Source organism: Tachyglossus aculeatus, unplaced genomic scaffold (assembly GCF_015852505.1).
Source record: "Tachyglossus aculeatus isolate mTacAcu1 unplaced genomic scaffold, mTacAcu1.pri SUPER_6_unloc_5, whole genome shotgun sequence".
Classification (NCBI taxonomy): domain Eukaryota; kingdom Metazoa; phylum Chordata; class Mammalia; order Monotremata; family Tachyglossidae; genus Tachyglossus; species Tachyglossus aculeatus.
This window is the reverse complement of record NW_024044840.1, coordinates 1,169,217-1,241,305: the sequence shown is the minus strand read 5'-3', so window position 1 is coordinate 1,241,305 and position 72,089 is coordinate 1,169,217. Positions and strand designations below refer to the sequence as shown.

The 72,089-nt window shown below is 42.8% G+C and overlaps 4 pseudogenes; all 4 read left to right on the top strand.

The window, feature by feature from the left end:
* The first annotated feature begins 11,914 nt into the window (after positions 1-11,914).
* LOC119922113 lies at positions 11,915-12,876 on the top strand (annotated as a pseudogene).
* Positions 12,877-35,462: 22,586 nt separating this feature from the next.
* LOC119922165 lies at positions 35,463-36,411 on the top strand (annotated as a pseudogene).
* A 4,579-nt stretch (positions 36,412-40,990) lies between these two features.
* On the top strand, positions 40,991-41,729 carry LOC119922136 (annotated as a pseudogene).
* A 2,240-nt stretch (positions 41,730-43,969) lies between these two features.
* On the top strand, positions 43,970-58,008 carry LOC119922135 (annotated as a pseudogene).
* Positions 58,009-72,089: the final 14,081 nt, after the last annotated feature.

Here is a 72,089-nt window from a genome sequence, read left to right as displayed (position 1 = left end):
GTGTCCGTTATATTGTTAAAATTTACTCTCCCACGTACTTAGTACAGTGCTCTGCACACAGTAAATGATTAATAAATATGATTGCTTGATTCCCCCTCTTATTTGGTGCTTGTTGTTCCTGAGAAGCAGCGTGGCTCAGTGGAAAGAACATGGGCTTGGGAGTCAGAGGTCATGGGTTTTAATCCCATCTCCACCACTTGTCAGCTGTGTGACTTTGGGCAAGTCACTTAATTTCTCTGTACCTCAGTTACCTCATCTGTAAAATAAAGATTAAGACTGCGAGCCCCAAGGGGGGCAACCTGATCACCTTGTATCCCCCAGCGCTTAGAACAGTGCTCTGCACATAGTAAGTGCTTAACAAATACCATTTTATTATTATTATTATTACCGTATCATTGGAGAAGTAACATGGCCTACTGAATAGAGCACAGACCTGGGAGTCAGAGGACCTGGGTTTTAATCGTGGTTGAGCCACTTCTCTGCTCTGTATCCTTGGGCAAATCACTTAACTTCTCTTTGCCTCCATTACTTTAACTGTAAATGGGAATTAAGATTGAGCCCCATGTGTGACAAGGACTGTGACCAACCTGATTAGTTTGTTCATACCCCAGCGCTTAGTACAGTTCTTGACGCATAGTAAGAGTGTAAAAAATATCATTTTAAAAGTATAAAAGTGGACACTAAGCTTTTTTGTCCCTTTTTTGAATGGAAATTGTACTGTTGCCAAATTGTACTTTCCAAGCACTTAGTACAGTGCTCTGCACACAGTAAGAGCTCAATAAATACTATTAAATGAAATAGCAGTTAGCACCTCTTTTCACTCATGAGTCACAATTTAGCTCATTCAGATTTCACCCTAGGGTCTTCTCATAATGAGCATTGTTAATTTCTGCTCTTTCTTCATTAAGGGGAAACTCCAGGTATCAGTTCAGAAACAGATAGAAGTGCTTCTGTATTATTCTAACTGGGAAGCCATTGTTCTAACAGTGGGAATGCGTTCTTTTACAAGAATGTTCTGAAATTCTGAGGAGTTGGCAGTAAGTCCTTCATTTTCAGATTACCTAATTTAGAAATTTAAGTAGCATTTAAATGCACGGAGTTTAAAGAAAGGGTGGGTGCTATAGGTATAAAATGTGGCATTGATTTTATATAATTAGAATCTGGAATAAAAAAAAGATTGCCTGGCTGTAGTTAAAATTGCTTTTCTTTTTTTTTATTTTTGTCAGTTATTCATCAGCCTGGAATGTGAATCAAGATTTAGAATATCAGCAATTCCACAGTAACATCAAAAATCACCTATTAACATTTTAATCCACAAAGGATGCACCGTACCTACTAGGCTAAGTGTTCAGTTTGGAGACAAGAAGTATACATGAATTCCACAAAAGCCCATGATTATTTCATATCAAATTATCTTTCACTATTAATGAAAACATTTCTTATGACATTTGATGATAATTGTCAATGATAGGTAAAACATGTAGTTACAAGAAGGAAATCTTAGCTATATTGACAGCCTAGTTGTATCCTCTGAAAAATTCAAAGGATTCTTGAGTGTTTCCCCTTCCCTGTCTTTTTCTGTCTCTGATTTTTTAATGATTTTTTAAGCATTTACTATACGCCAGGCACTGTACTAAGCACCGGAGTAGATACAAGATAATCAGATTGGATACAGTCCCTGTCTCACATGGGGCTCAAAGTCTAACTCCCCATTTTACAAATGAGGTAACTGAGGCACAGAGAAGTTAAGTGATCTGCCCAAGGTCATACAGCAGACAGGTGGCTGAGCCAGGATTAGAACCCAGTTCCTTCTGACTCCCAGACTTGTGCCCAATCCACTAGGTAGCACTGCTTCTCCTGATTGTCCCTTTTCTTTCCCCCATCATTATATGGTATTTCTTCAACCTCTATTTTGGTTCTCCCTTCTTTATTCTCGTATCTTGATTACTTTCTTGTCCTTTTTTTTCATCATCCTCCATCTTCTTCCATATCTTTCCTCCATTTTTCACCACTCCCTCCATTTTTCTTGTTATCCCTGACATCCATCAGGCAGTCAGAAGACAGCAAATATCTGCTCCTCATACTCCCATGCCGGACTACACACACACACACACACACACACACACACACACACACACACACACACACACACACACACACCATTCCCATATGCACAATCACTCCAACGTCCCCTTCGTTGGGTCTTTTGAAGGCAGAAGTGAAATGGAGACTTGACACTCTTGCATTTTGGTTTGAGCTTCTGAAACAAAATTAGCAACATGGGGCATGGCTAACATACTTATAACCAGGCTAATAACCAGGCTAAACCCTCTTTTCAAACTCCGTGCATTTAAATGCTACTTAAATTTCTAAATTAGGTAATCTGAAAATGAAGGACTTACTGCCAACTCCTCAGAATTTCAGAACATTCTTGTAAAAGAAGGCATTCCCACTGTTAGAACAATGGCTTCCCAGTTAGAATAATACAGAAGCACTTCTATCTGTTTCTGAACTTATCCCTGGATTTTCCCCTTAATGAAGAAAGAGCAGAAATTAACAACGCTCATTATGAAAGTCCCTAGGGTGAAATCTGAATGAGCGAAATTGTGACTCATGAGTGAAAAGAGGTGCTAACTGCTATTTCATTTAATAGTATTTATTGAGCTCTTACTGTGTGCAGAGCACTGTACTAAGTGCTTGGAAAGTACAATTTGGCAACAGTACAATTTCCATCCAAAAAAAGGAGAGAAAGCTTCGTGTCCACATTATCTCTCATGAGAAATAGAAGTTGCATTAAAGGTGGAGGAACCAACTTGGTCAGATGCACTGCTATCCTTCTCATCCCTCTTAACTTGGAATTTCCATGGTTTTCTGATGCCCCCTTCATCAGACTCTCTCTCTCTCCAGATGCCCCGGATTCTTACCCTGACCTGCTCCTTACCTGCTGTTTCAGACTTTAAAAATCACCACCATCCCCTGCGCATTTCGTTGCTGTGGGTCAGAACCTAGACTTATAGTAAATACAGAAAACTTGGAACTAGAATGCGGGTGTCCTAAGTCATGGAAAGTAGAAGTAGAAACAGTGGGTTAGGCAACTGACAGACTGTAGACTCATTTGGAAAATGATAATCTAATCACTTGCTCATGTGCTCCTAAAATGCTTTTTCTTTTTTAACAAGGCTGGGTTTCCACTAGGTAGTTTTGTAATTAGTTGAGTTCCTCAAAGTGCTTAGGAGTTGTCAAGAACATATTCATTCAGTCAGTCAGGCAGTCAGTCGTACTTACTGAACAATTACTGTGTGTACTATGTGCTTGAGAGAATATAATACAACAATAAACAAATACGTTCCCTCCCCACAGAGAGCTTACTGCAACTCCCTGCAATAGTTTACAATTAAGGAACAAAAGAACATGAGAATTGTCACACTGCATCAGATTAGTGATTGGTCCAGCCTGATATTCTGCCTCCAAAAGTGGCAACGAAGCTCATTTGGAGGAATTGTAATAAGATCGTACTTGCTCAATGTTAGAGTTATATCTTCTATAGCTCTAAGAACCCAGGCCCTTCCATCTATATAGGGAATTAACCTTTCTTGAGTCTTTTCACACCCTTATCTTTCTCTCCAAAAATCAATAATGAACCTACCATCTGTGAGAGTATCAAGTGGACAACATTATATTATGCTGCTTTCCTTTTCCTGCTCTTTAACTTTGTTTGCTTGTGCTTGGTAATATGGGACTGAAGTCAGGTGATACTATCACTATAGAGAATCACGAAATATTTTTTTCAAGTTTTAAGACCTTTAGATCTAGAGAAGTGAGAAGCAAGATGATTTAGTGGATAGCTTGCAAGTCAGAAGGACCTAGATTCTAATCCCAGCTCGGGCACTTGTCTGCTCTGTGACCTTGGGCAAGTCACATAGGTTTTCTGCATCTCCATTACCTCATTTGTAAAATGGGGATTAAGACTGTGAGCCCTATGTGGTACTTCCACTGTGTCCAACCTGGTTAGTTTGTATCTACTCCAGCACTTAGTACAATGCCTAGGATAAAGTAAGCATTTGACAAATGTGTTACAAACAAAAAGAACAAAAAAGGGTCTTTTCTTTTAAGAAAATACAGAGCTTCAAGTTGCATAATTGCTTGAGGGACATAATGTTAGCCCTCTGCCCAGGTCCTGAATTTCTCCCCTCAACGCAATCATACAATCAGAGAACCTAAGGGTCTGTCTGGCTCCTCCTCAGCTTTATTCAGGTACATTATCTCTCATGAGAAATAGAAGTCCCATTAAAGCAACCCAAGGTATTTCAAGGTATTGGTAGTGGGATCATGAAAGGAATTCAGAACCATTATTTACATCTCCATTTTTGATCTATGTCTATTTACTTCAGTGAATGTCGATCCAAACACTTACATCCTGCATCAACCTCCTGGCTGACCTCCCTGCCCCTGACTCGTATCCAGTTCATACGTCACTCTGCTGCCCGGATCACTTTTCTGAAAATAATGTTGAGTCCATATCTCCCTCTGCTCGAAAATCTCCAAAGGTTGGCCATTTACCTCCACATCAAACAGAAACCCCTTACCATCAGTTTTAGCATACTCCATCATCTCTCTCTCTCTGCTACCTTATCTTGGTGATCTCCTATTACAACCCAATCTGCACACTTTGCTCCTCTGATGCCAACCCACTCTCTGTACCTCAGTCTTTTCTATCTCACTGCCAATTCCTTACCCACATTCTTCTGGTGCCCTAGATCTTTCACACACTTTAATATCTCAGAGCCAACTGTCTCTTCACCTTCAAAGCACTACTAAAATCAAATGTCCTCCAAGAGTCCTTCCCTGACTAAGCCCTCCCTTACCTTTCTAAGGCCTCCATTCTGAATTTTCTATGCTCCTTAGCCCTTTGATATTCACTCCTCCCCCAGCCCCCCAGCACTTATGGACTTTATCCCCCTGTAATTTATTTTAATATCTGTCTTCACTTCCAGGCTGTAAACTCCTTTTGGGCAGGGCAGTCGACCTACTCTGTTGTGTTGTACTCACCCAAGTACATAGTACAGTGCTCTGCACACAATAAGTGCTCAATAAATACCAGTTATTGTTTGAAGCCAGTTCCCAAGAAAAATGACCAGTGGAAATTGCACTTCTGTGGCAGACTTTATTCTCTTGGGTCTCACAGATCATCCAGAGCTTCAATGCTTCCTCTTTATGTTATTTTTAATCACCAACTATTTAACATCTTAGGCAACCTAGATCTGATTGTGATAATTCACCTAATTCTAGCCTTCACACACCCATGTATTTCTTCCTCACTAACTTGGCATTTGTAGACCTGTGGTATTCTTCAAACATAACCCCCAAGACGCTCACTAACTTCTTATCAGAGAAGACCATCTCCTTTGCTGGTTGTTTCATCTAATCCTACATTTTCATTGCTCTGGCCCTTGCAGAGTTTTATATGCTGGCAGCAATGGCGTATGACCACTATATGGCTATCTGCCACCCTCTACATTAAAGCATCAAAATGTCCAGGAGAGTCGGCACCTGCCTCATCGCTTTCCCTTATGTATAAGGCTTCTCCAAAGGCCTGTTCCAAAGAATCACGACATTCAGATTGTCCTTTTGAGGATCCAATGTCATCAACCATTTTTGCTGCACCGACCCGCCTCTCATAAAGCTGTCTTACTCTGATACCCACTTCAAAGAAAATGCCATTCTCCTCTCCGCTGGATTTAACCTATCCAGTTCCCTCACGATCATCATCCTGTTTTATATCTTCATTCTCACGGCAATCCTCAAGATCCGTTCTTCTGAGGAAAGGAGTAAATCATTTTCCACCTGTGGATCCCAAATGATGGGTGTCACTTTATTTTATTCTGCATGTATGTGAGACCTCTGAAGGATCAATCTATGGAACAGTCCAAGAAAATAGTTGTTTTCTATACATTTCTGAGTCCGATGTTGAATCCTTTGACCTACAGTCTGAGGAACAAAGATGTAAACGTGGCCCTGAGGAAACTGGTAAATGAAAGGGCAATACATCCATTTTGCAATAAATCGTAACCTTTAAACCCTGATTTCTGTCTTTGGTCCCCAGGAGTACATACAGGATGTCACATAGGAGTTTCACACATAGAAAAGAAACTGAGTTTCCTGGATGACCTGTCTATAGGACATTAGGAGAAGAATATCTCCATCACATCTGGGAGCCACTAAACAATTCCCTCACTTTTTCCCTAGGAATCGGTAAGGGAGACAAATGTTCCAGTGCTTATGTTCCACATAGTCCTTCATTTGGACTTTAAATGTAGGTGAGACTTGAAATACAAGTCTCCCAGAGAAATCTGGGAAGTGGCATGACCTATTGTAAACAGCACAGGCCTGGGGGTCAGAGGACCTGGGTTCTAATCTCAACTCTGCCACTAGTCTGCTGTGTGACCTTAGGCTAGTCACTTAATTTCTTTGTGTCTTAGTTGCCTTATCTGTAACATGGGGATTAAGGCCCTTTGTCCCGAATGGGATGTGGACTGTGTTCAACCTGATCATCTTATATACAATCGTATTTATTGAGCACCTACTGTGTGCAGTATATCTACCCCAGTTCAGTACCTGCCACACACAAAGTGCTTAACAAACACCATAATAAAAATAAAAGAACTGGTTTGTTCAAGCATCATACATACGCAGCTTTCAATAATAACAATGATAACAATCATAGCATTTTTAAAGCACCTGTTAAGATCCACATAAGCAGCATGGCTCAGTGGAAGGAGCATGGGTTTGGGAGTCAGAGGTCATGGGTTCTAATCCCAGCTCCATCACTTGTCAGCTGTGTGACTGGGCAAGTCATGTAACTTTTCTGAGCCTCAGTTACCTCATCTGTAAAATGGGGATTAAGATTATGAGCTCCATGTGGGACAACCTGATCACCTTCTATACCCCCAGCGCTTAGAACAGTGCTTTACACATAGTAAGCATTTAATAAATGCCATCATTATAATTATTATTATTATTAAGCACTGGGATAGATGCATCAGGACTACAGACTAGCCATAAATTTGACTTAAAAGCAACAGTGTCTTTATCTCCAAAGGAAGGGCAAGGTGGAAGTTGACCCATTATATTTTGAATTTGGATCCTAAGCAATACGATACTGGACCACACCAATGGTCCCCAAGCCTTCCATTCTGCCTCTGTCCATGACCCACCACTCAAAGGGGTTTGGTAAACAGGGTGGCTGCCCTTCTTTTTTATTTTAATGGTTTTTATTAAGCACCTACTATGCGCCAGGCCCTGTTCTAAGCGCTGGGGTAGATAGATACAAGGTAATAAGGTCAGACACAGTCCATGTCCCATATGGGGCTTACTGTCTTAATCCCCATTTTACAGATGAGGCAACTGAGGCACAGAGAAGTTAAGTGACTTGCCTAAGGTCACACAGCAGGCAAGCGGCAGAAATGGGATTAGAACCCAGATCCTTCTGACTTCCAGGTCCGTGCTCTATCTACTAAGCCACATTGCTTTTTGCCATCCATCTTCGTGGTTAGGAATGTTCTTTGAATATCCTTCTTTGAATATCATGGTTCTCTTCCCTGTGAATTTGCTATCAACAGAAAGACTCCTAATAGCTGAGTGGGTTAACTTAGATGTTTCAGTATGAACTCTCCCATGTAAGGCATTTAGGAAAACAAATCTAAGATACAGAGCAAAATCCTTAATGGTGAAATTTCTAGGGCAAAAAAATTCAAAATCTTTCCTACCTGGTTCTATTTTATATTTCTTTAGTCATATTTTTTATCATTCACTGGCCTCTCTCCAGTTTCTCCCCTTTTAAAATGTTAGGGTTCTGATCAAAAAAAATATACTGTGGGTAGATTATGCCCAAGTTGTGAATGTCAATACACCTACTAATACATCCCCTGAACACACTGGATTCCCCAGTAATACTACTGCATTAAGGATTCAGAGTTAAATATAGTCATTTATGACCATAAGTATTTTCATGTGATTCTTGTGCCTATCCAAGGACCTTTTACTTAAATGCATTACTTTCACAGCTGGAGAGAGGCCATTGGTATATGTCCTGTTTCTATGAGGCAGTGCTGAAAGTAGAGGACTAAGAAACACTAGGAGGTGTTGGTTCATAATTATGTGTTTGGATTAAATTAAAGACCAATAGTACAAATCTACTGCATAGTTCATAAAATTAAAGTCCTATCAATCAATCATCAACCAATGGTATTAACTGAGCATTTACTGTGTGCAGAGCACTGCACTAAATGCTTGGGAGCATACAATGCAATAGAATTTTTAGATGCTACCCTGGCCACAAGGATGTGATTCAACATGAAATTTAAAAAACGTTTTTGTAAAGTGGGGAGAACACATGATATCACACTAATTGGCACTCCAATCACTCATCTCAAGGTAGTTTGACTCTACCAATTAAGATTTCTCAAGAGAGGTGTTTCAAGAAGTAACATTTTAATTGTTATTTTTTCCCCTGGGTAAATGGAAGAAATCCTTCCGGGATTTGGTGAATGAATTATAAACAAAGTATAAATCCTCCATTATGGAACATATCTCTGACCTTCGGTGTCCTTGAGAAAACCTTTCCCTTGCCAGGGTAGGTTTGCCAGTCGCAAATCCAGATTAATGTTTCCATTTTTCTTCTCCATTGTTGCTTTAGGTTGAGCTTCAGTGATCGAAAAAGAAGGAATGAGAGGAATGGAAGATGATATGACAAAGGGATGAGTGTGTGAAGTTTTCATCTAGGCACTATTCTGCCAAACTCTGTTGAAAACATATGGCTGAAGAATAATTGTGGTGTGGTTGACCCATGTCATGTTCATAGAAACCATTATTATGATCATCTTCATGTAATCATGAATAATTATGAATAAGAATGCAAATATTCTTTCCAATAATATCCACTCAACAAGTGCCTGTCCAAGGAGTTAGAAAGGATGCGCTCAAAAAGTTATCCATATGTAGTTCTAAAACTATAGATTTCTGCAAGACTTGGAACAGGACTTTCATTTTCATTGTCTTGAGATACTTGGAAACAATGCATTCCTTGCCCAATGTAGTATTTACTGTAGGTGATTAAGAGAGAAAAGATCCAATTCTTGTTCTTAATAAAGTGGTCAGATGTCCAATTTTATAACCAGACAGTCGGATTTTCAGCTGCTCTGGTATCAGTCTGATGTGGATACTTGGGACCTGAGTCCCATATAGAACTAGGACTGTGTCTGACCTGATTATCTTGTAGCTACTGTAATGTCTAGTACAATACTTGGCCCACATTAAGAGCTCCAGGAACCTTAAATTTATGACATGTCCTCAATATGAAATGTCTTCTCTTCATGTCCATGAATATGCTTGGTCCACAAAAATTGAATCAGAATTGTATATATACCTATCCGATCATGGTATTGCTCTACTTCATTATACTAACTTAATTTTTTTAAAAACCTATTTAAACACAAAAAGCAGTTCTCCATCTCTAGGAGTTATAAGTTAAAAATAATCCAGGCAAGAAGACACAGAATATCATTTCTATTTTACTTAAGGGAATGATGGAATTAAAATATACAGACGTTATCACCCAGTCCCTTAAATTGTGAGCCCCCCTGGGGCAGGTCTAACCTGATAATCTTGTATCTACCCTAGCACTTAGTACAGTGTATGACATGTAGTAAGTGTTTCATAAATTCCATTGTCATCATCATCACCTCTATAGCCTTTAATAGATTTTGTTTTCTTCACATTTTATTAGCAATATAATAGTCTTGTGAAATAAACAGAGAAGAGAAGCAATTAAGAGAGAAGTCTCATGAATGTGAGGATTAGAGGAGAAGGATCTGGGTGGAACTGTTTGTGAGAAGGGAGAAGGGAGCTCGAAAAAGATATGAGGAATGACAGGAGGCAGAGGGAGAACAGAAGCCATATAAATGGAGGCCATAAGCAGGAAAGCAGGTAGTAAAGATTAGAAGAGGGACGAGAATGTGGAAACAGATAATATTCTCCTCTGTGTGTGAAAATATAGCACACTCCATAACTTCCATTCTTGGCCTGTCAGTTCTGGTCCACTAATCTCCGCTGTTCTTTCCTCAAAAGGTCAGTGGAAGAAAAATAAATCAAGGGGATTGTTGTAGTCCTTAGGTCAGTATCTTTGCACAGCAGATTAAATAGTCATCCTTTAGCATCTTGCTAGTTCTTCTCTCAGCTTCCAGGTGAAGACATCATTAATGGAACAAACAAAATCCATTGAGAAATTCAACTGTCTCACAGAAGCTGGGACATTCACACATGGCATGCTTCATCCATTCTTTTTCTCCTCTACTCACTTAGGAAGGAATGTACTTCCCAGAAAATGAGGAGGCAGCTATGAAAGCAACAGCAATAACAATCTGACTGCTCAGCCTTTGATCAGCCTTTGATAGAACAGCCTTTGAGAGTTACTTCTCCACTTGAACTTTAGGAAGGAGGGAGGTGAAGAGAAGTCATGCAATATTTGGTTTGGTGATTACCTTACATTTAGTTATTACCAAGCCTCTTCCTGGCAACAGAGCATGCTAATAATAATAATAATAATGATGGCTTACTATGTGCCAAGCACTGTTCTAAACGCTGGGGGGATAAAAGGTAATCAGGTTGTCCCACATGGGGCACCCAATCTTAATCCCCATTTTACAGATGAGGTAACTGAGGCACAGAGAAGTTAACTGACTTGCCCGAAGTCACACAGCTGACAAGTGGCAGAGCTGGGATTAGAACGCATGACCTCTGACTCCCAAGCCCGGGCTCTTTCCACTGAGCTACACTGCTTCTCTAGCTAACACTGATGGAAAGAAGAGGGAGAGGGAAGATATCTAAGTTTGATCCTGAACAGGTTGGATACAGGCTTGGAGAGGAAGATAAAATTAGAGGAAGGAGAATGAAAATAAGGAGAATATTGGGAAAAGGGTCACTGAGAAGCAGAATAACTTAGAACACGGGTCTGGGAGTCAGATGACCTGGTTCTAATCCCAGCTCTGCTACTTGCCTGCTGTGTGACCTTGGACAAATCATTTAACTTTGCTGTGTCTCATTTTCCTCAGCTGCAAAATGGGAATCCAATGCCTGTTCTCCCTTCTACTCAGACTGTGAGTAGCACTTAGACGGTGCTTGACATGAAGTAAAGACTTAGGAAATATCATAATTATCATTAACATTGAGCTAACTCGTGCCCTGTTAGCCTGAAGAACTAACACAGCCTACAGGGATACTGACTTCTTCTCTGGGAATAGTTTAAGCTTTAAGAGAATCCCTTAACAATTCTAGCATTGGGAATTCTAGGATTCTACCGGCTTTTAAAAAAATCAGGCATAGCATGGAGAAAATTTCAATATAATGGTGGAGAAGGAAGTAGCAACGTTAGTGTCAAAGGCATGGGCCCCAAGCCTCAAAAGCATAGGTCAGGGAGTCAGAGGATACAGGTTCAAACCCCAGCTCTGCCCCTTGCCAGCTGTGTGACCTTGGACAAGTCTCTTAACTACCCTGTGCTTCACTTTCTTCATCTGTGAAATGGGGATTCAATACCTATTCTCTCTCCTGTTAGAGAGTGAGTCCCATCTGTGACAGGAACTCTATCATGTTGCTTTCCCAGAGCTAAGCACGGTCCTTGGTACAAGTTAAGCACTTAACAGATACCGCAATTATTTTTATAATAGTTATCTCAGCCCGAATGGATGAATGAAGTTGGCTTTTCCAGCCTGTAATTATGCAAGCCTTCACCCATCTTTAAAGATGAAGTGAGATTCCTTGAAGTGCTCTCATGTGAGTGGGAGAGAGAAAGGAGTCAGAGAATACTTAGGCTGATAGAATCCTCATCTTTCTTTTCTGTTTTAATTTATCAGAGCACATTATGCCAACACCTAAGGAAGTGTCCCAGGGAAATGGCATCCTGGTCATGGAATTTATTCTGATGGGGCTAATGGATCGTCCAGAGTTACAGTCTGTACTCTTTGTGCTCTTTCTATTTATCTACCTCATCATAGCAGTAAGAAACCTTGAGTTGCTTATGCTGATCTGGATAGATTCTTGGCTTCACACCCCCACGTACATTTTTGTCCCGAGTTTGTCCTTTCTGGATCTTTGTTATTCCACAAATGTCACCACTCCCAAAATGATGATGGATTTCTTCTCAGAAAAGAAAACCATTTCTTTGGCTTTCTGTTTAGTGCAGTGTAATTTCCTCATCGCCATGGTAATTACAGAATGCTACATGCTGGCTGTTATGGCCTATGACAGGTACATGGCCATCTGTAGACCCCTGCTTTACCACAGATAAATGACGAGGGCTGTATGTCTACGCTTAGTGGTTGCTCCATATATATATGGATTTCTTAGCGGGCTGATGAAAACCATGTGGATGTATCGCTTGATGTTCTGTGACTCCAACACAATCAACCATTTCTATTGCGCTGATACCCCTCTCAAAAGACTGGCTTACTCTCATACTTTCATCAAGGAAATACCAAAGTTTTCTAGTGGCCAGCTTTAAGTTCTCCAACTCACTCCTGATCATCCTCATTTCGTATGTTTTCATTCTGATAGGCGTTTTGAGAATGTGCTCTGCTGAGGAAAGGAGGAAAGCCTTCTCCATCCTGTGGATCACATTTGATAGTGGTGACTGTATTCTATGTAACTCTTTCCTGAATGTATGTAAGACCCCCAACTGATAAATCTGTGGAGCAATCAAAAATAATAGCAGTGTTCTATACCTTTGTGAGTCCCATGCTAAATCCCCTTATCTATAGCCTGTGGAACAACAATGTGAAGGAAGCTTTTTGGAAAATCTTCAGAAAAAAACCACTTTCCAAATAAAACTGAACACTGCATTAATCATTCTGATAAAAAAGTAAAATATGTATTGATGAAACAATTCAGCTTAATCATTTGAACTATAACATATCTGTAGGAAAGAGGTATTTTATTAACCTCAGGACAATAATAGAAAATGATCAATTTCCTGACAGAGTATAAAGCAAATGCTACTGATAAGCAGGGAAAATGAACAGATCTTTTACACTTTTGTAGAGGAGAAATATTGATATTTGACTGCATTTCCAATTTTCACTGAGCACTTACTGTTATGCTACGAGCACTGTAATAAGCACTATGGAGAGTACAATAGAGATGGTAGTTATGATCCCTAGCACTTGCCACTGAGTTTTGCACGTCAAGGGCTCCTTAAATATCAATCAATCAATCAGTAATATTTATTAAATACTTAACTTTGTACACAACATTACACTAACCACTTTGGAGAGTACACTCTAACAGAGATGGTAGATACATTCCCTTCCCACAATATTACTCATTCAGTCAATCATATTCATTGAGCACTTACTTTGTGCAGAGCACTGTACTAAGCAATTGGGAAAGTACAATACAACAATAAACAGTCACATTCCCTGCCCACAACGATCTTACTGTCTAGAGGATAATATTAACCAGAACACTGCCAAAGAGAGTTCTTTATTGAGAGAAATTTCAGTGAAAGATTTCTTCTCTGCTCAGTAACAACTGAGCACAGTGTCTGATTTTTTTTTCTATTCAGATTACCAAATTATCTGACTCTGCAGACTTTTTTCTTTATGGCGTTCCCAGTGAATCCTGTCCTTCTTCTTGGTGAGGAAATTTTGTGGGTAAGCCTGCTAGTTGAATCACTTTCGATCTGCACACTCCATGTGTCCTTTCTTTCATAACTTTTTATTTATGGAACTCTCTTGCCTTTCAAATGCAACTTCCAAGGTGCTGTATTATTTCTGATGAAACAGGAGAATTTTCTTTGCAGGAGTTTTAAGTCAGTGTTACATTTTCATTCCCATTCTTTTTAAAGAATAATATATTCTCACTGCTCTTCCTTCCCACTATCTGATGAAGACTGGTGATTATTTTGAACTGAAGCTTATCTTAAAAAGAAACCTTCCCCAAGATTGTTTTGCATAGACTGCAGAACATTATGCGGGTAATCTTAAAGCATGTTGAATTGATTATTTTTGCTGGGCGGTAATGTCTTCCTATATGTTGCCACGTCTTCTCTAGACTCTAAGCTCCTTGTGGGAAAGGAACATGTCTTCCAAATCTGTCGTACTGTACTCTACCAAGAGTTGAGTGCAGTGCTCTGCACACAGTGAGCACTCAATAAACACAACTGATTGACCTGAAGTCCACCTAGTTTGCAGTTAGCACCCTGCTATTCCTTCTTTCCTTTCCTTGCTGCTGACCTGCCTCCTGAGAGTAAAGGCAATGAAGTTATGTAGAATCTTTTGGTGGCAGGTTTGTAAGTGGGAATAGAAATACTTGACATTTTTTTAATGGCATTTATTAAGCGCTTACTATGTGGAAAGCACTGTTCTAAGCGCTGGGACATTAAAATAGTTAATCTAATTCCAATGATGTGGACTCTCGTTGGTGCTTGATGTCAGGTTTTCTCGAGGCAGATTCCCTGTGGCAGATTTTTTTCCCGAAGCACTCTCTTCATGTACTATCCTTGACTGCATGCAGATTTGGAATTACCTCCAGTCCCACTTCTAACATGCCAGGAGCTTCAGCCCTACATAGGCTTCATGCCAGGGCAAGTGTCCCACTACTCTCCTACTACAACCTAGCTCTCACACTTCACTCCTCAAATGTCAACCTTCCCACTGTACCTCGATATCTTCTATCTTGTCGCTGACCCCTGGCCCTTTTCCTTCCTTTGGACTGGAATCCCTTCCTCTTCAAATCCGACAGACAATTATTCTCCCCCTTTCAAAGCCTTATTGAATGTACATCTCCTCCAAGAGGCCTTCCCTAACTAATCTCTCCTTTCCTCTTCTCCTACACCCTTCATTGCTTCCTTTGTTCATTCCCCCTCCCAGCCTCATAACACTTATGTACATATCTGTAATTTATTTATTTATATTGGTCTCTGTCTCCCATCTTGTTGTGGGCAGGGAATGCGTCTTTCCATTGTTATATTGTACTCTCTCAAGTGCTCAGTTCAATGCTCTGTACACAGTAAGCTATAAATAAAATTCAATGAATGAATAAAACAAGGAGGGAAGATGGGAAGACTTGCCACCTTCCGTAGGATTTTCACTCGGGCAAATTTTTCTCAGAACAAGTTGCACATGGTCAGAGGTATGTTTCTGTATCCCCAAGCATATAGGAGGGCTGAACTTCTTTGGTGTCTTCTAATCCCTCTGGGAAGAGGAGGGAAGAAGGTGGAGAAGCATTCACTCCCTCCCTATGGGAGCAGGCTGGAACACATCTCCTCAGGGGGAAAATGAGTTGAGACCTCCCTGTTTTGAAAGGGTTATTTCATTTCTAAATGGTCCCATGTTAGGATTTGGACATCAGACCTTTCATTTGAAAGGAATTCCTCTCATCTGAAATAGTAGTATATTTCAGGTACTTTTTCCAATACCCCTTAACCTTGAGCCCCACGTGGGCCAGGGACGGGGTTTGGCCTGATTAAACTGTATCTATCACAGTGTTTAGAACAGTGCTTGGCTTAGTACCGTGGTCTGCACACAGAATGAACTCGCTAAACTTGATTAATGTGGCATGTAGTAAATGTTTAACAAATGCTACATGAAAAGAGAGCATGGGAGTCAGAAGACCCAGGTTCTAATCCCAGCTCTTTCATTTTCCTGCTGTGTGACCCTGTGCAAGCCATTTAATTTCTCTATGCCTCGGCTTCTTCATTTGTAAAATGAAGCTTCGATGTATGTTCACTCTTCCCCTTAGACTGTAAAATCCATGTAGGACAAGGACTGTGTCAGACCTGTGTATTTTGTATTTACCCCGGGGCTTAATATAGTGTTTTGCACATAGTAAGCTCCTAGGAAATACCACTACTTTTGTTATTATTATAAAACAGTCATCAGAACTGGAGAAAGAATATATCTCTAGTCTGGAAGGTCACTATGGACAGAGAATGTGTCAACTAACTCTTGCACTGTACTCTTCCAAATGCTTTGTGCAGTATTCTTTACGCAGTAGTTGCTCAATAAATGTTTGTCTTGTCTTGTACTTTTGAGTTGTCTCTGCCCCATAGTGGCACCATGGACACATTTCTCCCAGATCATCCCACCTCCATCTGCAATCGTTCTGATAGAGTGTCCTTAGAGTTTTCATGGTAAAAATATATGGAAGTGGTTTACTATTGTTTCCTTCCATGCAATAATAGTAATGATAATGATGATGGCATTTGTTAAGTGCTTACAATGTGCAAAGCACTGTTCTAATTGATGGAGGGGGATACAAGATGATCAGGTTGTCCAACGTGAGGCTCACAATCTTAATTCCCATTTTACAGATGAGGTAACTGAGGCAGAGAGAAGTTAAGTGACTTGCCCAAGGTCACATAGCTGACAATTGGTGGAGCTGGGATTTGAACCCATGACCTCTGACTCCAAAGACAGGGCTCTTTCCATTGAGCCATGCTTCTTATCTTGAGCCATGCTGCTTCTCTTGACTTTCTCCCATGCTGCTGCTGCCCAGCACAGGTGAGTTTTGAGTTGTAGGGGATTATCTCTCACTCTCTAGCCACTATCCAAGCTAGGAATGGAATGGGTATGTCTCTGCTTGACTCTCGCTTCCATAGTTGAGACTGGAAGAGTACTGGAAACTCTCCAGGTGTGACCAGAGGGAGGCAATAAATGCTATTGGTTGATTAATTGATCCCCATCCATTCAGGTCAAACTTGGATTTACATTTCTCAATTTATAGATTCTTTTTATGGCATTTTAAAAAGTTCTTACGATGTGTCCAGCACTGTTCTAAGCCCTGGGTAGATACAGGCTAATCAGGTCAGACACAGTCCCTAAGGAAGGAGAACAGTTTTAAATCCCCATTTTACAGTTAAGGTAACTAAGGAACAGAGAAATGAGGTGACTTTCCCAAGGTCATGCAGCAGACAATTGGTGGAACCCAAGTACTCCCACTCCCAGGACAATGCTCTTTCAATTAGGTAATGCTACTTCTCTTCAACCTTAAAGGACAATTTGAGGGCCTGATTCATTCATTCAATTGTATTTATTAAGCACTCAGAACTCACTGTGTGCAGAACACTGTACTAAGCGTTTGGGAAGTACAAGTTGGCAATAGATAGAGACGGTCCCTACCCAATAATGGGCTCACTGTCTAAAAGGGGTAGACAGACAACAAAACAAAACATGTGGACAGGTTGTCAGAACAGATAGAATTAAAGCTAAATACACATCATTAACAAAATAAATAGAATAGTAAATATGTACAAGTAAAATAAATAGAGTAATCAATCTGTACAAATATATATGCAGGTGCTGTGGGGAGGGGAAGGAGGTAGGCCGGAGGGGATGGGGAGGAGGAGAGGAAAAAGGGGGCTCAGTCTGGGAAGGCTTCTTGGAGGAGGTGAGCTCTCATTAGGGCTTTGAGGGGTGGAAGAGTGCTAGCCTGGCAGATGTGTGGAGGGAGGGCATTCCAGGCCAGGGGGAGAACATGGGCTGGGGGTCGACGGTGGGACAGGCAAGAACGAGGTACAGTGAGGAGGTTAGTAGCAGAGGAGTGGAGGATGAGGGCTGGGCTGTAGAAGGAGAGAAGGGAGGTACGGTAGGAGGAGTCGAGGTGATGGAGAGCCTTGAAGCCAAGAGTGAGGAGTTTTTGCTTGATGCGTAGGCTGACAGGCAGCCACTGGAGATTTTTGATGAGGGGAGTAACATGCCCAGAGCGTTTCTGCACAAAGATGATTCGGGCAGCAGCGTGAAGTATAGACTGAAGTGGGGAGAGACAGGAAGATGGGAGATCAGAGAGGAGGCTGATGCAGTAATCCAGTAGGGATAATATGAGAGACTGAACCAGCAAGGTAGCAGTTTGGATGGAGAGGAAAGGGCGGATCTTGGAGATGTTGCGGAGGTGAGACCAGCAGGTTTTGGTGATGGATTGGATGTGAGGGGTGAACGAGAGAGCGGAGTTGAGGATAATAATAATAATAATAATAATAATAATAATAATAATTGGCATTTGTTAAGCGCTTACTATGTGCAAAGCACTGTTCTAAGCACTAGGGAGGATACAGGGCGATCAGGTTGTTCCACGTGGGTCTCACAGTCTTAATCCCCATTTTACAGATGAGGTAACTGAGGCCCAGAGAAGTTAAGTGACTTGCCCAAGATCACACAGCAGACATGTGTCGGGATTCGAACCCATGACCTCTGACTCCAAAGCCCGGGCTTTTTGCACTGAGCCACGCTGCTGACACCAAGTTTGCGGGCTTGTGAGACAGGAAGGATGGCTGTGCCATCTATGGTGATGGGAAAGTCAGGGAGAGGGCAGGGTTTGGGAGGGAAGATAAGGAGTTCAGTCTTGGACATATTGAGTTTTAGATGGCGGGCAGACATCCAGATGGAGATGTTCTGTTGTCTGTCTTCCCCTTCTAGACTGTGAGCCCCTTATTGGGTAGAGACCGTCAAGATATGTTGTTGATTTGTACTCTCCAAACACTTAATACAGTGCTCTGCACATAGTAAGAGCTCAATAAAAACGACTGAATGAATAAATGAATGAATGATGGGAAAAAACATAAAGCAGGGTCTAAAAAAAGAAAGAAAATGGCACTAAGATACCTGACATGCAGAAAATTACCCAGGGAACCTAAAAGAAAACATCCTCACCTCTCTTTATCAATTGATTTCCATTGTTTTAGGGATAATTTTTAGTAATGAACTCTTGAAAGAACTTGCAGCAGCGACTTGCCTATGCCTACGCAGCGAAGCAGCATGGCTCAGTGGAAAGAGCACAGACTTTGGAGTCAGAGGTCATGGGTTCAAATACCAGCTCTGCCAATTGTCAGCTGTGTGGCTTTGGGCTTAATAAATGCCGTTATTATTATTATCGTTTTTATTATTATTATTATTATTATCCTGATAATGTAGTGAACAATAGAAAGAGGAGGGGTGGTTAGAGAGGAGAGTTAGTAGAGGATATACGAGAGGATAGAACAGATTTGGTGGGACAAAGAGGATTTTTCTTGTCTAATAATTCTGTTTTGGGGACTTAGGAAGGTGCATGAACTATCAGGAGAACACTTAATCAATAATTTCTGCAACACACCTATTTTTTCCTAAGAAACACATTTATAAAAGCTCATTCACACATAGTACTCCATCCAAGAGACAGTGCTCTGCACATCATAAGCATTCAATAAATACGATTGAATTTAGTTGCTGCCCTGCTAGGCATTAGAATGGTAGGTGTATGATATGGTGTAAAGAGTCTAAACTGAATGAGGGATCACTGCCTTGGAGCTTTCAAAATATAATGGGAGTTTACAATCGAATTTGCTACAAAGCCTATAGCACATGCAAATTTGAAACAGAAAGTGGAAGCAATATTGATTTTTTTTTACAGGTATTAATGTGAATATTAATGGAGTGCCAAGCTGGATAGGAAATGAATCTTCTCAAGGAGAGGTCAAGAAACTACAAGACATAAATACCCCATGTGGGACAGGGAAATGTCCAACGCGATTTGCTTGCATCCACCCCAGTGCTTAGTATAGTGCCTAGCACATAGTAAGTGCTTAACAAATATCATTATTATTATTATAAACACAGAAAGAATCATAACAAAAGAGAATCCGTGAATCGACTAATTAACAGAGAGATTGAGGAAGGCAGACATATAGAGGTAGATAAAGGAACAGAGGAAATCTATTAATCAATCCAAAGTATTTATTGAGTGCCTACTATGTGCAGAGTACTATTCTAAGCACAAGGAAGAGTAGAATAGAATTAGTAAACATGGTTCTTGCTCTCAAGGATCTTACAGTCTAGATGGGGAGATAGTCACTGGAATAAATTAAAGTTAGGCAGGAAGAAATAAAATGAGACAAAAAATAGTTGAAAACACTTGGAAACAGTCAGTGAGAAAGAACTAGAAGAAAAAGAAATTGAAAAATCAGCAGAGAGGGACAAAGAAGGACAGTGCAGTGGTTACTGTCACACACACACACACACACACACACACACACACACACACACACACACACACACACAAAGTTTCCTATAAAGGCATACATAGTAATAGACAGTCACCAACTCTCATCAATCAATTGAACTATCAATTCCCGTGCTCCCAACTGCCCTTCTCATTCCTCACCTTTCCCTTCCCCTTTCCCACCTGGCTCTTTCCCTCCATTTCCCCCACCCCGACCCCTCCCCTTCACCCCCTCCCCAGAATCCCTCTGTACCAGGGCCAACTTTCAGCTCCTCCCTTCCAACCCCCTCCCTCCCCTTCTCCCCTCCCCCAACCCATCACAGTTCTCCTTTCTCATCGCCACCCCTCTTCCCCCTCGCCCAGCCCAAGCCCCCGCCAACTCATCCCAATCCAAACCCTTCCCACCCCTCACACCCTTCCCCCTCCATCCCCTCCCTCCACAGGTGCTGCCAAGTGTGGCCTTTGGAACACCCGCTCCATTATAGGTAAGCTCCCTTTCATCCTGGACCTATTCCTTTCCAGGTCTCTAATCCTCCTCGCCCTAACCGAAACATGGCTCTCTCCAGATAAAACGGTCTCTTCTGCTGCTCTCTCCAATGGAGACCTCTTCTTCTCCACTCCCCCAGACTCAATGGAAAACGAGGAGTTGTCGGTTTCCTTATGCTCCCCAATGTCGCTTTTGCAATATCCCTCCTCCCTCTTCGCTTTGCTTCCCCTCCTTTGAAGCCCACATTATTTGCCTCTACAACCTCCTCCAGATTCTTGTAGCCATCACCTACCGCCCCCCCGGCCCCACCTATAATTTCTTTAACGATTTCGAACGCTTTCTCACCTTCCTTCTCTCCTTTTCCATGCCCACTCTGATCCTCGGGGATTTCAACATCCACATGGATGTCTCTGGTGACGACTCTGCCACCTGCCTTTTATCTCTCCTTGACGCTGCCAACCTCCTGCTCTACCCCACCTTGCCCACTCACCAACTTGGTCACACCCTCAACCTCATCATCTCCTACCGCAGAACTATCTCCACCTTCACCAACTCTGAAATCCCTCTCTCTGATCATAACCCTCTCACCCGCCTCCCCACTCGCACTCCTCTCCCCTGTAAACCTATATTACTACCTCACAGAGACCTTTGCTCTCTCGACCCCATCCATCTTTCTCAGTGCCTCACACCCCATCTCGCCTTCCTTTCCTCTCTACCCAATCTTGTTGACTAGATTACTGCTCTCAACTCTACCCTCTCTACTCAACTCAACACACTCGCTCCCCTCTCCCTTCGCCGCTTTTGTACCACTAACCTACAGCCTTGGATCACTGCCACTGTCTGCCTCCTTCGCTCCTACTCTGGAGCTGCTGAGTGCTGCTGGACAAAGTCTAAACACCAGGCCAATCTTGTTCACTTCAAATTTATCCTTTCTTGCCTTAACTCTGCCCTCTCCTCTGCTAGGCAAAACTATTTCTCCTACCTCATTGACACCCACGTCCATCATCCCCATCAGTTCTTCCGTACATTTAACTCCTTTCTCAGGCCCCCTGTTCCTCCCCCACCTCCATCCCTCATCCCCAACGATCTGGCCTCCTACATCATTAGTAAAATGAACTCCATCAGGTTTGAGCTCCCCAAGTCACCACTCCACCTTCTCCAACTCCCCGCTATCAACCCTCTCTGCTACTCTCCCATCCTTCCCAGCAGTATCTTCAGATGAGTTATCCTCCCTCCTCGTAAGTGCTACTCCATCCACCTGTGCTTCAGACCTCATTCCGTCTCATCTTATGAAATCTCTCCACCCTTCCCTCCTCCCCTCCTTAAATTCCATCTTCAACCGCTCACTCTCAACTGGTTTCTTCCCCTCTGGCTTCACGTCTCCCCCATCCTAAAAAACCCTCTCTTGATGCCACCTCCCCTTCTAATTATCACCCTATCTCCCTCCTACCATTCCTTTCCAAGCTCTTTGAATGAGTCATCTACAGCCGCTGCTTCGAATTCCTCAACGTCAACTCTCTCCTTGGCCCCCTCCAGTCTGGATTCTGCTCCCTACACTCCAGCAAAACTGCCCTCTCAAAGGTCACTAATGACCTCCTTCTTGCCAAATCCAACTGCTCCTACTCTACCCTAATCCTCCTTGACCTCTCAGCTGCCTCGACACTGTGGACCACACCGTTCCCCTCAAAACGCTATCCAACCTTGGCTTTGCAGACTCCGTCCTCTCCTGGTTCTCCTCTTATCTTTCTGGCCATCCATTCTCAGTCTCCTCTGTGGGCTCCTCCTCCCCCTCCCATCCCCTTATTGTAGTGGTTCCTCACGGGTCAGTTCTTGGTCCTGTTCTGTTCTCTATCTAAACTCACTCCCTTGGTGAACTCATTTGCTCCCACAGCTTCAACTATCATCTCTACGCTGATGACAGTCAAATCTACATCTCTTCCCCTGCTCCCTTCCCCTCCCTTCAGTCTCGTGTCTCCTCCTGCCTTCAGGACATCTCCCTCTGGACGTTTGCCCGCCATCTAAAACTCAATATATCGAAGACTGAGCTCCTTATCTTCTCTCCCAGACCCTGTCCTCTATGGCACATCCATCCTTCCCGTCTCACAAGCCCACAACCTTGGTGTCATCCTCGACTCCGCTCTCTCGTTCACCCCTCAGATCCAATCTGTCACCAAACCCTGCTGGTCTCACCTCTGCAACATCGCCAAGAGCCGCCTTTCCTCTCCAGACAAACTGCTACCTTGCTGGTTCAATCTCTCATTTTATCCCGACTGGATTACTACATCAACCTCCTCTCTGATCTTCCATCCTCCTGTCACTCCACCCTTCAGTCTATACTTCACGCTGCTGCTCGGATCATCTTTGTGCAGAAACGCTCTGGGCATGTTACTCCCCTCAAAAATCTTCACTGACTGCCTGTCAACCTATGCATCAAGCAAAATCTCCTTACTCTTGGCTTCAGTGCTTTCCATCACCTCGTCCCCTCCTACCTCACCTCCCTTCTCTCCTTCTACAGCCCAGCCCACACCCTCGCTCCTCTGCCACTAACCTCCACACTGTACCTCGTTGTCTCCTATCCCGCCATCGGCCCCCGGCCCACGTCCTCCCCCTGGCCTGGAATGCCCTCCCTTCACACATCTGCCAAGATAGCTCTCTTCCTCCCTTCAAAGCCCTACTGAGAGCTCACCTCCTCCAGGAGGCCTTCACAGACTGAGCCCCCTTTTTTCCTCTCCTCCTCCCCATCCCCCCCGCCCTACCTCCTCCCCCTCCCCAAGGCACCTGTATATTCATTCATTCATTCATTCAATCGTATTTATTGAGTGCTTACTGTGTGCAGAGCACTGTACTAAGTGCTTGGGAAGTACATGTTGGCAACATATAGAGACGGTCCCTACTCAACAGCGGGCTCACAGTCTAAAAGGGGGAGACAGACAACAAACGAAACATGTTAACAAAATAAAAGAAATAGAATAGTAAATATGTACAAGTAAAATAGAGTAATAAATATGTACAAACATATATACAGGTGCTGTGGGGAGGGTAAGGAGGTAAGGCAGGGGGATGGGGAGGGGAAGGAGGGGGAGAGGAAAGAGGGGGCTCAGTCTGTGAAGACCTCCTGGAGGAGTTGAGCTCTCAGTAGGGCTTTGAAGGGTGGAAGAGAGCTAGCTTGGTGGATGTGCGGAGCGAGGGCATTCCAGGGCAGGGGGAGGACGTCAGCCGGGGGTCGACGTTGGGACACGCGAGAAAGAGGCACAGTGAGGAGGTTAGAGGCAGAGGAGTGGAGGGTGAGGGCTGGGCTGTAGAAGGAAAGAAGGGAGGTGAGGTAGGAGGGGGCGAGGTGATGGAGAGCCTTGAAGCTGAGAGTGAGGAGCTTGTATATATGTTTGTACAGACTTATTACTCTATTTATTTTACTTGTACATATTTACCATTCTATTTATTTTGCTAATGATGTGCATTTAGCTTTAATTCTATTTATTCTGACGACTTGACACCTGTCCACATGTTTTGTTTTGTTGTCTGTCTCCCCCTTCTAGACTGTGAGCACATTGTTGGGTAGGGACCGTCTCTATATGTCGCCAACTTAATACTTCCCAAGCGTTAAGTACAGTGCTCTGCACACAGTAAGCGCTCAATAAATACGATTGAATGAATGAATGAATAAATACGATTGATTGATTGAATGAATGAATGAATTTTCTATGCCCACTCTGATCCTCGGAGACTTCAATATCCATATGAATGTCCCTGGTGACTCCTCTGCCACCTGCCTTCTACCTCTCCCTGACACTGCCAACCTCCTGCTCCCCCAAATCGACCACTCACCAAATTGGTCACACCCTAGACCTCATCCTCTCCTACCGCTGCACTTATCTCCAACTTTATCAACTCTGAAATCCCCATCTCTGATCATAACCTCAACTGCCTCCTCACTCAGGCTCCCCCAACACCGTAAATCTATATTAATACCCCACAGAGACCGCTGCCCTCTCGACCCCATCCGTCTCTCTCAGCATATCACACCCCACCCCACCTCCCTATTCTTTCTATCCACTCTTGATGACCAGATTACTGCTCTCAACTCAACCCTCTCAACTCAAGTAGCTCGATCCCCTTTCCCTTCATCCCTCTCGCACCACTAACCCACAGCTTTGGATCACTGCCACTGAGTGGCTCCTTCGCTCCTGTGCTCGAGCTGAAGAACGCTGCTGGCAAAAGTCTAAACACCAAGCCAACCTTGTTCACTTCAAGGTTATTCTTTCCTGCCTTAAATCTGCCCTCTCCTCTGCTAGGCAAAACAATTTCTCGTCCTTTATTGACACCCATGACCATCATCCCCGTCAGCTCTTCCGTACATTTAACTCCCTTCTCGGCCCCCTGTCCCTCCCTCTCTTCCATCCCTCACCCCCAACTATCTGGCCTCCTAGTTCATTAGTAAAATTAACACCATCAGATCTGAGCTACCCAAAGTCACCCCTCCACCTTCTCTATCCCGCCCACTCTCAGCCCTCTCTGCTACTTTCCCATCCTTCACAGCAGTATCTTCAGAGGAGATCTCCTCCCTCCTCTCAAGTGCCACCCCTTCCACCTATTCGTCGGACCACATTCCCTCTCATCTTATGAAAACTCTCGCCCCTTCCCTCCTCCCCTCCTTAACTTCTATCTTCAACTGCTCCCTCTCCACTGGTTCCTTCCCCTCTGCCTTCAAACATCCCCATGTCTCCTCCATACTACAAAAACCCTTCTCTTGACCCCACCTCTCCTTCTAGTTATCGCCCTATTTTCCACCAACCCTTCTATTCCAAACTCCTAGAACGAGTTATCTACACTCGCTTCCTCGAATTCATCAACTCTAACTCTCTCCAAGAGCCCCTCCATTCTGGCTCCAGACCCCTACACTCAACTGAAACTGCACGCTCAAAGGTCACCAAAGACCTCTTTCTTGCCAAATCCAATGGCTCCTACTCTATCCGAATGCTCCTCGACCTCTCAGTTGCCTTCGATACTGTGGATCACCCCCTTCTCCTAAATATGCTATCCAACCTTGGCTTCACTGACTCCGTCCTCACCTGATTCTCCTCATCTCTCCAGATGTTCATTCTTAGTTTCCTTTGTGGGATCCTCCTCCCCCTTCCATCCCCTTACTGTAGGGGTTCCTCAAAGTTCAGTTCTTGGCCCCCTTCTGTTCTCCATCTATGCACACTCCCCTGGTGAACTCATTCACTCCCATGGCTTCAACTATCCTACGCTGATGACACCAAAATCAACATCTCCACCCCTGTTCTCTCTCCCTCCCTCCAGGCTCGTATCTCCTCCTGCCTTCAGAACATCTCCATTTGGATGTCTGCCCGCCATCTAAAACTCAACATATCCAAGACTGAGCTGCTTATCTCCCTTCCAAACCCTGTCCTCTCCTTGACTTTCACATCACTGTACAAGGCAATACCATCCTTCCTATCTCACAAGCCTGCAACCTTCGTGCCATCCTTGACCCCGCTCTCTCATTCACCCCACACATCCAATACATCACCAAACATGCTGTTCTCACCTCCACAACATCACCAAAATCCGCCCCTTTCCACTCCATCCAAACTGCTACCTTACTAGTTCAATCTCTCATACATTCATTCAATCGTATTTATTGAGCTCTTACTGTGTGCAGAGTGCTGTACTAAGCGCTTGGGAAGTACAGGTCGGCAACATATAGAGACGGTCCCTACCGAAGAATGAGCTCACAGCCTACATGGGGGAGACAGATAACAAAACAAAACATGTAGACAGGTGTCAAAACCGTCAGAATAAATGGAATTACAGCTATATGCACGTCATTAACCAAATAAATTGAGTAGTAAATATGTATAAGTAAAATAAATAGAGTAATAAATCTGTACAAATATATACAAGTGTGGGGAGGGTACGGGGAAAGGGCAGATGGGGGATGGGGAGGAGGAGAGAAAAAGGAGGGGCTCAGTCTGGGAAAGCCTACTGGAGGAGGTGAGCTCTCAGTAGGGTTTTGAAAGGAGGACGTTAGTTTCGTGGATATGTGGAGGGAGGGCATTCCAGGCCAGGGGAAGAACGTGGGCCAGGGGCGATAGTGGGACAGGAGAGAACGAGACACAGTGAGCAGGTTAGTGGCAGAGGAGCGGAGGGTGCAGGCTGGGCTGTAGAAGGAGAGAAGGGAGGTAGGAGGGGGCAAGGTGATGGAGAGCCTTGAAGCCGAGAGTGAGCAGTTTTTGCTTGATTCTTAGGTTGACAGGCAACCACTAGAGATTTTTGAAGAGGGGAGTAACATGCCCAGAGCCTTTCTGTACAAAGATAATCCGGGCAGCAGAGTAAAGTATAGACTGAAGCGGGGGGAGACAGGAGGATGGGAGATTAGAGAGGAGGCTGATGCAGTAATCCAATCGGGAAAGGATAAGAGATTGAACCAGCAAGGTAGTGGTTTGGATGGAGAGGAACGGGCAGATCTTGACGATGTTGTGGAGGTGAGAACGGCAGGTTTTGGTGATGGACTGGATGTGTGGGGTGAATGAGAGAGTGGGGTCGAGGATAACACCAAGGTTGCGGGTTTGTGAGTTGGGAAGAATGTTAGTGCTGTCTAAAGTGACAGGAAAGTCAGGGAGAGGACAGGGAAGATAAGGAGCTCAGTCTTGGGCATATTGAGTTTTAGTTGGAGGGCAGACATCCAGATCGAGGTGTCCTGAAGGCAGGAGGAGAGCCAGCGCTTAGAACAGTGCTTTGCACTTAGTAAGTGCTTAACAAATGCCATTATTATTATATGAGCCTGGAGGGAGGGAAAGAGAGTATAGGCAGAGATGTAAATTTGGGTGTCATCGGCATAGAGATGACAGTTGAAGCTTTGAGAGCAAATGAGTTCACCAAGGGAGTGAGTGTAGACAGAGAACAGAAGGGGACAAAGAACTGACCCTTGAGGAACCCCTACAGTAAGGGGATGGGAGAGGGAGGAGGATACCTCAAAGGAGACGGAGAATAAACTGACAGAATGATCAGAGAAGAACCAAGTGAGGAAGGAGTCAGTGAAGCCAAGGTTGGATAGCATGTTTAGGAGAAGGGGGTGATCCACAGTGTCGAAGGCAGCTGAGAGGTCGAGAAGTATTAGGATAGAGTAGGAGCCATTGGACCTGGCAAGAAGGAGGTCATTGGTGACCTTTGAGAGGGCAGTTTCAGTGGAGTGTAGGGAGCAGAATCCAGATTAGAGGGGGTCTAGGAGAGAGTTGCCGTTGAGGAATTTGAGGCAGCAAGTGTAGGTGACTCCTTCTAGGAGTTTGGAAAGGAAGGGTAGGAGGGAGATAGGGCGATAACTAGAAGGGGCAATGGGGTCAAGGGAGGGTTTTTTTAGGATGGGGGACACGTGGGCATGTTTGAAGGCAGAGGGGAAGGAACCAGTGGAGAGTGAGTGGTTGAAGATGGAATATAAGGAGGGGAGGAGGGAAGGGGCGAGGGATTTCATAAAATGAGAGGGAATGGGGTCTGAAGCACAGGTGGATGGAATATCACCTGAGAGGAGGGAGGAGATCTTATCTGAAGATACTGCTGGGAAGAATGGGAGATTAGCAGAAGAGGTTGAGAGTCCTGGGTATGGAGAAGGGGGATGGGTGACTTTGGGGAGTTCAGACATAATGCAATTAATATTACTAATGAAGTAGGAGGCCAGATCTTTGTGGGTGAGGGATGGAGGAGGAGGTGGAACAGGGGGCCTGAGAAGGGAGTTAAATGTACGGAACAGCTGATGGGGATGATGGACATGGGTGTCAATAAGGGAGGAGAAATAGTTTTTCCTGGCAGAGGAGAGGGCAGAATTAAGGAAGGAAAGGATAAATTTAAAGTGAACAAGTTTGGCTTGATGTTTAAACTTTCACCAGCAGCGTTCAGCCATCCAAGCATAAGAGTGAAGGAGGTGGGCAGTGGCAGTGATGCAAGGCTGTGGGTTAGTGGTGCGATAGTGGCGAAAGGAGAGGGGAACGAGCGAGTTGAGTTGAGTAAAGAGGATGGAGTTGAGAACAGTAATCTGGACATCAAGAGTGGCTAGAGAGGAGAGGGAAGCGAGGTGGGGTGTGATGCGCTGAGAGAGATTGGGGGGTCGCGGAATACTGCATCAGCCTTCTTTATGATCTCCCATCCCCATCTCACCCCGCTTCAGGCTATACTTCACTCTGCTGCCCAGATTATCTTTGCACAGAGATGCTCTGGGCATGTCACTCCAATCATCAGGAATCTCCAGTGGTTGCCTGTCGAATCATGCAAAAACTCCTCACTCTCGTCTTCAAGGCTTTCCATCACCTCGTCCCATCCTACCTCATCTCCCTTTTCTCATTCTACAGCCCAGCCCTCCCAGTCCACTCCTCTGCTGCTAACCTCCTCACTGTGTCTCATTCTCGCCTGTCCCTTCATCGAACCCTGGCCCACGTCCTTTCTCTGGCCTGGAATCCCCTCCCTCCACATATCCACCAAACTAGCTCTCTTCCTCCCTTTAAAAACCTAATGAGACTTCACCTCCTCCAGGAGACCTTCCCAGACTAAGCCCTCCCTTTTTCCTCTCCCCACCCATCGCCCCCTCTCCCTCCCTATGCCCTACCCTCTTCTGCTCCCCACAGCACTTGTATATATTTGTACATATTTATTACTCTATTTTATTTGTACATAGTTACTATATTCATTTTATTTAATGATGTGTATACATCTATAATTCTATTTATTCTGATGGCATTGACACCTATCTACTTGTTTTGTTTTGTTGTCTGTCTCCACCTTCTACACTATGAGCCCATTGTTGGGCTAGTACAGTGCTCTACACACAGTAAGCCCTTAATAATATGATTGAATGAATGAATCAATAGAACTATACCCAAAACCTTTCTTTGGGGCTGAAGGTTTGTTTTTTCCCATGAATATATTAAATGCTAGGTATTTCTTCTGAAAGTGAAACCTAATTTCGAATTGATCGATTAGAGAAGGCCATTTTTTATCCATTTCACAAAAGGGATGTTACACCCAAACAAATTAGTCACTGTAGGCTGTGCCCATACTTGAGAAATGGAAAGCAGAACCAATTTCTAGCATAATGAAGAAGGGAAAATCATGGCCTAGCAGAAAGAGCATGAGCCTAGTAGTCACAGGACCTGTGTTCCTATCCTGACTCCACCATTTACCAGCGCTGAGACTTTGGGCAAGTCAGCTAATTTCTCAGTGACGTAGTTTTCTCATCTATAAAATGATGATTCAGTACCTGTTCCTACTCCTACTTAGACTGTGAGCTGCATTTGAGACCTCATTGTCTTGAAATTACTCTAGCACTTAATAAAGTGCGTGGCAGATAGTAAGGGCTTAACAAATAACACAATTATTGTTACTAGTGAAGGAACCAAAATACCAAACTTGTTATTAAGGAAAAGGAGTATTTATTAATCCAAATTATTCAGTTTGGTGGCCCATAATCATTAATTTCTCTAGATCATCATCATTTATTATCAATTACAATTGAACTCATAAAAAACAGATGTTACACCCATTGGCTTTAACTATTAAACAACACATATAAACTCAAAAATTGAGCAATTGTTGACTGAATTTGTTTGATGTTAATAGCTATTCAGACTAAGGAATCACTTTTTTCTCACCAGGAGGGAAGTTGCCTCAACTATCCACTTCACACTGCCCTTGAAACCCCCTCCTTTCTCCAACTTGGCCTTGTACTTTTGAATTTCTTGCAAACAACACAGAAAATATGATTCTCTGGTCCTCAGCTTTCAAGTGATTCAAGTTTCAGATTTCAAGTGATTATGGATCTCTACTGCTGGGGGATTCCAGGGCATTGTAGTCTAAATAAGAAACAATTTCCATCTTCCCTCTGGAGATGACACTCATTTAAATAATTCTTTGCATCTTGAGATCCTTTGCATTCTATATATCCTATGGGAAATGGGAGGAAACAAAATCCCCAATATCATTTCAACGAGAACCACCTGAGTGAAGAAAAGCAGGACCCACACAGTGATGAGCTGCATCACCTCCCCTCGGGTGGAGGGTAGGAGGTTGGGCAGAGAAGGGGGGGGGTGTCCCACCTGACCTCTGGAAACACTTTCCATCTACCCTCTGGAGACGACACTCGTTTAAAAGATTCTTCACATCTTGAGATCCTTTGCATTCTCTGTATCCCATGGAAAATGGGAGCAAACAAAAACCCCAGCAACATTTCAACTAAAACCATCTGAATGAAGAAAAGCAGCTTTTCCTCTACAGGTAGGTTGGACCACTGGGCTTATTTTCCACACTAAATCAACTCATTTAATGCAGCAAAAACCTGTGATAACCAGAAAGTTATCCAAGTTTCCATTTTTGTTGTTCATTTAAGACTCATTCAAGATTGGGAAGTAGCACGGGTCAGTGGAAAGAGAACGGGCTTTGGAGTCAGTGGTCATGGGTTCAAATCACGGCTCCACTAATTGTCAGCTGTGTGACCTTGGGCAAGTCCCTTCACTTCTCTGGGCCTCAGTTACCTCATCTGGAAAATGGAGATTAAGACTGTGAGCCCCCTGAGGAACAACCTGATCACATTGTAACCTCCCCAATGCTTAGAACAGTGCTTTGCACATAGTAAGCACTTAATAAATGCCATCATTACTATTATTATTAACCAATAGGATTCTTGTTGAATTTTTGAGTAATTTGTATCTTTGATAATCATAATAATGCTGGTATACGTTAAGCACTTACTATGAGTGCTTCTATGTGTTGGTATGTATTCTAAGAGCTGGGGTAGTTACAAGGTGATTAGGTTGTCCCACATGACACTCACAGTCTTAATCCCCATTTTACAGATGAGGTAAATGAGGCACAGAGAAGTTAAGTGACTTGCCCAAAGTCACACAGTTGACAAGTGGCAGATTCGGGATTGGAACCCACGACCTCTGACTCCCAAGGCTGTACTCTTTCTGCTCAGCCATGCTGCTTCTCTAATGCTACAGAGAATGTGGATAGAGCCTAGGAGTCAGAAGGTCTTGGATTTTGATTCCAGCTCCTCCACTTGTCTGCCACGTGATTCCCCAAACTAAGGCACTAAAAAGTGAAGTGACTTGCCCTAGGTCACACAACAGGCAAGTGACAGTGCTGGGATTAGAACCCAGGTCCTCTGACCCCTTGACCAGTGCTAATTGTGCTACTCCATGCTGCTGAACTTCAGTGATCTAAGAACTGACTGGGACATATCCAGGTGATTTAGGTGCACTGGCAGTCCTCAGACTTACTAATCAATTGGTTCCTGAAACTTGTGCTTTAAGCCATAACAATTTGTCAGAACCCAATTGTTTTAATGGCATTAATTATAAACACTTACTGTGTGTCAAACACAGTTCTAAGCGGCTAAGGTAGATACAATTTAATCAGGTTAGATACAGTCCATGTCCCACATGTGGCTCATTTTATTTTATTTTATTTTATTTTATTTATTAATTTGTCTACCTATTTACTTATATTAATATCTGTCTTCAGCTTTAGACTGTGAGCTCATTGTAGGCAGGAATGTGTCTGTTGCTTTAATGTACCCTCCCAAACGCTTAGTACAGTGCTTTGCACACAGTAAGCTCATTAAATGCAATTGAATGAATGAATGAATTAATTAACGAATGTGGCTCACATTCTAAGTAGGAGGGAAAGCGAGTATTTAATCCTGATTTTACAGTTGAGGAAATTGAGACACAAAGAAGCGAAGAGACTTTCTAAAGATCACACAGCAAGCAATTGGCAGAGCTGGGATTAGAACCCAGGTCCTCTGACTCCCAAACCTGTGCTGTTTCTACTGGACCATGCTGCTTTTCGATTTTCTTCTGGAACAATGTTCTGAATAGAAACTAGTTCCAGTATCAGAGTTGGAGAGTCTACTCTTTCCAAAATTCCCCATAACTGTGTACTCAATCAATGAGAGATAAATAATACAATTGGATTAATGCATTTATATCGAGTCAGAGAAGTTCCACAACAGGAGAGCAGACTTTTACTTCTCCAAAATCACAATGGATGTATCCACTCCCGCTAGTGATCCCAACTGGCAGTAAAAAATTTCCTCAATCAATTAGTGGAAGTAATTAACCATTAATTAATTATCCCAATAATCCTCTGTTTCATCACTCCACCCCTCTTCCAACTTTCCCCTTTTCCCTTTTGTTTTCCCATTTGTCTATAATTCCTGTGCATCCCCTCAATCATTCAGTCAGTATATTTTTAATGATATTTGTTTAGTGCTTACTATGTGCCAGGCACTGAAGTAAGCCCTGTAGATATATGATAATCAAATTGGGTACAGTTCCTGTCCCCCTTAGGGCTCACAGTCATAATCCCCATTTTATAGGGGATAGAACTGAGGAACAGAGAAGGGACTTGCCTGAAATCATGGAGCCGACAAGTAGCAGAGCCAGGATTAGAACCCAGGTTCTCTGACTCCCAGGTCTGTGCTCTTTTGAGTGTTTAGTGTATGCCCTATTTTCTAAGTGCTCAAGAATTTAAAAAAATTGTTCAGCCATATGCTCCCCAGAACCAGTGCCATAAAAATACTAGTATTTATTTTGTGCTCGCTATGAACCAGGACCACACATAGCTCAAAGTCTAAGAGGGAAGGAGAACAGACAAATTATTGCCATTTTTCAAAGTAGGAAACTGAGTCCCAAACATGTATAAGGAGTTGCCCAACCAAGATCACACATCAGGCAAGTGGCAGAACTGGGACTAGAACCCAAATCCTTTGACTTCTAGCCCTGTGATCCTTATACTAGACCACCCTGCCTCACAGTGCCTTAAAGTAAGTTAGTGCTGGATACTTAATGTCCTTGGAACCTGAGGTTCTTTGGAACCTACTTGGAAAAAGAAACTGTGAAAGAAATTTACTAATTGTGAAAAAGCTAAATCCTGTTGATGTTAAAGACTTATAGATATTAGAGGAGAAACGGTGGCCTAGTGTGAAGAGCTCAGGACTGGGATTCAGAGGACCTGGGTTCCATTCCTGTTTCTGCCACTTCTCTGCTGCGTGACCTTGGACAATTCATTTGACTTCTCTGTGTCTCAGTGACCTCATTTGTAAAATGAGGATTAAATATTTGTCTTTCCTCTTACAGATATTGTGAGTCCCATGGTGGGGCAGGGTCTGGGTCCAACCTGATTAAGTTGTATTTACCCCAGAGCTTAGAACAATGCTTGACCCACAGAAAGTGTTTAAAAAATATCATCATGACAAACCTCATAATAGATGTTTAGATAGACCTTTCTGAACAGGGTGATATTTCTTATGTGAACTAATTTTAATCAAGTCAGGTTCCAGTAATTAAAAGTTGAGATAGCAACAGCGAATATTTAGGTCATTCCAGTCATTGGTTGAATTTTTGTCCAACCACTCTATAAATTTATCTAAACAATAATGGAAGTTCCTTAAACCAAGGTAACTGGTTATTTATAGTCATCTAGATAATCAAGCTCTCCATTCTTTCAGAAAGGGATTTACTGTTAGACTCCTGCATGGGCTTTCCCTCCACATTCCTCTGAAGAAGGAGATGCAAATCAAAGACAGGGTCAGAGCATAACAATGTAAGCTGTCAATATGACCTGAATGAACTTGTCTTGACCTGATTAAACTGATTCTGCCCCAAGACAAGTGGAGAGTGGGTTGCCCCATTTAAGGAAGGATATGCATATGGATATGGGGAGGCTCTATCACCCTCAGCCTCCCAAACCCCTGGTTTCAATACAAGGATTGAGAAGCAGTGTTGTCTGATGGAAAAAGTACAGGCCTGGGAATCAGAGGACATGTGTTCTAATCTCGGCTCTGCCACATGTCTGCTGGGTGAACCTGGGTAATTCACTTAACTTCCTCACACCTCAGATATCTCATATGTAAAATAGAGATTGACTGTGAGCCTCATGTGGGACAGGACTGTGTCCAAACTGATTACCTTGTGTCTACCCTAGTGCTTGACACACAGTCAGCATTTAACAAATACTACAGTTAAGTATTTAAAGGTTGATTTAGTGATTAATCAAGTTGTATAGTAACAATAATAAAAATACAATAAATAATTATGATATTTGTTTATTGCTTACTATGTGTCAATACCTATACTAAATATTGAGGTAGATACAAGTTAATCAGGTTGGACATAGTCCCTTTCCTGCATGGGACTCACAGTCTAAGTAGGAGGGAGAACAGGTATTGAATTTCCATTTCACAGTTGAAACAGGCACAGCAAAATTAAGTGACTTGCCCAATATAACACATCAGGCAATAGGTAGACTTGAGATTAGAACACGGGTCCTCTGACTCCCAGGCGCCTATTCTTTCAACAAGGCCATACTGCTTCTCTAATATTTAATATACATACAATACAAAATACACATATAATGTAATAATAATAATGATGACATTAAGTGCTTAGTATGTGCAAAGCACTGTTCTAAGCTCTGATGAGGTTACAAGGTGATCAGATTGTCCCATGGGGGGTTTACAGTCTTAATCCCCATTTTACAGATGAGGGAACTGAGGCCCTGAGAAGTTAAGTGACTTGCTTAAAGTCACACAGCTGACAATTGGTGGAGCCAGATTTGAACCCATGACCTCTGACTCCAAAGCCCAGGCTCTTTCCACGGAGCCATGCTGCTTCTCTACATGTTAATATAGATAAGCACTAGAACATTCACCCTGGGGGAAAATGCAGAGATTTCATACAATATTAACATTTAATATTTTATGATAAGCACTTGACCAAGGCATCACTAAACACAGGGGAGAGTACTACTTTACTGCAATGCAATTGTTAATTGTTTGATAATAAAACTATCAAATAGTACATAGTAAGATCTTAGCAAATACCATTAAAAAACAACTATCTCCCTGCTCAGAAGACACTTGCCTATTAAGACACCTGTTTTCTTTCTCAAGCAGCTGATGCAGATTGAATACATGGCAGAGAGAAACCTGACCTATGTGACTGAGTTTGTTCTCTCGGGAATCTCAAACTGTCCAGAATGGCAGATTCCTCTCTTCCTGGTGTTTCTAATCGTCTATTTTATTACAGCAATAGGAAATCTTGGGATAATCATGATTACCAATATAGATTCCGAACTGAAAGCTCCGATGTATTTTTTCCTCCAGCATTTGGCATTCATCAATCTAGGTAATTCCACTGCCATTGCCCCCAAAATGTTGGTGAACTTCTTAGCAAAGAATAAAACCATTTCCTAACATGAATGTGCTTCACAGATAGGCTGTTTTTCAACTTCAATTATTGCAGAGATTTTCATGCTCGCTACTATGGCCTATGACCGATACATGGCTATCTGTAAGCCATTGCTTTATAGGGTGATAATCTCCAGGGGAGTTTGTACCTTAATGGTTATTCTTATATACACCTATATCTTCATTGAAGGAGTGATTGTCTCAACTTATGTAGTTTCATTTGTCTTACTGTTCCTCAAATGTAATCAATCATTTCTATTGTGATCATTTCCCTCTGCTGGCACTTTCCTGCTCTGATACCCACATACCAGAGACAATCATTTTTACATTTTCTGGCAGTAATTTGATTTTCACCCTCACAGTTTTTCTGGTGTCGTATTCTTTCATCATCTTGGCCATTGTGAGGATCCGCTCATCTGAGGGAAAGTGGAAAGCCTTCTCCACTTGTACGTCTCACTTGATGGCTGTAACAGTTTTCTATGGGACTCTTTTTTTCATGTACCTGAAACCCAAAGGCAGTCACTCCTTGGATACAGATAAAATGGCTTCTGTGTTCTATACTCTCGTGATCCCCATGCTGAATCCCTTGATCTACAGCCTGAAGAACAAGGAAGTAAAAGATGCTTTGAAAAGACTCTTGACTAATTCCTATCAATCTTTCAAAATATGAATTTAAGAACTGTTTAATAAAATCAGAGTCAGTAGAAAAAGGGTTCTTGTAATGTTTTATTGTTTTAGTACTCTAGTTTCATGGAACCTATGTGAAATGGGTGCTTGTGAACTCTGAAGCATTGAAATATGTTCTATTCTTCACCTGTACTTCATAGTGGTTTGGTGATTACGCTCATCATTTGTAAGGTTTTTAGATAAATTGTTTTAAGAATGAGGTGAGATCCACACTCTATATTCTAATTAAGGTTGTTTCAGCCCAATATAATTTTCTTATAAACAACTGATTTAATAATGATATCCATAACATTCCTATAAAATGGTACTGTAGTTTTTCAAAATTATTCCACATCATTTATTTGTGGATAGCTGAAGTGTAGGGATTTTTCAAATCTCTATACAGTGACAATTTGGAAGGCCAAATGACCTGACTTAGATTAGCACATTTTGAACACATAATCAGGAGAAATAATTCTTTGGAGAAGACACTAATGCCAGGAAAAGTCCAGGGAAAACGTGGAAGAGGCAGACCGGTAGCTAGATGGATAGGGACCATAACAAAGATAACAGAAGAACCATTAGAAAGGTTAAAGATTATGGCAGAGGGCAGGATGTTCTGGAGAAAGTATATCCATGGAGTCACTATGAATCAGAAACGACTCGACGGCACTTACTAATAATAAAACAATTACAATCTTCTCCAAGGCAAATGATTCTCATGTTTTGTGTATTTCTTTTTGGTTCCCCTTTCCCTATGATCCATTCATCAATTTCACTTTTACTGATCTGCTCTGTCATATTTCTAGTTCTGTAAATGCAGGGTAGCTTAAAAGGTACAAAGTGGTGGTTTCATCATTATGGTACTTGTTAATCAATTGTATTTACTGAATGCTTAGTGCATGCAGAACACTGTACTAAGTGTTTGGAAGAGTACAATACAACAATATAAAAAAGTCAGTAGACACACTCTTCACCCACCACGAGCTCACAATCTAGAAGGGGAAACAGACATTAACGTAAATAAATTATGAATACGTACATAAGTGCTATAGGTCTATGGGTGGGATGAATAAAGGGAGCAAATCAGGTTGATGCAGAAGAGAGTGGGCGAGAGGAAATGAGGGCTCAGCCAGGGAAAGTCTCTTGGTAGAGATGTGCTTTGAAGATGGGGTGAGTAGCTGTCAGATGTGACAAGGATATTCCAGGACAGAGGCATGACATGGGCCAGAGGTCAGCGGCGAGATAGACGAGTTCAAGGTTTGTGTTAGAAGAGCAAAATGTGTGTGCTGGGTTGTAGTAGGAGAGCAGCGAGGTGAGGTAGGAGGGGGCAAGGTGATTGAGTGCTTTAAAGCAGATAGTAAGGAGTTTCTGTATGATAATGGAGGTAGATGGGAAGCCACTGGAGTTTCTTGAGGAGTGGGTAAACATTTTGTAGAAAAATGATTCATTACTATCAGTGATGAAAGGTTCTAATCTAAGAACCACCAATGGCATCTTGCATGTTGGATAAACTCAATAGGAAGCCTGAACAGAATAGATCTCTGTAATGTCTTTCTGATGATCTCATTCTTTACAAAGGACACAATGTACCTATTTGTCTTGGCAACTCCTCCAAGCTATGGAAATCATGGGTATGTCAGAGAATACTTCCCAAAGGCTCATGGAAAAAATAAATATAGCCCCAGAGATAACTCTGAGTGGAAATTCTGCTTTCTTCACATCTAACATTTTAGTATCAGATTGATTTGAAGACTGTGAGCATCAAATGTTGTGATATGATTGACTGATTGAAAGACTGTGGGGCGTGATACTGCTCAAACCTGGGGAAAAGAAATAGTATAGAAAGACCAAGGTTGACTTCAGGATACTGAGAGGTGGGTTAGCAGGGAAAGGGGCCACCTGCCAGTCCTGAATGTTGGACAAGGAAACCCTGTCTCCTAGATCCACTCCTCTATGGAGAAAGGGGGAAAGGAAATAGATGGATGATGGAGGAGGGGGTTTCACCAAGGCACTGAGCCTGAAACGATCAAGGACAGAAACGAGTGGGGAAGGTTAAGGTAATAGTCTCTTGGTGGAGGCAGTTCTAGACCTACATTTTTGGGTCCACACATGAACTGAAAGGCTCCAAACATAATTATTCAGCTCAAGATTGAGGAAATATCAATTCTTTTTCCTCTCCTCTCCTATATGAGGCTATTCCATTCACACTTAGCTCTGCAAAGGGGCCAAAGGAGAGGAGAATCGGGAGTGTATACTCAAAGTTTCTCCCTGACTATGAGGAAAGGCATTCTTTAGTAAGTTATATGTGGCTGTATGGATTTTCAGATTGATAACATGTGTCCTCATTAGTATGAAACTTGCCTAGTGCAAAATTTGAAAATTCATTCATTCATTCAATCGTCTCTATTGAGTGCTTACTATGTGCAGAGCACTATACTAAGCACTTGGGAAGTACACGTTGGCAACACATAGAGATGGTCCCGACCCAACAGGGGGCTCACAGTCTAGAAGGGGGAGACAGACAACAAAACAAAACATATTAACAAAATAAAATATGTAGAATAAATATGTACAAAAAAATAAATGAATAGAGTAATAAATACGTACAATATATATACATATATACAGGTGCTGTGGGGAGGAGAAGGAGGTAAGGTAGGGAGATGGGGAGGGGGAGGAGGGGGAGAGTAAGGAGGGGGCTCTGTCTGGGAAGGCCAGAAAATCGGATTTGTTTTAAGGATGAACAAATGTTGGAAGATTTTATTGAAATATGGGCCAAGGGTGAGGTTTTTATAAATGGTTGTGATCATTCCCATGATTTCTCTCTGGTATTTTTATTGTGGTAGTAGTTGTAATAATGATAGAATTTATTAAGCAGTTAGTATGATTGTGCATGAATATTAACGTTAATGTATTACTGTTCAGATTCAATGAGGTTAGGAAACTTCATGTTCTGCCAATATTTGTATTTTGAGAGTGTACTGAGAAAGTGTCTGGCCAAGACTATGTCCATATGGGCTAAGTGAAGTGGAGTTTTAAATTATATTATTGTCATTATCATTACCACCTGCAGCAGTATAAGGATATCTTTAGCATTTACTGGCACCGAACAAAGTGTTTGGGAAAATACAATAGGCCTTAAAGACATTTCTTGACCTGGAGAAGCTTACAAACCATAGGATATGAGCAGAAAGATATTGTCAAATTTACATTCAGCAAAAGAGTAAAGAACAGTGAAATAAAATTAGAAAACAAAATCCATGAAATACTTAATATGGATACATAATAATAGTCATGTTACTTAATTAGAATTGAGATGGCATGCCCAGTTAGATGGTGAATTAGTTGGTAAAGTCTCCTAAAGAAGGTGAATTTTTGAGAGGGAGATACATGATTTAGTGAACTGGCAGGAGGAGGAGTATGACGAAGGGAAGTTTTGAACAACAGATGTGAGAGTAGTGAGCTAGGCACAGTTAGAAAATTACATCATCATAATAATAATAATGGTATTTGTTAAGCACTTACTATGTGCCAAGCCCTGTTATAAGCGCTGGGGTAGATACAAGGTAGTCAGGTTGTCCCATGTGGGGTTCATAATCTTAATCCCCATTTTACAGATGAGGTAAATGAGGCACACAGCAGGCAAGTGGAAGAGCTGGGATTTGAACCCATATCCTCTGACTCAAAAGCCCAGGTTCTTTCTACTAAGGCACACTGCTTCTCATAGTCATCCTGTTTCTCAAAGCCACAAAATGAAGTGTATTAGCTGCAGAGTAGCAGGAGAAGAATGGATAACTAAGAATGAAGCAACGGATGGAGAACCTTGAAGAAAAATGCTGTGGGTTTGCTTTCACTTATGAAGAAATAGGTAGATATTGGATGTTTGGAAGGATGAGAATATCATACATATGTCACTCAGAAAAGGTGATATGTCAACTGTATGAAGGAAAAATTGGAGAGGCATAAGGGAGAGAAGCAACATTCAGGTGCAAAATCTATTGTGAAAGGAATAGAGTTGTGTGGTTTTTTTAAATTCTCATTTACCTAAATTGCCTAGGACTCAAACTCACCCAGATTACTCATGCTTCCATTTCTCTGTGCTTGTGGAGAATAAATAAGAAGGAATGTTTAAGCAAAGAAAGTTTGAAGTCAAGGTGAAATTTGCAAAACATCTTGAAATTTAGACAATATGGACTGGTTGCTTTCAACGGAATCCAGTCCATATTTTACTTTAAAACTGTCTAATGAATTTGGTCATTTTTATTTAAGGAAAAAGGAAGAAAATAGAAGTTTGACACATTGAATAAATATACTGACTTCATAAATAAATGTCTGATAAATGTCTATGTAAGGCTAAATCATTTTACAAATGATAAAACGATCATTTCAGCTTAGTTCTTAATTTCAAAACTCTCTACAATTTACAGATTGAACATGGTGGCAGTGAACATGCATAATGACTTTTCTATAATTGAGTTTGTTCTGATGGGATTCCCGGTTCCTGAGGAGTTACAGATCATCCTGTTCTTGCTGTTTCTAGCCATCTATTTTTTCACTTTGATGGGTAACCTGGGCATAGAATGGACTGCTGGCTTCACAACCCCATGTACTATTTCTTGAGTGTCTTACCTTTTCTGGATGCCTGCTACTCATCAGTGGTCACCCTCAAGATTTTGGTGGATTTTTTAGTGGGGAATAAATCCAACTCCTTTTCTGGCTGTACCACATAAATGCTTTTCTTCATAACCTTTAGAACCACTGAATGTTTTCTCCTGACTGCCATGACTTATGATCTCTATGTGGCCATTTCTAATCCTCCGCTCTACATGGTCGTTGTGTCACCCAGAATTTATGTGTCACTCATCATTGACTCTTGTATTGGTGATGTCCTGCTTGGCATCTTACATACAGCTGCCACCTTCAGTTTATCCTCCTGTGGCTCCAATGAAATCAGACATTTTTTCTGTGATATCCCCCCATTCTTATCCCTCTCCTGCTCTGATACACACGTCAATGAACTGTTACTCTTCAATTTTGTGAGTGCTATTGAGGTGGTCACCGTCCTGATTGTGCTCATCTCCTATGGCTACATCCTGGCTGCCATCTTGAGGATCCGCTCAGCTCAAGGGAGACACAAGAATTTTTCAAGCTGTGCCTCATGCCTGGAGGGAGTGTCCATATATCACAGTATGATACCAGCTGCATATGTCAGACCCAGTTGAAGCTATACTCTGGAGCATGGCATGGTGGTGTCTATTTTATACCGTTGTGATTCCCATGATAAATCCAGTTATTTACAGTCTAGGAACAAGGATGTGAAGGACGCTTTTAAAAAAGATATAGAGAAACATTTTTAGTGATGAAGCATATAAGGAATGATAGACTACTCATAGGGCTATGACTCTAACACACAATGTGAAGTGAGGAGGCTTGAGTTCTAATCTCAGTGCCACCACTTATCCACTGTGTGACACTGGACAAGTCATTTAAATTCTCTGTGACTCAGTTTTCTCATTTCTATAATGAGAATTAAATACCTATTCTTTCACCTCTTTAGGCTTTGAACCCCATGTTGGACTTGGGCTATACCTGAACTGATGACATTATGTTCGCCCAAATGCTTAAAACATAGTAAACATTTAACAAATGGCATAATATACATTAGTACTACAACTAACCACAACTCACATTAGTAAAAACAAATGTTTTAAAACTGATCTATTTTCTGGGTTTCAATGATAGGAACGGATTTAAATTCCTTTCAATTCACCCATAGGGAATTAACTAATCTGGAATTAATACTTCTTGTGAATAGGGAACTTGTCTACCAACCCTCCTATTTTCATTAATTAATTAATTCATTTATTCATTCATTCAATAGTTTATTGAGTGCTTACCAAGTTCAGAGCACTGTAATAAACGCTTAGGAAAGTACGATACAACAATAAACAGAAACATTCCCTGCCCACAGTGAGTTTACAAGCTTGAGGGGTCAGACCGACATCAATACAGACATGTAAATGTCAGATACGGAAATAAGTGCTGTGGGGCTGGGATGAGGGAAGCAACAAGGGGAGCAAGTCAGGGTTTTCAAGCACTTAGTGATTCATATTGTACTCTCCCAGGCACTTAGTACAGTGTTCTGCATGTGGGGAGTCTTCAATAAATATGATTGATTGATTGATTGATTATCTCCAAAGCAATAGCAAAATGACCGGTCTCTTGCTGTACAGTACAGTCACCCCATCTCATTATTTAATCATTATCAATGAGCACTGTTCTTCCTGGACTTTCTCACAACAGGTGGGAAGTAGGGGATAGCATGGTGCTATTAAATCTTGTTAAAATTTAGGAATCAATTACTTGAAACTGAATACTTAAAGCCTCTCTCTATTTCCCAGTAAGCACTTAATAAACATTCCTCTAACTACTACTGGGTTTTTTTTTTACTGTTGCTCTCATTATTCCCAAAGTACATTCTTCCAAGTACATTTGAATGTCTAGATAACTCACCTGAGATATGGATCACCTGGGTGTGTCAGAAATTAGTTTCCCTGGGCTCATAGTACAAAATTAATAGAGCTGCGGAGATAACTTATAAGGAAATTCCTGTTTCATTTCCTTCTAGAGCTTCATGAGAAGATTTTCTTGGAGCTTGTACCTTTAGAAGGGAATATCCAATAAAGTTTTTGGTTAATTTACACAGACTGGATCGTGAAGGATTGTGTAATGTGACTCTGCTTAGACTTGGGGAAAAGAAGCAGTAAGAGCAGAAAAACCAAGAATGACTCCGAGATCCTGGGGGAAGGTTAGAAGAGAAAGGAGTCTCTCCTGACTGTAGAACAAGGAAGCTCTGCCAAGAAAATTCACTCTGCTATGGTCTATAAAGTGGGAGTGGGAAGGAGAGATCAAGGAAGTAGGAGTTTCAGTGAAATGATTGAACTGGAAAAGATTATAAAACAGAGAATGGGGAGGGAGGTAAGGAGCCAAGTCAGGAAGTGGGGACACTGAAGTGCTAATCTCCAACAAGAAGTCCCTGGCTCCCCTGATTCTAAATTGAGACAATCCAACCTCTGATGGCAAGTATTCAGGCCTTGCCATGTTTTGGAACTCTAATACCAGGCTACACCAGATCGTGGAGTTATAATCCTTGGGACTCACCCTACTATTCATTCATTCAATCATTTTTATTGAGCACTTACTGTGTGCAGAGCACTGTACTAAACGTTTGAAAAGTGCAATTCAGCTACAGAGACAATCCCTGCCCACAATGGGCTCACAGTCAAGATGACAGGCTCACACTGTGATGATCTCGTTTTCAGGCTACCCAAGGAGAGACCCTCAGCCTGTGAGACAGATATTCTCCTGATTCAACTTTCCTGTTAGATAATACTAAGGCAAGCTTTACTTATATTTCAAGGAAAAAGTGTCATTTATAATGAAAGCATCCTTTAGTGAAGTTATTTATGCTATATATGTATATATTTCCAACTTCAAAAATTAAAATGCACCTAATATATAAGATGCATTTTTATTTTTGAAGTTGGAAATCCTAGGAAATGATTCAGGTGAGGATTGTTAATTGAATTTGTAGGAGGGATGGATGAAGGTCTGATAAGGGGAATTGAAGTAGGCATTAAACCAATGGGTTTTATAAATGCAAGGGATAACAGGAGATCTTTATATTATATTTAAATTGGGTGTTGAAAACAGTCTTGCCACTTTATGTATTAATGCATTAAAATTGTGGTGTCGCGATAAATGGCTAGTGAGTCAAAATAATTGACTAGAAAAATGGGGAAGGAAAAAGAGCTAAATAAATGATAAAATGGCAACCTTAATTGTAATTCCAGGCACATTACATCGCTTATAAGTGCCACAATTTTTTGTTTTCCTCCAGGACTGCATGCAGATGAGGGCTATGCACAATCACTCTACCACGGCTGAGTTTATTCTGATGGGATTCCCGGTTCCTGGGGAGCTACATATCATCCTGTTCTTGCTGTTTCTAGCCATCTACATTTTCACTTAGGTGGGGAACCTAGGAATGGTTCTGCTAATCAGGATGGACTCCCGGCTTCATAACCCCATGTATTACTTCTTGAGTGTCTTATATTTCCTAGTTGCCTGCAACTCCTCAGTTGTCACCCCCAAGATGTTGCTGAATTGTTTAGTGGTGAATAAATCCATCTCTTTTTCTGGCCATGCTGCACAAATGATTTTCTTGGTAACTTTTGGAACCACTGAGTGCATTCTCCTGGCTGCCAGGGCTTATGATCACTATGTAGCCATTTCTAACCCTCTGCTCTACATGGCCATTATGTCACCCAGAATCTATGTGCCTCTTATCATTGATACGCATATTGTTGGCATGCTGCATGGTATTTTTCACACAGCTGCCACCTTCAGTTTATTCTTCTGTGGCTCCAACGAAATCAGGCATTTTTTTCTGTGCTATCCCCCAACTCTTATCCCTCTCCTGCTCTGATACGCACATCAGTGATGTGTTACTCTTCAATTTTGTGAGTGCTATTGAGATGGTCACCGTCCTGATTGTGCTCATCTCCTATGGCTGTATCCTGGATGCAATCCTGAGGATCCTGAGGATCTGCTCCACTCAAGGGAGACACAAGGATTTCTCAACTTGTGCCTCCCGCCTAGAGGGAGAGACGATATATCACTGTACGTTACTCGCTGCATTCATCAGACCCAATTCGAGCTACACTCTGGAGCATGGCATGGTGGTGTCTATATTTTATGCCATTGTGATTCCAGTGTTGAATTTGTTAATCTACAGTTTGAGGAACACGGACGTGGGGGAAGCCTTTAAAAAAGCATTAAAAACAGTCTGGTTCCAGTAATGAAATTGTGTTATCAGCTTTCTTACGAAAACAATTTAAATTCTCCTTTTCAGTTTATCTGTCCTAAATGAGTTCTTCTACAAGTCTCTAGGGGCACCTCATGACCTGTCTTCTTGTTTTGTAAATCTCCACTCCTTGATTTATTTTACTGTTTTGCTCTTATATTTCAGTACATTATGTAATGTACAATAATTTATTCTGGTTTTTAGTTTTAGCAGGAAATAATCTACATTCTATCTATTGCATCCTTAAAATATTATCCATTTCAAATACCCCTGTACTTCATTAGTCATAGGTTTGGGAGTGCCATGTAGTATCCCACAGAATGTCTTGAGTGGCAAAATCACAAATGGAAAAGAAATCACTCAGGATTAGGTCCTCTCCTTTCCCTGGAGTTCTATTGGCCAGGTAGAAGCAGCGTGACTCAGTAGAAAGAGCTGGGCTTAGGAGACAGAGGTAATGTGTTCTAATACCGGCTCCACCACTTGTCAGCTGTGTGACTTTGGGCAAATCACTTAACTTCTCTGGGCCTCAGTTACCCATCTGTAAAATGGGGATTAAAACTGTCAGCCCCACATGGGACAACTTGATCACCTTGTATCTACCCCAGTGCTTAAAACAGTGCCTTGCATATAGTAAGCACTTAACAAATACCATCATTATTATTAGAAGCCCCACATCCCTGAATCCTTGAATTTTGAATGAGTTGAGATCATGCCATATCCTACCAAGTTAAGCGCTTACTATGTGCCAAGAACTGTTCTAGTTCAAATGCTCTCCCCACTACTGGGTCTGTCAAGTCAATTTTAGACAGCTAGTTTGAATTCTGAAGGACAAAATATAAAATCTTTATTCTACCTTAGCAGAGTATTTTTTTTTTTTGGCCTGAATTGCCCCATGTCTTAACTGTTCTCTCTGCTTCTTCATCTAATCACAGTGTGTAGTTCAAGGAGTGGAGCTTCCTTAGTTCTTTTTTTTTTCATACTTTGTAAAGACACAATTTGTTCATTTAAATTCCACACCCACACATTTTAAAATAATAATAATGTCACGTTAAGTACTTACTATGTGCTAAAGTCCATATTATAAGAGCTGAGGTAGAGACAATAATGATAATAATTTTGTTATTTGTTAAGGGCTTCCTGTGTGCCTAGCACTGTTCCAAGTGCTGGGGTACATACAAGGTAATCAGGTTGGACCAAGGCCCTGTCCCACAAAGGGCTAACAGTATTAATCCCCATTTTACAGATGAGGTAACTGAGGCACAGATAAGTAAAGAGACTTGCCCAAGGTCACACAACAGACATGTAGCAGAGGGCTGAGCTTAGAATCCATGTCCTTTGACTCCCAGGTCCGAGCTCATTTCACTAGGCCACGATGCAGTATTTTTGTATTTAGAATAACAGTGCCCTGGAATGAAAGCTTCATCTTTACTTACCCATTATCTCTCGAGGGAGCACAGCAGCCATCAAAATTTTCACTGACAGAACTCTTTCAGAGGTTCATTAATAATAAGAAGCAATCATATATGCACTAAGAGGGGTTGGAATGGAGAATAATAATAATAATTATGGTATTTGTTAAGCACTTACTATGTGTCAAACACTGTTCTAAGCAAGGTAATCAGCTTTTCCCACGTGGGGCTCAGTCTCAATCCTCATTTTACTGATGAGGTAACTGAGGCACAGGGAAGTTAAGTGACTTGCCCAAGGTCGCACAGCAGACAAGTGGTGGAGACTGTATGCTCTCATGTCTTTTTCTCTTCAATGCTCAAATCAGTTAGTCAGTCACTCAATCATGTTTATTGAGCACTTAGATTGTGAGCAGAGCACTGTACTAAGCACTTGGGGGACTCTATAACAATGCAACAGACATATTCCCTGCCCACAATGAACCTAGAGTCTAGAGTTAGATTCACGTGAGTGCTCACCCAGATACCAGAAGGAGACTGGAGGCCACTGCTTAAATTTACATAACACAGACAGTGCTCTGCACACAATAAGTGCTCAATAAATCATCATCATCATCAATCGTATTTATTGAGTGCTTACTGTGTGCAGAGCACTGTACTAAGCGCTTGGGAAGTACAAGTTGGCAACATATAGAGACGGTCCTGACCCAACAGTGGGCTCACAGTCTAAAAGGGGGAGACAGAGAACAAAACCAAACATACTAACAAAAACAATAAACAGATATGTACAAGTTAAATAGAGTAATAAATATGTACAAACATATATACAGGTGCTGTGGGGAAGGGAAGGAGGTAAGATGGGGGGTTGGAGAGGGGGACGAGGGGAAGAGGCTCAGTCTGGGAAGGCCTCCTGGAGGAGGTGAGCTCTCAGTAGGGCCTTGAAGGGAGGAAGAGAGCTCGCTTGGCGGCTTCTGGGCCAATAAGGGTGTCTGGCCCGTCGTGCCGTTTGAGGAAGTCAGTGGCGATGCAGCCATTTCCTCAACTGCAGGTGTCTTTCGTGCACCCGCGGCTGACTCGTCCCCTCAGCCAGACTGGCCCTTGCAAGGGTTAGTTTTGGAGGCTTCCGTGTTTCCGAGTGCGCAGTGTGTGCGCAGTGTGTGCAGTTTTAATCAACAAATACCATTTGTTGATTAAAAATTAGTAACCCATTACTCCTTTATAATACACTTCAACTAGAAATCAAAGCAGTGGAAAGGAGTCAAGCAAGTGAATTATCTGGATTCATTCATTGAATCGTATTTATTGAGCACTTACTGTGTGAAGAGTACTGTACTAAGCACTTGGGAAGTACAAGCTGGAAACATATAGAGATGGTCCCTACCCAAGAACGGGCTCACAGTCTACAAGGGGGAAACAGACAACAAAGCAAAAACATGTAGACAGTTGTCAAAATGAACAAAAGAGAATTATAGCTATATCCAAATCATTAATAAAATAAATAGAATAATAAATATGTACAAGTAAAATAAATGGGGTAATAAATGTGTACAAACATATAGACAGGTGCTGTGGGGAGGGGAAGGAGGTAGGGCGGGGGGGATAGGGAGGGGAATAGGTGAGCTCTCAGTAGGGCTTCGAAGGGAGGAAGAGAGCTAGCTTGGTGGTTGTGTGGAGGGTGGGCATTCCATTAATTCATTCATTCATTCAATCGCATTTAATGAGCACTTACTGTGTGCGGAGCACTGTACTAAGCGCTTGGGAAGTACAATTTGGCAACATTCCAGGCCAGGGGGAAGGCATGGGCCGGGGGTCGATGGTGGGACAGGAGAGAACAAGACACTGTGAGGAGGTTAGCGGCAGAGGAGTGGAGGGTGCAGGCTGGGCTGTAAAAGGAGAGAAAGGACGTGAGCTACAAGGGGGCGAGGCGATGGAGAGCCTTGAGGCCGAGTGTGACTGGTAGCCACTGGAGATTTTTGAGGAGTGGAGTAACATGCCCAAAGTGTGTCTGCACAAAGATGATCCGGGCAGCAGCGTGAAGTATACACTGAAGTGGGGAGAGACAGGAGGATGGGAGATTAGAGAGGCAGCTGATGCAGTAATCCAGTCGGGATAGGATGACAGATTGAACCAGCAAGGTAGCGGTTTCGATGGCGAGGAAAGGGCGGATCTTGCTGATGTTGTGGAGGTGAGACTGGCAGGTTTTGATGATGGATTGGATGTGAGGGGTGAACGAGAGAGCAGAGTCGAAGATGACACCAAGTTTGTGGGCTTTTGAGATGGGAAGGGTGGTAGTGCCATCTACAGTGAAAGGAAAGTAAGGGAGAGGGCAGGGTTTGGGATTGAAGATAAGAAGTTCAGTCTTGGACATATTGAGTTTTAGATGGCGGACAGACATCCAGTTGGAGATGCCCTGGAGTCAGGAGGAGACCTGAGCCTGAAGGGAGGGAGAGAGAGCAGGAGCAGAGATGTAGATTTGGGTGTCATCAGCATAGAGATAATAGTTGAAGGTGTGGGAGAGAATGAGTTCACCAAGGGAGTGAGTGTAGATAGAGAACTGAGGGGGACCAAGAACTGACCCTTGAGGAACCCCTACAGTAAAGGGATGGGAGGGAGAAAAGGAGCCCGCAAAGGATACTGAGAATGAACGGCCAGAGAGATAAGAAGAAAACCAGGAGAGGATGAAGTCTGTGAAGCCCAGGTTGGATAGCGTGTTGAGGAGAAGGGGGTGGTCCACAGTTTCGAGGCAGCAGAGAGGTCAAGGAGGATTAGTATAGAGTAGGAGCCGTTGGAGTTGTCAAGAGGAAGGTCAGGGGTGACCTTTGAGACAGCAGTTTCACTGGAGTGTAGGGGACAGAAGCCATATTGGAGGGGGTCGAGGAGAGAATTAGCGTTGAGGAATTCGAGTAAGTGGGTGTAGACTACTCGTTCAAGGAGTTTGGAAAGGAATGGTTGGAGGGAGAAAGGGCAATAACTTGAAGGGGAGGTGAGGTCAAGAGAGGGCTTTTTTAGGATGGGAGAGACGTGGGCATGTTTGAAGGCAGAGGGGAAGGAACCACTGGAGAGTGAGTGGTTGAAGATGGAAGTTAAGAAGGGGAAGAGGGAAGGGGCTAGAGATTTCATAAAATGAGAGGGAATGAGGTCAGAGGCACAGGTAGTTGGAGTAGCACTTGAAAGGAGGGAGGAGATCTCATCTGAGGATACTGCTGGGAAGGATGTATATATCCAACCTCTACAGCCCACAATAATTCATTCTTGAACCATTTACACTGCTTAAAGACAACAGTGTTACACTGTTCCATCAACCAAACACCAAAAAAGGGATGTGTTGAAATTCTTTTTCCTAAAATGTCCTCAGTTTTAAAGGGGGTGAATAGCTCCAATGATTAAAGTTGGGGTAAAACAAGAATACTGAAACTGTCACCTTGAGATGCCACTGAATTCTAGTCCTGCAACATTTGTGCATTTAATTGTTCTAGTTTACTAAAAATTTAATGTGCTTCATTCATTCATTCATTCAATCAATCAATCCTATTTATGAAGTACTTACTGTGTGCAGAGCACTGTACTAAGCGCTTGGAAAGTACAATTCGTCAATAGACAGCTAGAGCTTCATCAAATCCCAAGAAAGGATTAAGCCTTGGGGAAAATTTGGCTCACTACACATTGTGTCCTGAAACATTTACTTGACTGGCTACTTGCATGAGGTAGCAAAGAAAGAACTGAAAATTTTAAGAACTGAAATTTACAGATATGCTTCTCTGTTAGAAATGTTTCTCTATCCATTTTCCCCCTCAAGCTACTGCCATGAACAGTATCACATTTAGCATTTCATTTCTCGACTGTATTAAAACAGCACTGATATTAGTTATTAAAATTTTCTAATGGACTCCTCATAAGATTTCCAAAATAACAACCTTTCTACAATGGCCTGAGGATAGAGAATCACTTCAGCCTAGTGGCAAGAGCACGGAACCCACAGTCAGAGGACCTGGGTTCTAATCCCATCTCCCTCATTTACCGGCTGTGTGACCTTGGGCAAGTCACTTAACTTATTTGTGCCTCAGTTCCCTCATCTGCAAAGAGGGAATTCAATGCCTTTTTCTCCCTTCTATTTAGACTGCGGAACCTTATTCTCTTGTCTCTTTGTATCTACCCCAGCACTTGGCACATAGTAGGGAAGCAGCATGGCTCAGTGGAAAGATTCCGGGCTTGGGAGTCAGAGGTCATGGGTTCTAATCCCGGCTCTGCCACTATCATCTGTGCGACTTTGGGCAAGTCACTTAACATAAGCACTCAATAGATATGATTGATTGATAGTGTGTGTCCCCCCTTTGCTATTAACAGAGGAATGGGAACTCCACTAGATACAACCTAACAGTTCCCCTTAAGAGTTGAATATGTTCTATCTCCAAGATGTAATCTGTGAACCAGCCTGGAAGAATGCATGATAATGTTATATTGTAAAATATATCTGTATTAATGTCTGTTCCCCCATCTAGGCTGTAAGCTCATTGTGGGCAGCGAATGCATTTACTAGTTCTATTGTATTGTACTCTCCCAAGTGCTCAGTATAGTGCTCAGCAAACAGTAAGGGCTTACTAAATGCGACTGATTGACTAATTGATTTGAATTGCCCAATCCATATGCTTTCATATTTCATCAGTTTTCAGATCATTTGGGGAAACAAATCCCAAAAGTCATGAGACCAAATAAGAACATTTCCAAATTGAATCCCAGAACAGACCTGGAAAATCAATGAAATACAAATTATTTAACTCCCTTGTCCTACCCAATCATCCTAGGAAGGTTGATAGGCCAGGAAATTTAATGTCTTCCTGTGATGCCTAGTTAAATGCCTAGATTGTCATCTGGATTGTCATCACTTTGCATAGTCTGGGGCACTGGGGTAGGAGATAGCATTACCAGTCAATCAGTCTGGGGCTGAGATCAGCCAGAAGCAATTCTCACTGTGGGAGAATTGCCTACTGAGAGGAGTGATGAGGATCTGTCAAGGTGGTGCTAGCTAAGCCAATCAGTATGACTCCAATCTGACAGAAATAAACTTTACTAGCAATTCCTAAAACCCTCTCAGGATGGCACCTGGAGAGTTTCCAGTAATCTACCAGTCTCAGCACTGGGAGGGAATGTCAAGCAGTGACATATCCATTTCATTCCAGACTTGGGCAGTGGCTAGCAAGTGGAAGACAATCTGCTACAAATCAAACTCATCTGTGCTGTACAGCAGCGACATGGGTGAGCCAGTTGTGGGCAGGGATTGTCCCTGTTTGTTGCTGAATTGTACTTCCCAAGCTCTTAGTACAGTGCTCTGTATACAGGAAGTGCTCAATAAATACGATTGAATGAATGAATGAAGGTGAAGACAGGTCTACTGTACAGAAGAAAGCAATGGAAAGCATCTTTGCATTTATACCAAGAAACCTCTATGGATACACGACCAGAACAAATGAAGATGGAGGTGGGGTCTTCTGGGAAAGGCATGTCCATTGAGTCACTATGGGTCAGAGACGACTCAACAGCATAAGACAGACAAGTGTTTCCTAAAGAGTCTGTTCATAGGATGATTTTCCCATTGCTAATTTCTACAGCCCTTCAATCTCCACAAATCTTGTAGCTGATGAGTATTAAGCTAATAATAATAATAATAATAATAATAATAATAATAATAATAATAATGGTATTTGCAAGTGCTTACTATGTGCCAGGCACTGTACTAAGCTCTGAGGTGATACAAGCAAATGGAGTTGAACACAGTCTCTGTCTCACAGGAGCGTTACATTCTCAATCCCCATTATACAGATGAAGTAACTGAAGCCCGGAAATGGGAATTCATTCATTCATTCAGTCATATTTATTGAGCGCTTACTGTGCAGAGCACTGTACTAAGCTCTTGGGAAGTACAAGTCGGCAACATATAGAGACGGTCCCTACCCAACAAGTCTAGAAGGGGGAGACAGACAACAAAACAAAACACGTAGACAGGTGGCAAAATCGTCAGAACAAATTGGATTAAAGCTATATGCACATCATTAACAAAATAAACAGAATAGTAAATATGTACATGCAAATGAATAAAGTAATGAATCTGTCAAATATATATACAAATGCTGTCGGGAGGGGAAGGAGGTAGGGCTGGGGGCAGGGATGGGGAGGAGAGGAAAAAGGGGGCTCAGTCTGGGAAGGCCTCCTGGAGAAGGTGAGCTCTCAGTAAGGCTTTGAAGGGAGGAAGAGAGCTAGCTTGGCAGATGTGTGGAGGGAGGGCATTCCAAGACAGGGGAAGTACGTGGGCCGGGGGTCCACGGTGGAACAGGTTAGAACGACATACAGTGAGGATGTTAGCAGCAGAGGAGCAGATGGTGTGGTCTGGGCTGGAGAAGGAGAGAAGGGAGGTGAGGTAGGAGGGGGCAAGGAGATGGAGAGCCTTGAAGCTGAAAGTGAGGATTTTTTGCTTGGTTCATAGGTTGACAGTCAGCCACTGGAGTTTTTTGAGGAGGGGAATAACATGCCCAGAGCGTTTCTGCACAAAGATAATCCAGGCAGCAGAGTGAAGTATAGACTGAAGTGAGGAGTGACAGGAGGATAGGATATCAGAGAGGAGGCTGATGCAGTAATCCTGTTGGGATAGGATGAGTTATTGAACCCGCAAGGTAGCGGTTTGGATGGAGAGGAAAGGGAAGATTTGGGGTTGTTGTAGGGGGAAGACTGGCAGGTTTTGGTGACAGATTAGAATTGAATTGATTTGCCCAAGATCAAACAGCAGACAAGTGGTGGAGCTCGGAGAAGAATCCATGATCTTTTGACTCCCAAGCCCGTGTCCTATCCAATACACCTTGCTACTTTTTCATGATAATTAAAACTAACTGCGGTGTTTGTTAAGTGAAGTAACATGGCATAGTGGGTAGACACCGGCCTGGGGATCAGAAGGATCTGAATTCTAAACCTGGCTCTGCTGCTTGTCTGCTGTGTGGCCTCTAACAAATCACTCAACTTCTCTGTGCCTCGGTTTTCTCATCTGTAAAATAAGTGTTAATACTGTGAGCCCCAAATGGGACATGGACTGTGTCCAACCTGATTAGCTAGTATCTACTCGATGCTTGTATCTACCCATACCATGAAAAAGTGCTTATGATGTGCCATGTACTCAGGTATGTGCTGGGGTAGATACAAGATACAGATCAGGTAGAGTCCCTGGCCCACTTTGGGATCACAGTGTCAATAAGAGGGAGAATGGGTGCCGAACACCCATTTAATAAATGAGGAAACTGAGGCACAGAGCAGTTTAGTGACTTGCCCAAAATCACACGGCAGGGAAGTGATGACGTTTTAGCACTGCTTGTTGTCTTATGCTGTCAAGTGGTGTCCAACCTATAGTAATGCCATAGGTACATCTATCTCAGATTGCCCTACTTCCATCTGCAACAATTCTGATAGTATATCCATAGAGTTTTCTTCATGAAAATATTTAAGCAGTTTACCATTGCCTCCTTCTGCACAGTAAACAAGTCACTGTCTTCGACTCTCTCATGCTGCTGCTGCCCAGCGCAGATGAGTTTTGACTTGTATCAGATTGCCTTCCACTCACTAGCCAATGTTCAAGCTACGAAGGGAATGGGTATACCTTTGTTCGACTCTCCCTCCCATAGTCGAGACTTGTGAAGTACTGGAAACTCTCCAGGTGCAACCCTGAGAGAGGTAGCACTGCTTAAAGCACGCTAAAGTTGGTTCATCTGTCAGAAATGCAGCAGATCAGAAGGTTCCCCCTGGAGTGTAGATGCTACAACCTGCTACAACCTTGTATCAGATGAGCAATTACAGGAAATAACCCATTTTATTGGCAAAAAATGAGAGGGGGTAGGGCAGAGATCTCTGGAATACTCCTAACCTACACTTTACCCTGACTCCCTTGGCTAAAGATGCTGGCACTGAGAGACATGTTGGGGATTTGAACAGTGGAGGTAAAATGGTGGGAAATGAAAGCAGCACCATGACCCAGGATTCAGGGCAGTAGGTCTTTCAGCCAGGAATGAGTACATAGAAACTGTACTATGTACATTGTCAAATGCCCAAAGTCACATTTCATCTAAAATAATGAACTTGCAAGCTAACATATATCTGAGGAAAATCTGGCATGGAGGTGAACTTGTTCATTTTCTCATCATCTCTTTGAGGTGGGAAGGAATTAAGAACTCTCAATTATCAGTAATCTTCATCCAATGGAGGGGAGCAATAATGTGAACAAGGCAGACCACAGATAAATCCAAAAAGGGAAGACCTCATCTGGAAAGTGCGGGGAAGGATGATTCTTTGGCTCATCAGATGTTGTGAGAAGGCAATGGAAATGACTCACCCTCTTTTCTCCTCTCTAAACGTTTGATGGGGAATTAAAAAAAAGTATCCCATGCATACCTGGAGAGAGTACTAAATGGAAAATGTGGTGGGGGGGGGGAACGCAGAACCTGCATTAAGGAAAACTTATGGTGAACCCCTCCCTCTGCCCATCCACCTCCTCCCTCTGCCCATCAGCCAAGCTAGCTCTCTTCCTCCCTTCAAGGCCCTACTGAGAGCTCACCTCCTCCAGGAGGCCTTCCCAGACTGAGCCCCTTCCTTCATCTCCCCCTTGTCCCCCTCTCCATCGCCCATCTTACCTCCTTCCCTTCCCCACAGCACCTGTATATATGTATAGATGTTTGTACATATTCATTACTCTATTTATTTATTTATGTATTTTACTTGTACATATCTATTCTATTTATCTTATTTTGTTAGTATGTTTGGTTTTGTTCTCCGTCTCCTCTTTTTAGACTGTGAGCCCACTGTTGGGTAGGGACTGTCCCTATATGTTGCCAACTTGTACTTCCCAAGCGCTTAGTACAGTGCTCTGCACACAGTAAGTGCTCAGTAAATACGATTGATTGATTATGGTGAAACACTCTGAGTCTGATTCCTTCATTAAGCCATATCCATTGAGTACTTACTGTATGCAAAGTATTGTACCAAGCACTTGGGAGAGTACAATATAGCAACAGGAACATTCCTGCCCACAACGAACTCACAATCTAATGTTACTCACCTACACACAACTATTACTTTATTCAGTTTCCAGGCAGAAGCATGTTGTCAGAAGAATAAATTGCTGTGTTCTCTTGAAACAGAAGGTGCACATTTGTGCAGTGGAAAAATTGACTGTAGAGTAAATTTCCATACTGTTTCTTTCCCAAAAATACTCTAGACTGTAAACGTGTTGTGGGAAGAGAATGTGTCTGTTAATTGTTGCATTGCTCTGCAAACAGTTAGTGCTCAATAAATACAATTGAAAGAATTAATGAATTTTCACATCAACAATTTCAATCAATTCACACAGTATCTCTGGGACATAGGAAGAGGCAGAGATTACTATCCCTGTTCCAGGAAGAGTAAATTGATGTTGAGAAGTCATAACCTGCCTTAGATCAATCAGCAGGCCAATCAAAATTTAGGCCTCATCATTCCCAGAATCATACACTTTCCACAATACTCCTTGGAGAAAGTTCCTAGGAGAAAATACTGACTGATGATAATAATAATAAAAATGTTGGTATTTGGTAAGCGCTTACTATGTGCCAAGCATTGTTATAAGCACTGGGATAAAAACAAGGTCATCAGGTTGTCCCACGTGGGGCTCACAATCTTAATCCCCATTTTATGGATGAGGCAGATGAGGCCCAGAGAAGTTAAGTGACTTTACCAAAGTCATACAGCTGACAAGTGGTGGAGCGGGGATTAGAACCCACTACCTTGCTTCCCAAGTCCATGCTCTTTCCACTTAGCCATGCTGCTTCCCGCGTCATGCTGTAGGGTTGCAGCTGATGAGTTCTGAGAAATCTGCACAGATAACCCACAAATGAATACTCTAAATTGACAAATGAATTGAATGTACCTGATCTAAGTTGAGTTATAATCATGCCTGTTTATCAAATTGAAATTGGAAACCATTATGTCTGCCTCCTTTCTCAATGAGCTGCCCTAACACCTTCCCTTTAGAACTCTTCATGGTTTTGCCTTGTCACTTACTGAGTTGTTTTTCTCCTAGGTTTCTCCAGTGTGTGGATATACTGCCTCAATGCCTCACCCTTTGTTCTCCTCTCTAAATGTTTCATGGGGAAGGGTCACGGACAGCCGACTGGATATCAAATACCCCTACGACCAGACCACACCCTCTGCTCCTCTGCTGCTAATCTCCTCACTTGGGCTCATTCTTGCCTGTTCCGCCATCGAACCCCAGCCCACATCCTCCCCATGGCCTAGAATGTCCTCCCTCCGCACATCCGCCAATTTAGCTCTCTTCCTCCCTTCAAAGCCCTACTGAGAGCTCACCTTCTCCAGGAGGCCTTCCCAGACAGAGCCCCCTTCTTCCACTCCTCCTCCCTATCCCCCCGCCCCTTCCTCTCCCCCTCCCCATCCCCCGCCTCACCTCTTTCCCCTCACCACAGCACCTGTATGTATATTTGTACAAATTTATTACTCTATTTTACTTGTACATATTTACTATTCTATTAATTTTATTTGGTTAATATATTTTGTTTTGTTGTCTGTCTCCCCCTTCTAGACCGTGAGGCCGTAGTTGGGTAGGGATCGTCTCTATATGTTGCCAAATTGTACTTCCCAAGCGCTTAGTATGGTGCTTTGCACACAGTAAGCGCTTAATAAATATGATTGAATGAATAAATACGATTGAATGAATAAATATGATTGAATGAATGAATGAATGAATAAATGTCATTATTATCATTATAATTATGTCCAGAGCAATATGCCTTAAAATGATTACTGGGGCATATGTTGCAGGCTTCTTGAAGTCAGTGATTCATACAAGTTACATAAGTAGCCTGTCTTTCTGTGACTCTAATGTCATCCAACAGGTTTTCTACATTAGCCCTCTACTCCTCAAACTCTCCTGCTCAGACATCCATGTGAATGAAAGTTTCATTTTTACATGTGCAGGATTAAATATGTTAGGCATCTTATTCATAATTCTAACTTCTTACACATATGTCCTGTCCTCCATCTTGCACACTGCTGAAGGCAGGCACAAAGCCTTCTCTACCTGTGCTTCCCATCTGACAGATGCATTATATTCTATGGGATATTAATCTTTATGTATCTACAACCTAGTTCTAACTATTCACTAAATGAAGATCGTGTGATGTCAGTCTTCTACACAGTGGTGATACCCATGTTAAACCCCCTGATCTACAGCTTGAGAAACAAGGAGGTAAAGGAAGCTCTAAAGAAACTGATTTTGAGAAACAGAATTCCTGTGATTATTTAGGCTGTTTGAGTAATTTAGCAAGGAATGATCGTGAGCTGAGTTTAGGATTCATTCATTCATTCAATCAATCGTATTTGAGTGCTTACTGTGTGCAGAGCACTGTACTAAGCGCTTGGGAAGTACAAGTTGGCAACATATAGAGCCAGTCCCTACCCAACAGTAGGCTCACAGTCTAGAAGGGGAGGACAGACAACAAAACATATTAACAAAATAAAATAAATAGAATAAATATGTACAAGTAAAATAAATAGAGTAATAAATACATACAAAATATATACATATATACAGGTGCTGTGGGGAGCAGAAGGAGGTAAGGTGGGGGGATGTAGAGGGGGAGGAGGGGGAACATATAGAGCCGGTCCCTACCCAACAGCGGGCTCGCAGTCTGGAAGGAGGAGACAGACAACAAAACATATTAACAAAATAAAATAAATAAAATAAATATGTACAAGTAAAATAAATAATTAGAGTGATAAATATGTACAAACATATATACATATATACAGGTGCTGTGGGGAGGGGAAGGAGGTAAGGCAGGGGGGATTGGGAGGAGGAGGAGCGGAGGAACATATTCATTCATTCAATCGTATTTATTGAGCGCTTACTGTGTGCAGAGCACTGTACTAGGCGCTTGGGAAGGACAAGTTGCCAACATATAGAGCCAGTCTCTACCCAACAGTAGGCTGACAGTCTAGAAGGGGAGGACAGAAAACAAAACATATTAACAAAATAAAATAAATAGAATAAATACGTACAAGTAAAATAAATAGAGTAATAAATATGTACAAACATATATACATATATACAGGTGCTGTGGGAAGGGGAAGGAGGTAAGTCGGGGGGGATGGAGAGGGGGAAGAGGGGGAACATATAGAGCCTGTCCCTACCCAACAGCGGGCTCACAGTCTGGAAGGAGGAGACAGACAACAAAACAAAACAGATTAACAAAATAAAATAAATAGAATAGTAAATATGTAATATACGATTGAAAGAATGAACGAATCCCGCATAAGCTTGCCTTCAACCTTATGAAATAAATAACTTCTAACCCAGAAAAGAGAAAGAACTGGCCTTAGGTGAGTGCTATTAGTGAATTACTATGGTCTTTGGAATTCTTTTTTATTGTTATTATTATCATTATTATAATGTTGTCACAGATTTTCTGGGCCTCAGTTACCTCATCTGTAAAACGGGGAGTAAGACTATGATCTCCATGTGGGACAGGTACTGTGTCCAACCTGATTAGGTGGCACATAGTAACTGCTTAACAAATACTATTAAGATTAAGAAAGCAAACAAAAAAAGAAAAACCAAACAAACAACATAAAGGGTACCAACTGTTTACCAGGGAGGGATAGAAAACAGCCAGAATCCTCTTAGACTGACTATTAAAGAATATAGTAAACCGTGCAGTTCCCAAATCACCATGTAGCTTCAGAATAAAATGTAGAAAAGCAGATGGCATGATCAGTTGAACAGATAACACTAGCGCACAAGCAACACAAAAACATCTTTGTTGTAGATATAAACTTTACAAAACTAGTTGATACCATCAGCATACTTGTGTGCTGACAATTATAGTACTAATTAAGTTAGATGGACAACAGAAGTACATCAAAATCCAAGCTCTGTTCCTCAGCAGTGTGATTAGTAGAGCAGGATTTCGAAGTACCCTTTAGAATCCTTTCCTAATCATCAGAGGGAGCAAAGCGATCTGTTTCATTCTGCTGGGCTTGAGGATTAAACAAGAACTGAAAGTTTTTCTGATAGTCTTCTGATACACTGGGAAACCTCCAACTCAGCAGACTTTAAACATGGTCAAAATTCATTTGAGGTAATCCTCAGGAACTTTTAAAACTTGAGGAAAGTCTGGCAGAAGACATGCAGGTGATTGTGAACTGCTTCACTGAGACAGAATGGAACTATGGACTGTCATTAAGTCTGAGGACCATGAAATGGTGCTAAAAGTCGCAAATGCCACCGCACTGCAGAGGAAAATGTTGCACGTGCACAATGTGGCATGGACTATTTTTACTCACCTTTTTAGCCCACATTCATATATATGCTTGGACAGTTATATAAAGGTAATTTATATCCCTACATTCCATTAACATGGGATTATTTCCAGACAATAATAATTTCATGAGGACCACATGAACTCATTCACTCCCACGGCTTCAACTATCGTCTCTACGCTGATGACACCCAAATCTACATCTCTGCCCCTGCTCTCTCTCCCTCCCTTCAGGCTAGTGTCTCCTCCTGCCTTCAAGACATCTCCATCTGTATGTCTGCCTGCCATCTAAAACTCAATATGCCCAAGACTGAACTCCTTATCTTCCCTCCCAAACCCTGCCCTCTCACCGACTTTCCCATCACTGTTGATGACACTACCATCCTTCCTGTCTCACAAGCCCGCAACCTTGGTGTCATCCTCGACTCTGCTCTCTCGTTCACCCCTCACATCCAATCTGTCACCAAAAACTGCCAGTCTCACCTCCACAACATTTCCAAGATCCGCCCTTTCCTGTCCATCCAAACTGCTACCCTGCTGGTTCAATCTCTCATCCTATCCCGACTGGAACACTGCATCAGCCTCCTCTCTAATCTCCCATTCTCCTGTCTCTCCCCACTTCAATCTATACTTCATGCTGCTGCCCGGATCCTCTTTGTGCAAAAATACTCGGGGAATGCTCCTCAAAAATCTCCAGGGACTACCAGTCAACCTACGCATCGGGCAAAAACTGCTCACTCTTGGCTTCAAGGCTCTTCATCACCTCGCCACCTCCTACCTCACCTGCTTTCTCTTCTTCTACAGCCCAGCCCGCACCCTCCGCTCCTCTGCCGTTAACCTCCTCACTGTGCCTCGTTCTCGCCTGTCCCACCGTCGACCCCTGGCCCACATCGACTCCTGGCCCACATCCTCCCCCTGGCCTGGAATGCGCTCCCTCCGCACATCCACCAAACTAGCTCTCTTCCTCCCTTCAAAGCCCTACTGAGAGCTCACCTTCTCCAAGAGGCCTTCCAAGACTGAGCCCCCTCCCTCCTCTTCCCCTCCCCATCCCCCCACCCTACCTCCTTCCCCTCACCACAGCACCTTTATATATGTTTATACAGATTTATTACTCTATTTTACTTGTACATATCTACTATTCTATTTATTTTATTTTGTTAATGTTTTGTTTTGTTGTCTGTCTCCCATTTCTAGACTGTGAGCCTGCTGTTGGGTAGGGACCGTCTGTATATGTTGCCAACCTGTACTTCCCAAGCGCTTAGTACAGTGCTCTGCCCGCAGTAAGCACTCAATAAATACAATTGAATGAATGAATGCAGCAATGAGACAAGGAAAATTTTAACTATCCAGGGCAAGTTTCTTTTCTGCAAGGATTTTTAGTTACACATTTTATCATAAATAAACTACGATACTAAATATTGGAGATAGTATGGGTTAGAATGTCAAGAGACCTAGATCCTAGCCCCAATAATTCAACCAGTACACTAATAATGATAGTGAGAATAATAATAATAATAATAATAATAATAATAATAATAATAATAATAATAATAATTGTGTTCTTTGTTAAACACTCTGTGGCAAGCACTGCATTAAGCACTGAGGTAGATACAATATAATCAGGTCATACCTGGGGCTCACAGTCTGAGTGGGAGGGAGAGAAAGCATTGAATTCCCATTTTGCAGATGAGGGAACTGAGATACAAAGAAGTGAAGTGACTTTCCCAAGATCACACAGCAGGTACATAGGATTAGAAATCAGGTCCTCTGACTCTAGACTGTAATCCCATTGTGGACAGGGATTATCTCTCTTTATTGCTGAATTATACGTTCCAAGTGCTTAGTACAGTGCACTGTACACAGTAAGTGCTCAATAAATACGACTGAATGAATGAATGGATGAAAAACATTTTCATTCTCTGGATGAGCGACATGACTCATTTGTGTTCAGTTTTGTGCCTGCAGAAGTCATCCTGCTGGCCATAATGGTGTTAGATTGCTCCCAACCATCTTTAAGACCATGGCCTGCAACATAGTTGGGTCCTAAGACTTTCAGTCAGTGCCTTTGCTGTGAGCATAGTGTGACCACCTTCCAAGTGAGAAGGTCATTCATTTTGCTACTTCATTTGAGAAAAGCATGGTATAGTGGATAGAACATTGGCCAGGGAGTCAGAAGGTCATGGGTTCTACTCTTGGCTCTGCCACTTGTCTGCTATGTGACCTTGGGCAAGTCACTTTATTTCTTTGTGCCTCAGTGACCTCATCCGTAAAATAGGGATTGAGATTGTGAGCCCCGTGTGGGACAGGGACGATGTTCAACCTGATTTGCTTGTATCCACCCCAGTGTTTAGTCCAGTGTCTGGCATACAGTAAGTATTTAACAAATACCACAATTATGATTTATTTCATGACCAGATTAGGCCCAGAAGTCAACAGTTTTGAGATCTTTCTTTTAAGGAAGAAAGTTTCTCACCAGAGACACTACTTTCCCTCTTCATTCCTCCTCTTCCCCTACTTAATCCCTTGTTCCTATTCTACCTTGTCTATCTTTTTGTAACTATTTTTAATGCTATTTTTTATACACTTATAATGTGCCAGACACCGTATTAAGTGCTGGGGTAGATACAACCTAATCACTTTGGTCCCTGTCACACATAGGGCTTAATCTCCATTTTACAGATGAAGTAACTGAGGCCCAAAGTAATAATAATAATGATGGCATTTATTAAGCGCTTACTATGTGCAAAGCACTGTTCTAAGCACTGGGGAGGTTACAAGGTGATCAGGTTGTCCCACAGGGGCTCACAGTCTTAATCCCCATTTTACAGATGAGGTAACTGAGTCACAGAGAAGTTAAGTGACTTGCCCAAAGTCATGCAGCTGACAATTGGTGGAGCCGGGATTTGAACCCATGTCCTCTGGCTCCAAAGCCCGTGCTCTTGCCACTGAGCCACGCTGCTTCTCTAGTAGTTAAAGTATTAAATGACTTGTCCAAGGTCACCCAGCAGACATGTGGCAGAGTCAGGATTAGAACCCAGGTCCTTCTGAGTCTCAGGCCTGTGCTCTGTCTGATATCATTTCTTACCCTGCCCCTTAAGCAATTGCTTTTGTCCTTTGTACTCTGCATATGTGGCTATGTACTCAAAACCTGTCATTTAAAAAATATATTATTATTGTTGTCGATGATGATGAATGCTTATATTTATCCACCCATGCCTTTGCAGCTACATTGTATTATTTTTGTTTTCTGTGATAGACTATATGCTCTTGATAGGCAGGATTCATATTATTTTTGATTACGTTTTGTTTACCGCTTAGCTAAGATGTTCAAAAAATGACAATTCTGAGCCAGGTACAGTAATAAGTGAAGTAATTGAAGTAATTATCCAGATATTTCAAGAAAGAAAATACATTTTCTTCAGTTGTGTGAAAATATCTAGAGAAATAGTTTTTTGTTGTTCCTGAATTACCAGAATCATCACCTCCTGTCACAATTTAATTTATCTAGTTATCTAGTATAGACTGGGAATTTGATTCAGATACTATACATGGCGTTTTCATTTAGACAGTGTTTACTTATTTTGTCATGTCAGTAAACTTCTTGAATGCCTTGAACACTCCCAATCAGTCAATCAATCGTATTTATTGAGCACTTACTGTGTGCAGAGCACTGTACTAAATGCTTGGGCAGTACAAGTTGGCAACATGTATAGACAGTCCCTAAGCAACAGTGGGCTCACAGTCTAGAAGGGGGAGACAGAGAACAAAACCAAACATATTAACAAAATAAAATAAACAGAAAAGATAGGTACAAGTAAAATAAATAGAGTAATAAAAACGTACAAACATATATACATATATACAGGTGCTGTGGGGAAGGTAAGGAGGTAAGATGAGGGGATGGAGAGGGGGACGAGGGGGAGAGGAAGGAAGGGGCTCAGTCTGGGAAGGCCTCCTGAAGGAGGTGAGCTCTCAGTAGGGCCTTGAAGGGAGGAAGACAGCCAGATTGGTGGATGTGTGGAGGGAGGGCATTCCAGGCCAGGGGGATGATGTGGGCCGGGAGTCGACCGCGGAACAGGTGAGAACGAGGCATGGTGAGGAGATTAGTGGCAGAGTAGCGGAGGGTGCGGTCTGGGCTGTAGAAGGAGAGAATGGAGGTGAGATAGGAGGGGGCGAGGTGATGGAGAGCCTTGAAGCCGAGGGTGAGGAGTTTCTGCCTGAAGCGCAGATTGGTAGCCACTGGAGATTTTTGAGGAGGGGTGTAACATGCCCAGAGCGTTTCTGGACAAAGACAATCCGGGCAGCAGCATGAAGTATGGATTGAAGTGGGGAGAGACATGAGGATGGGAGATCGGAGAGGAGGCTGATGCAGTTGCCCAGACGGGATAGGAGGAGAGCTTGAACGAACAGGGTGGTGGTTTGGATGGAGAGGAAAGGGCAGATCTTGGCAATGTTGTGGAGCTGAGACTGGCAGGTTTTGGTGACGGCTTGGATGTGAGGGGTGAATGAGAGAGCGGAGTCGAGGATGACACCAAGTTTGCGGGCTTGTGAGATGGGAAGGATGGTAGTGCCGTCAACAGTGATGGGAAAGTCAGGGAGAGGGCAGGGTTTGGGAGGGAAGACAAATAGTTCAGTCTTGAACATGTTGAGTTTTAGGTGGCGGGCAGACATCCAGATGGAGATGTCCTGAAGGCAGGAGGAGATGCGAGCCTGGAGAGAAGGGGAGAGAGCAGGGGAAGAGATGTAGATTTGGGTGTCATCAGCATAGAGATGATAGTTGAAGCCGTGGGAGCGAATGAGGTCACCAAGGGAGTGAGTGTAGATGGAGAACAGAAGGGGACCAAGCACTGAACCTTGGGGAACCCCCACAGTAAGGGGATGGGAGGGGGAGGAGGAGCCTGCAAAAGAGACTGAGAATGAACAACTGGAGAGAAAAGAGGAGAACCAGGAGAGGACGGAGTCTGTGAAGCCAAGGTTGGATTGCGTGTTGAGGAGAAGGGGGGTGGTCCACCATGTCGAAAGCAGCTGAGAGGTCGAGGAGGATTAGGATAGAGTATGAGCCGTTGGATTTGGCAAACAGGAGGTCATTGGTGACCTTTGAGAGGGCAGTTTCTGTGGAATGAGGGGACGGAAGCCAGACTGGAGGGGGTCGAGGAGATAGTTGGTGTTGAGGAATTCGAGGCAGAGCGTGTAGACGACTCGTTCACGGATTTTGGAAAGGAATGGTAGGAGGGAGATGGGGTGATAACTAGAAGGTGAGGTGGGGTAAAGAGAGGGTTTTTTTTAAGATGGGAGACACATGGGCATGTTTGAAGGCAGAGGGGAAGGAACCAGTGGAGAGTGAGCGGTTGAGGATGGAAGTTAAGAAGGGGAGAAGGGATGGAGCGAGAGATTTCATGAGATGAGAAGGAATGGGGTCAGAACCACAGATGGCCGAGTAGCACTTGAGAGGAGAGAGGAGAGCTCCTCTGAGGATACTTCTGGGAGGGATGGGAGTGTAGCAGAGAGTATTGAGAGCCGGGGGGTTGGAGAAGGGGGGGAAGTGACTTCGGAGAGGTCGGACCTGATGGATTTAATTTTATTAATGAAGTAGGAGGCCAGATCGTTGGGGGTGAGGGAAGGAGGAGGGGGAGGAACCGGGGGCCTGAGAAGAGAGTTGAATGTACGGAAGAGCTGACGGGGATGATGGGCATGGGTTTCAATAAGGGAGGAGAAATAGTTTTGTCTGGCAGAGGAGGGGGCTGAGTTAAGGCCGGAAAGGATAAGCTTGAAGTGAACGAGGTTGGCACGGTGTTTAGACTTTCGCCAGCAACTTTCGGCAGCTCAAGCATAAGAGCGAAGGAGGCGGACAGTGGCAGTGATCCAGGGCTGTGGGTTAGTGGTATGGGAGCGGCGAAAGGAAAGGGGAGCGAGTGAGTCTAGCTGAGTGTAACGGGTAGAGTGGAGAGCGGTAATCTGATCATCAAGGCTGGGTAGAGAGGAGAGGGATCCCAAGTGATTCCCTTGTGATCTCACCAAATAGTGTGAAGTAGATTGTGAAACAAAGTGGGGCCCTAATCCATAAACCCCACTTAAAAAGACCAGTACCTTGTTTTCCTTCTTCCATCAGCCTCCAACTGACTTATGCTGCAGTGACCGGGCAGCTGGAACAACAGTCCCACATGGCTTCTCCGCCTTGGCCTGACAAAGGTGAGTACCGGTCAGGCAGGCATGTCCTAGTTAGCAACAATAGTGTTCTCAAACACTTTTAAACAAGACTGTCCTTTTGAAGCCCACTGTGTAGGTCAGACCTCATAGTCACAGAAACATTATTTTTTCCTTTTTACTTGCCCAAGGCCCCTTCCCCCCCCCCCCACTGTCAACTTGTCCCTGCCCCATTTCATCTCGATCCTGTCTCTTAAAATTGTTTTAGCCAAGTTTTACAAACCCCCAAAAGGACTGTTGATGAGACCAGGGAACCCCTCGAATCAAATTGTCCCTCAGTACAGAGCATCAGCTACACTGATTCACCACCCTCCCCACTCTACCTAGCCGGGAAATGGGGAGGGAAATTGCTAGGTACCAGAGCCTAACTCTGGTGGAGGGTGCCAACTGAAACTCAGAAAAAGAGCAGTGTGGCCTGGTGGCAAGAGCATAGGCCTGGCGATCTGTGGAACTGGATTCCAATTCCAGCTCTGGCATTTGTCCACTGTGTGACCTCGGGCAAGTCACTTCACTTCTCTGTGGCTCAGTTTCTTCCCAATCCCCAATGGTAAAATTGGGGATTTTACCCCCTCCTATTTAGACTGTGAGATCTCTGTGAGACAGAGACTGTCCAACCTGATAAAACTTGAATCTACCCCTGCAGTTAGAACATCCACATCCAAGAACAGTGCTTGACACATAATAAGCACGAAAAAAACCCATAAAAAACAAAAAAAACAAACCCTGGATGAATTTTATGATGGTTGTGATGGGCATTTACTTGAGGGTCACAATAACTGGCTTCAGGGCTCTCCACCACATTACTTCACCTTATATGTTCGCTGTCTTCATTTGCTACTCCCCAGCCCTCACTCTTCATTCCTCCATTGCTAATCTTCTAACTGTACAATGCTTTCAATTCTCCCACCTCTCCCCTTTATGCTCACACCATTTTCCTGTCCTAGAGTTTTTTATTTCCCCAAATCTGACAGACTAATAATTTCCTCTTATTCCTAACCTTCCTGAAAGGTCCACCTCTTCCAACATACTTTCCCCAATTATTTCCCAGCATCCCAAGCCATGTAAACCTGCCAGCCATTTCTATCACTTCAGTACCTATTTATGTCATCCTCAGGACTTCTGTACATGCATTCATTCAATTACATATTCAATTGTTTATTTTGATCTGCTATTTCTAAGTACTCTTATGTCAATCTACTTCACTAGAAAGTATAAGCACCTTATTAGTTCTTTCAATTGTATTTATTGAGCACTGACTGTATGCAGAGCACTGTGCCAAGTACTTGAGAGAGTTCAGTATAATAAGAAACAGACACATTCCCTACCCAGGAGGCACTTACAGTCCTTATGGGGAGATAATGTGTCTGTTGTTTTTTACTTCCTAAGTGCTTAATACAACAGCAGTGACATGCTATTACTAATATCAATCAATGGTATTTATCAAGGACTTACCATGTGCAGAGCACTGTACTAAGGACTTGGGAGAGTACAGTATAATAGAGTTGGTAGACACTTTCCCCATCCACAGCGAGCCAACAGTCCAGAGGGAAAAATGAAGACTGGGGAAGAGGACACTTTTTTCCAGCTCTTTCAGATGAAACAACTACCACCACCCACTACCTCCAGCTGATCTCCCTTTATCTTGATTACAATGAGCTATTTAGGAGCAGATGGTTGCTTTTTTAAAAAAATAGCACTACTACACTAACCACAACATTTTATTATTATTACTACTACTAGTAGAAGGAAAAGAATCCAAGATGATTGACAAAGATATTATCTAAATGCTAAAATGAAAAATGATACTTGCCCTCAGACTTTTTTTCCCCAAACTCCTGCTCCAATGCTTCCTTTCAGAGCCACTTTAATCACTGTCCACAGGGAAATCTCAGTGGGAAAAAGCCCATCCAACCCCCTGTACAGCCCTGCACTGACTGAGTTGCTTTCTAATAATAATAATAATAATAATGATAATGGTATTTGTTAGGCACTTACTATGTGCCAAGCACTGTTCTAAGCGCTGGGATAGATGCAACATATTCAAGTTGTCCCACGTGGGGCTCACTGTCAATCCCCATTTTACAGACGAGGTAACTGAGGCACAGATAAATTCAATGATTGCCCAAAGTCACACAGATGACAAGTAGCAGATTTAGGATTAGAACCCGTGACCTCTGGTTCCTAACCCTGTGCTCTTTCCACTAAGTCATGCTGCTCCAACTATATAAATTTCAACACACAAATAAGAAATCAACCATTATTCAGTAGGATTAATTACAACTCCTCTGCTCTCCTGAGGATAAAATGCTTCAGAGATCAGGTTCCATATGTCATCAAACAAGATAAAAACCTACTCACCCTTCACAATAGCAGCTTCAGAAACTAAAGAAGAAATGCCCCCCTCCATCTGTATGTAAGTATTAGGATTCAAGTTGTCAAGAGGAGAAACATTGAGCACAGTCAAAATGCCCTTAGGAAGAGTGTGGGTGGTAGTTTTGTTGGTTTTCTTCAATAACGGAGCAGAATCAAGAACTAATAACAAATATATTGAATCCCCAAAGCTATGACTAGGTACAGTATGCTTGTCTTCTGTTGTTTTTCATCGTACACATGATTGTAATTTTAATTATGATGCCTTCCTTGTTTAGAAATAACTGGTGATACTACACTGTAAAGCTCTCCCTGATATCAAACTGGTTTACAAAGGCTGAAGGGCTGTTCTTATTGGGGGTCAAAAAACTTATTTGCAACCTCAAAGGATGAGAGCTTTTTTTTATAAATTATCTCTCCTATACATAAATGTATTTAATGAAAAACAGACTTACCCTCTTAATATGAAGAAGGCGCATCACAGACATTCTCTTCTGGCTCCAAATGCCACATGGAGCTTGGGACATTTTCTACTCCTTGGGAAATTGGAGGAGAGGTAATGCAGGAGAGGTTTAAGAAATGCCACTTAAAAACAATGTTCCATACATTTTAAGTTGTCTGCACCATTGTTTTTAACAGCAAGATGGCATCTATAATTGGGTGAAATAGTGAATAACATGCTTTTTGGTCATGAGCAGGAGTGATTTTTCTGTAAAAATGTAATTATGTTTTTGTTTCATGGAAAGTAGGCTTTATTTTAAATCATTTGGGACTGATCAACTTGTATCTACCCCTGCACTTAGAACACGCTTGACACAAAGTAAGTGCTGAACAAATGTAATGATGATTGTAATAATATTTTAGACGAGTCCATGCAAACTGACATTGTTATATAACCCAAACCATCTATTAGCCCAATGTATTTCGATTTCATCTGTGTCAGTCTCAGGATCTATAAACCAGTCAGTCACTCGTCTAACAACTGACTTCAGTTGTCACTACCCTGGCCATGCCTTGTACCCACAGGGCAGGTTTGGCTTCTGAGTTAGAAGATGGTCAGATTTCCTGGGCTGATTTCATTGTTTATAAGACAAGAACCAATGAATTGGCCAATAGATCAGTTAGAGTCCTCTCCCTTCAGTGAATCAATAAAATACTTCCAAATACTTTTCCCCTGAGATGTATTGAAATCTAGACTGTCTGCATCCATCTGCACTAGTTTGTTTCTCCGAAAGAATTGTGATCCTCACCAAGACTGAGCTTTGATTGTGTTTGAATGGAGGAAAGGAAATGGAAAATTGATGAAAATATTTGATTATTTTGGGAAAACAAAGTTTTCCCTTAGACATAGAGGTTTTGGGGACCCAGATTTGTATTATTAGCTGTAGTACAGGTCGACGTTGAATTACAAGATTGGAATTATAAGATTAAAGAGTTCTTGAGAGTTCATACACTCTCCATTTCCCTTTCCAGCACTGTATAGTATGAGCTCAGCCTCTTGTATTTCACAAACAAACCCACGTTGGTAGCTTCACTGTACATACATGGAATCAATCAATCAATCAATCAATCGTATTTATTGAGCGCTTACTATGTGCAGAGCACTGTACTAAGCGCTTGGGAAGTACAAATTGGCAACACATAGAGACAGTCCCTACCCAACAGTGGGCTCACAGTCTAAACGGGGGAGACAGAGAACAGAACCAAACATACCAACAAAATAAAATAAATAGGATAGAAATGTACAAGTAAGATAAATAAATAAATAAATAGAGTAATAAATATGTACAACCATATATACATATATACAGGTGCTGTGGGGAAGGGAAGGAGGTAAGATGGGGGGATGGAGAGGGGGACGAGGGGGAGAGGAGGGAAGGGGCTCAGTCTGGGAAGGCCTCCTGGAGGAGGTGAGCTCTCAGCAGGGCCTTGAAGGGAGGAAGAGAGCTAGCTTGGCGGAGGGGCAGAGGGAGGGCATTCCAGGCCCGGGGGATGACGTGGGCTGGGGGTCGATGGCGGGAGAGGCGAGAACGAGGTACAGTGAGGAGATTAGCGGTGGAGGAGCGGAGGTTGCAGGCTGAGCAGTGGAAGGAGAGAAGGGAGATGAGGTAGGAGGGGGCGAGGTGATGGAGAACCTTGAAGCCCAGGGTGAGGAATTTCTGCCTGATGTGCAGATTGATTGGTAGCCACTGGAGATTTTTGAGGAGGGGAGTAATATGCCCAGAGCATTTCTGGACAAAGATAATCCGGGCAGCAGCATGAAGTATGGATTGAAGTGGAGAGAGACACGAGGATGGGAGATCAGAGAGAAGGCTGGTGCAGTAGTCCAGACGGGATAGGATGAGAGCTTGAATGAGCAGGGTAGCAGTTTGGATGGAGAGGAAAGGGCGGATCTTGGCAATGTTGCGGAGCTGAGACCGGCAGGTTTTGGTGATGGCTTGGATGTGAGGGGTGAATGAGAGAGCGGAGTCGAGGATGACACCAAGGTTGTGGGCTTGTGAGACGGGAAGGATGGTAGTGCCGTCAACAGAGATGGGAAAGTCAGGGAGAGGACAAGGTTTGGGAGGGAAGACAAGGAGCTCAGTCTTCGACATGTTGAGCTTTAGGTGGCGGGCGGATATCCAGATGGAGATGTCCTGAAGGCAGGAGGAGATGCGAGCCTGGAGGGAGGGGGAGAGAGCAGGGGCAGAGATGTAGATCTGGGTGTCATCAGCGTAAAGATGATAGTTGAAGCCGTGGGAGCGAATGAGGTCACCAAGGGAGTGCGTGTAGATTGAGAACAGAAGGGGACCAAGCACTGAACCTTGGGGAACCCCCACAGTAAGAGGATGGGAGGGGGAGGAGGAGCCTGCAAAAGAGACTGAGAATGAACGACCGGAGAGATAAGAGGAGAACCAGGAGAGGACAGAGTCTGTGAAGCCAAGGTCAGATAGCGTGTTGAGGAGAAGGGGGTGGTCCACAGTGTCAAAGGCAGCTGAGAGGTCGAGGAGGATTAGGACAGAATATGAGCCGTTGGATTTGGCAAGCAGGAGGTCATTGGTGACCTTTGAGAGGGCAGTTTCCGTGGAATGAAGGGGATGGAAGCCAGACTGGAGGGGGTCGAGGAGAGAGTTGTTGTTGAGGAATTCTAGGCAGCACGTGTAGACAACTCGTTCAAGGAGTTTGGAAAGGAATGGTAGGAGGGATATGGGACGATAACTAGAAGGTGAGGTGGGGTCAAGAGAGGGTTTTTTTAGGATGGGAGAGACATGGGCATGTTTGAAGGCAGAGGGGAAGGAACCAGTGGAGAGTGAGCGGTTGAGGATGGAAGTTAAGGAGGGGAGAAGGGATGGAGCGAGAGATTTCATAAGATGAGAGGGAATGGGGTCAGAAGCACAGGTGGCCGGAGTAGCACTTGAGAGGAGGGAGGAGAGTTCCTCTGAGGATACCGCTGGGAAGGATGGGAGAGTAGCAGAGAGTGTTGAGAGCCGGGGGGATGGAGAAAGGGGGGAAG